Source organism: Lissotriton helveticus, chromosome 12 (assembly GCF_964261635.1).
Source record: "Lissotriton helveticus chromosome 12, aLisHel1.1, whole genome shotgun sequence".
In the NCBI taxonomy this organism is placed as follows: Eukaryota; Metazoa; Chordata; class Amphibia; order Caudata; family Salamandridae; genus Lissotriton; species Lissotriton helveticus.
Window position 1 is genome coordinate 706,625,107 of NC_136073.1, and position 72,089 is coordinate 706,697,195.

The 72,089-nt window shown below is 44.6% G+C and overlaps 1 protein-coding gene across 1 annotated transcript; it reads left to right on the forward strand.

Annotated features, from left to right (window-relative positions):
- The first annotated feature begins 1,685 nt into the window (after positions 1-1,685).
- LOC144798102 (uncharacterized) lies at positions 1,686-46,135 on the forward strand. Its single transcript, XM_078668865.1, has 7 exons — positions 1,686-1,822; positions 4,728-4,780; positions 6,042-6,149; positions 16,496-16,615; positions 17,561-17,659; positions 38,901-38,984; positions 46,040-46,135. Exons 3-7 carry the CDS (start codon positions 6,096-6,098, stop codon positions 46,133-46,135), a joined length of 453 nt encoding a protein of 150 aa, XP_078524991.1. The 5' UTR covers positions 1,686-1,822; positions 4,728-4,780; positions 6,042-6,095.
- The last annotated feature ends 25,954 nt before the right edge of the window (positions 46,136-72,089 follow it).

Below are 72,089 nucleotides of genomic sequence, written 5' to 3' on the forward strand. Positions count from 1 at the left end.
ACCCATGGCACAACTGTTCCACACAAAGTGTTGAGTGTAAAGGGGCCATATTTACAAGGGCAATAAAAGCCACGCAGGGTGGCTTTACCTGTCCTTGTAAATATGGAGCAGCAGGTTGCACTGCTGGTGTGTCTCAAAAAGTGATGCACAGGTGGCACAAGGGGCTTGTAAATAGTCCCTATATACTTTTTGTAGTTTGCCAGACATAAAGTGGCTTTCCTGTTTGTTTCAGCTCTTAGTCTGGTTAATGCAATGTACTAACTGTCCCAGGTTTCCACACACCATGAGGCTACTCAGGGCTCTAATGCTCCTCTTCAATCCTTGGAGTATTCTTGCTCTGCATGATGTTACTTCAGTCTAGTATGTTGATCATGCCCTGCTGGGCATGGTACCTATTTATGTGTTGTTACTTTTGCCGACCGCAACAGGGATGTATTTTATTTCTCCATGGAGTTACTTTTAGTTATGATGTTTGTCTCTGCAATGTTTCTGGTTCAACATTTTGGACTTCAACTCCATACTAAAATGCTAGTTATTGGCCCTCACTTGTAAGCAGGGATGCATGCTCAATGATGGTAAGTGAAAATAAATATTTTGACTGACTCCAAGGTTACGAAGGAGATTCGCATCTGGTGGTGAATACCTGTAATTGCTGTAATTCCAGGGAACCAATTAGCTATCCCCACTCAACTTTCCAGTGGATGTGTTGATAAAGTGCAAGTGACCTGGTCAGATGGTATCATAGTCTATTTATTTGTCACTCATGTTAGGAGTCCTGAGCAGAATCGAACAGGCAAAATATGTGCTCGTTCTTGCTTGCCCCAGGTCGTTAACCTTATTAGAAAATAGATATGCAAGAACATGTTCAGGAGTCCTCTTTTCTTCTGGGGTATCCGCTGTCAGAAAATGGCTCCCATTTTTCCATGGTCCTTCAGGATGTAAAGCACGTCCACGGCTCATGACGCATCCTCTCTTATCCCACTGGAGTCTTCTATCCCTCAATGAAAGCTGTAGCAGGAATCTGTGCATGGCAGCTTAGGTAGCTCCTCCTCCAGCTTTCATTCCTTGACCTCAACCACTAAGGGAGGGAGGAAGAGAATTGCAGCATAGGCTGTCAAGGTACTGTACACCCCTGGGCACTCCTTAGTGGTAAGGGTGCCTTTGCCAGTATTTGCAGGAATTTCAAAGAATCCTCATGACCGCTAGAGGCTCATTGAAATGCCACCCATCATCTTGTTTACAGGTACTACTGGGTGTCTTAAGTGTGTGTGTCAGCCATATGTCTTCCTTTGGCAAGTATTGCTCAGTAATTTATGGATTGAGTATGACATGTCTTCGTTCTTTTGTACCTAAACAGCTAAAGAAATTCCGATACACAGACTCTTCATAAGATTGCTGGTGAGTATCACATTCTACCCCCATCATATTCCACCAGATCCCTCTTCCCAAGTTGTTTGCTGCCATTTCTATGCAACCTACTAATAGAGATCTTAAATTCAATTCAGCTTTTATCCTTTTGAATTTGATGGTTTTATTTCCAGTAAATTGGTTATCAGTACCAATGTGGTTGGTACTAAGTACTGCATAGAGAACAAGGTAGCAATTCCAGAAGTTTCAAAGGCTAGAGAATAGGAACTCATGAAAGAATCACTTTCTGAATTCTTTGTTGTGGGTTTTCAGGTAATTTCTTCATATCCTCGCTGGGATGTCGAAAGGGGAACTTCAGTCTTGGCTCTTCTCAAGCACCTGATTCCTGCAAATTACCCATTTCTAGCAAAACTCCTCAGAAGGAAGATCCCCCCGCTGATAACATATTTAGAAGGTGAGACTCCAAAGCATGAACCAGTGAGCACACAATTTAACAAGTATTAATGGCATTTCAAACAACCATTGACCAATGACAAAGCCATTAAGTCTGGTGTTGGCTGCTAGCTTTTAGACCTTGTCCACTCATGTTTTTTTCACGATTTTTATAAACTTGTATTGTGGGAGGTGATGCCAGGTACATACCAAGGTAAAAAATACTGTTTTGGTCTCAAAAGGTCACATTCTTATTGTTGTCCCTGGAACTAAATGAAAATAATTTGTGTGTGGATGTGCTCCTTGTGAAAAAGCAGAACGCCATTGTTCACAGTAAAGTTAGCCAAAGTCAGAATTGGCCCATGATGTATGCTGTGGAGGACAGAAGAGAATGTGAATGATAGGACACGTTAGACCTGCAGATGAGGAGGTCTGGGTGAAGGCTTGTATAAGTAAGCAAAAAAAGAAATAGTCACAGTCTTTCTTTGTAGCTGGCCGATGCCGTACTCCAAACCGAATGAGGCAATAACAGAAACGGAGTCAGGTATCTTCTTGCAAGTTCTGGGTTACTTCCGCGTATAACAGAAAGGCAGTTGACACATTGGTTTGCCGAAAAAATCAGTTTAATGCAAAGCTTCTGCCATGAAGCGCTTCATCTGTCAGACTCAGCCTTGATCACATAAGAATGCGGCATCTTGATTCAGTTTTTTAAAGTACATATGTGCCAAAAAATTCCATAAACATAGAAAAAAATATTTCTTCAGTATATCCAAGGTCAACATTATTTTAGAGCACTACCTGTTTTGGCACCTTTTCTTTTATTTCAATTGTGACTTATTGTAACAACTCAGTAGCACCAACTCTTCTAATGACTAAACTTGAAACAAATATCCCTGTTGGCCTCAATATAGAAGAGATTTTGCACACACATTTATAAACACCAAACGCTCTCTCTGCGTTTGTATTGGAAGTAGGTATTAGTCAGGGTATATGGTAGGTTAGATTAGTCTACACGGGCATAACATTGTTTGTGTGATGACTAAGGATGAACAGGGTATTTCACAGCAATTAATATGAAAGAAAATGTTAGAACTCTGGTTCAACCATATGTTGCAGTTAAAAGTAATGTTTAAAATGTTGCATAATTGAATCCTACTATGTGAGAAGTTCACATGGAGGAACATTTAGATAAGTTGGTGATATTATGTTGTTAATAAATTGATTGATACATATTTCTGTAAGGTTAGACACCCTTGTTTTCTGAAAAACAAGATTTGTATTTCAGCCTGTGTAGCAGATATCATGCGGAAGTGTTTTATTGTGTTTTTAAGGTAGAATTAATTGCAAATTATAATGTCACTTATGTGAATTAGTCGGGTAGTTCCTACAAATCTATAAAGGATCTCTACGTTTTAGACAACATAAACTAAGGGATTGGTGTCCAGACTGATTCCAGACACCCCCAAAGGATATGTTAGTATGTAGACCAGCTAGCTCACAGTGCCACTAAAAGCCCCACAACCTTACCAAGGAGAGAATAGTTTCTGGCAACTATCGAACATGAGAACCCTGACCCTCAGGGATCATGGAAACAGTACAATACTTTTTTCTTGGTCACTTGTGCTCACTTTATCTCAGAGAGATACACAGACTAAATGGTGGGGGCGTTTTCAATAAGTATTTATTGAACCAGAGTCATTCTAGCATAAAATACATGTGCTGCAACAACCACGAGACAGAAACAGATATAGACGATTACAAGCACCAATAGAGTAAATAAAAAGTAGAAATCTACCATGGTGCTAAAATAGTGAATATATGCAGACACTTAAATACATGAAGTTAATAGTGCGTACTCCTACGATGCATACCCTAACTAGATGTACCTAAGTGTACCTAGCATGTATGTTGGTGTATAGCCAAGAACCTCCTAGGAAAGAGCAAACCCCAATACCTGATGTGAGAAAGCAAAGGACCCCATCTTGGTCTTGAGTGGACAACCCACAAGTAATGTCAGACGACTGCTAACTGGAGTGTCTGCATGCAGGGACTTCAGCGTCTCGTGTCAGCATGTCAGCATAGAATCTTTTTCTCCTCCGGCTTGCCCAGCAAAGATGTTCTACTTATATACCTGAAAGGTACCATCAGGGGTTCTACCTAGATGTGCCATGGTACTGTGGGCATGTCAGCCAAGGATGACGATAGTGGTGACCCTTATACAGAGTTATTATGCACAAGATTGTAATCCTGCTGTGATACTAAGAATCCTCATGCATAATAAATTAGGCCAGTTTTTTAAAAAAACTACACAACATTTATGCAGCACCTAACTAGGTAAACGGTCAGGGCCAGAACTGTTATGAAGAGCAAGGTAGGACAAATGTCGGTAAAAGCTTGTGCGACTACCTAGGACTATATTGGGGTACATTTGGGTATTATAGCAAATTAAGAAGTGTTATAAAATATTTTGGTCTTTGATATAATAAAGGAATATTTTTCTATGTGTATGTAATTTTAGAGCGCATGTGCTCTTTTTTACTCTGAACCACAACGGCGATCCCCTATGTGATCAAGGCTTCATCTGACGGCTGAAATGCTTATTGGCAGTAGCTCTGTAATGAACTGTTTTTTTGCAAACAAGTGGTGTGGTGACCTTTCTGTTATATAAGAAAGGAAACCAGAATATATAAACCTAAAATTACAACCAGATATAAGGAGCTAAGAGTGACATCAAGGGCACATGAACAACTAATGACCTTGAACTCAATTCCCCAGGACAGGCTGAGCCAACAAACACATTTTGCACACTTTGAATTGTGTGAATCTACTTCTGCTAGTGCTTGGTATGTAAGCACATTGCCTTTGAAATGTTGCTTGCTATTCACTTTTACTTACATATATTTCTTTTTTACCAACTACTATTTCAGCTTCCACGGAAAGAAACTTTGACTTGGCAAAGTGGAAATGCACGCTTGTTTCAGTAAGGATGAATTGCTAATGAATGTCACACATGACGCTTGTCTCTTTGTTTTCCAAAGCCACTCATTCAGCGTGAATATATACAGATATTAAATTCACCCCATCATAGTGCTGTTCTGCTATGAGGTTGCAATATTCTCACCATATCCCTATTATTTCTATGGATTATGATCGTTACTATGATGTTGATTATGATTGGGCACAGAGGGGGAGCAGCTGTACTCGGTACATAACATTTCCCTAATATGCAATATTTACCAGAAGCATTAAAAACCTTATGTGCCCAAGTTGACATTCATAAAACTGGAAATTGCATGCTTACGACACCTAGTCCTACATGTATCAGAGTTTATCTGCATGTTTTACCCAGGTAAATTAGAGGCTCTACAGTGATCATTGCATTACTCATAAATCTGACTGGTGCAGTGAGCTAAAAAACGGTGATGGATCAAGCCCTGATCTGTTGACTGGGTAGGAGTGTTCTGATTAACTCAGATACTCTGTCCATCACCACCCTCTTTTTGAAATTGTTGTTGCACAGGGCTACAAATGTAGCCCCTTACTGGTAATTGTTTCCTCGGACTCTTTTTTATCCCCCAGGATAGTCCCAATAGCACAACGTTCTTCTTTCCCTGGACTGTCACACTATCACTCTTCCCACTGCATTCCACATTATCAGTAAATTCATATTCTGCAATCGGACTGGCACATGATCCATGCTCCCTATCTTCATTTGAATTGTCACTCTGTCACTGTATGTTTTGCCAGGCCATCACACTCCACTGAGCTTCTATTGTGCTCCTGAGATGCAATTGTATGTTCCTTGTGTTCAGTCTTCACCCTTGTTAACACGAAATTTACAGTCTGCCCCCTTGCTGGATACCCAAAATGTTTTTGCATTCTGCTTCTAAGTATGTGATATTGTTGCATAGTCCCAATGTGTTTTCTGTCTGGATGGCTGCACTGTTGCTCTTTTCACAATAATTTGTGGGCAGCATGGTTTTGTTGCATGTGTTTCTGTGTAAATCAACGCCACTGTCAAGGCCTCCTGTTTCTTCTGAGCACTGATATCACACCACACTATTTAAGCATTGCTATTTGTGTTCTCTGGTTCTCTGTCCAAATATAATTTCGTCATTACAGAGGTTGTTAGCTGAAGTTTGTATACCCTTATCTTCTCAAAATCACTGCAGACGTCACCCGTGGATACTGCATTTACGTTTCTATTACTGCATTAAAGTCTCTCACTGTTTTCCTTTCAGTTCCTGGGGACTATCCTAAAACAAGCCCCATACAGAGAATGGCATGTCTCTTTCATGGAAGAACTCACCGAACAGATTGACAGTTTTGCCCATCATGTGAATGAGGAGGTTAGTGCTCTCAAGGTTCAGTGTTGAACCATTGGGGAAGTCAATTTAACACAAAGTCGGAGAAGGGTAGAACTGTGTATCCCATTAGTAAAGGTAATTTTTATAATATGGGTACACAGCATTGGGCTTAGCCTGTTGGGAAAATCAGGTGTGGTTCTCCCACTCCCTGGAAGGACTGACCTACTAAGAAGCAGATGGAGATGAACTCCCTGAGGTAATCCCCTCCACTTGAATCAATAAAAGCCACAACATTTCAGGGCTATACTCATTTCCCTAATGGATCTCCTTTAGCCAATAGGTAGTCTTCATGTTAGAGCCAATCCCCATTCAGGGGATGTGAGGCCATATTCATGCAAAAAGCAGTGGAGATATTGTTCCCATCAAAAAAGCAAAGAAGAAAGGAAGGCGGGCAAAGAAGGGGGAGTCTTAAGGATTATTTCTTGGTGCCCTCACACATCACTGAGGATGTAATGCTTCATAGTGGGCTTGCTTCTCATAGGTCCAGCGCTATAATGCCCTACGGGCCCCACGAAGGGTCACTTTAGGGGAAATCTTTTTATGTTTGCTGTCTGATGAGAAGTGCTTGTGTAAGGGCATTTTGAATGTGAGGGGTGGAGTAAATGTGTACAGTGAAGTAAAGGGATACTAAAACTATCTAAGAGATACCGAACTGAACTGTAATGTGATGGTTCCCTTGGTAGGATTGAAAAAATATATTTGGTGGGGCTAAAACAGGGGCGTGATGTACCCAAGTAGACTAAATCTGTGAGTGTGGTCAGGTTTCGATGGCCTAAAAAGGTTCCACAATGATTCGTCAGGACCAAAAATATGGGGGATAGTCCAAACCCACACCTAAGACATGATATGCTGCTAAGGTATTCCTGTAGAAGAAAATACCTGGTTCAAAATGTTTAGAATTGATCATCTAACCTAGAAAATAAATGAAAAAATAAAGAATACACTCAGTAAACAAATGTTTTGTATGTTTGGTTCAATGTGTCACCAGAATCGATTTTCTAACTCACTGTATCATAGTGTCTCTAAAGGTAGACATGCACATGCTATTTTTGGCGCTGACCAGTCACCACAAGTGAAAGAAGTGAAAAACACACAATTACATATAATATGACAGAATAGGCAAGTGAACATACATGGAACAGACAAAATAAACCAATCTGTGTTTGTGTTACTCAACGTATCATAACTGATTGGTTGTCCTCCATTGTGAGTGACGGGTCTTACCCTTTGGATCAATTAATTATGCCCTATAGGTCAAAAGCAGAGGGTAGTGCTCAGCTGCTGACAGTGGAAAGAGCTATGATGGTCAGTAAACAGAAACAGTAAATCAAGGGGACCCAAATGACTTAGTGTTAAAAGAAAAAGAAAAAGTTTTCAAGAGAAGCAACCATACTCACATGGTTTCTGCACGGAGAGCACAAGAGACCTACCCTCCTTTGCTCGCCTGGCTCGAGACTGAGCAGAGGAGAAGACCTGTCATTGAAGGTACGGGCAATTGGTGCGATTGTCCTCAGGTGTGGTGTGGGCAGAAGCTGGAAGGAGTGATGACCTAGTGGACAATGAGGAGAGGAGAGGAGGGGAGGGGCGAGCTTGAGCCAAAAGGAGTGAGCTTCTCACGTGCTGATGTAACAGAGGTATCATGCCTCAGTGGCGCCTACCTCAGAGTGTGCAGTGGTTAAAAGCTGGGCATCCCGAAGTCATCCATGGTTTTTGTAAGGTGGCCTCTAAGTAGTAAACTAAGACAGTTGAATGTTTTGTTAATCAAGGGAAATGGTAAGAGAAAAGTATAGTAAACCTAAGTACTCTTGCATATACAGTGATGGAGAGCAAATCAGGTGCACATAACTCCTATCGATCCCTCATGGTGGAATCTAGGCATATTGGTATCTGTGTTCATGTTGTAAATCTAGGCCACCTCATGTAATAAGTAACACGAGGCGGCCAAGTGGTCTATTCCCAATGGATTAGGATGCTTGGTGAACACTATTGGGAAATGTCAAATGAGGAGAAGAGGAAAGAGAAGAGGTAGGCTGGAGCCAATAGGAGCAAACCCCTCATGTGCTTGTGTAGCAAAAGTATCATCCCTCCGTGGTGGACATCTTGGAGTGTGTAGCGGTCAAATGCAGGCTGACCAAAGTTGTCAATGGTATTAGTAAGGCGGCTTCTGATGGATACAACTGCCAGTGGATTCCTCACCTTCTGAATATCCCCCTGCGTCAGCAACGTTCGGAAAATTCTTTGTAGCTCGCCGGCGTGGACGATGTTACAGGAACGCACGACATCGCAGGCGGCTCCGCTGACGTCACCGACTCCATAAGAGGACTACGCCGGCATGATGACATCAGTTCCCTTTTTTCCACGTCGTCGGCGCAAACGGTTTCGGGGAACCTCTGTAGCTGTTAGTAACTTTGTTACTGTTTTTCTCTGTTTGGGGTCTTCTTGCTTCTTTGTTTCTCGCTGAAGATGTCGTCTAAGAAGACCGGGTTCGAGCCATGTGGGGAGTGCGGCAAGATGATGTCGATTACGGACCCGCGCGAGGATTGTATCTGGTGCCTGAGTTCGGACCACGATGTCAAAGGCTGTTCTTCGTGTAAGAAGATGAACCCGAAGGCTCTTCGAGAGAGGTAAGCAAAACTTCTGGTGGCGAAGTTGAAAGGTAGAAAGGAGAAGAAGACTTCGAGATCGCGTTCGAGTAGGGCGAGGTCGAAGTCGAGGTCGAGGTCGAGGTCCCGCACGGCGTCGCCTTCGAGGTAGTCATCTGGTCATGCTTCGAGGTCAATGAAGAAGAAGCATAAGAAGCGAAGGCATGAATCTCGACATCACTCCGGTAAGGACTCAGTCTCCTTCACCTGGTGTTCCAGAAGGTGAGGCTTTGCCCTTGGAGTCGCCAGTGCGTTCTCCGGCATCGGATCCCTCTCCGCGCCGTCCCCGGCTCAAGAGGAAGAAGAGGCTCCATTACCTGAGGGCTCTATGACTCCAGTCCATCCGCCTGTGGAAGAGGAGGCGAATCTGGAACCTCCGAGAGAGCATCCTGTGGGTCCTTACCCACCCTTCCCAGCTCCAGGTCAAGACCCTACTTCGTTTTTAAACGCAATGTATGGAGCCTACTCGAGAGCTTTGTACCCCTCTGGTGCACCTTCGGGTCCCATGGGTCCATTGGCATATAATTTAGTAGTTCCCCACTCCTATGCTCCAGCTCCTTCTGCCATTTATGCCGGTGCCGGCTCCGCCTTGGCATTTCTCTGCGCCTCCGAGGTCGTCAACGCTGATTCCATCGTCGCCGGCTCCGACTCGACCTTGTGAGCAGCGACCTGGGCTTCCGGATCCGATCTTGACGCCGTCACCGGCTCCGTCGGAGTCGGTCACGGATCCGACGGCGCAACTCTTGAAGGAGAGATCGAGGTGAGAAGCTCAGCGCCTTATAGAGGAGCAAAGATTTAGAGAGGCTGAGGCTGAGGTGGAAGAAGGTGAGCTTCAGGAGGACTATTTTGATGATTTGAGGGATGCTACTGGTTTGGAGCTTTCCCCTGAATGAGAGCTGTCCTCTGTATCTGATGCCCCTTCAAAGGACATTGCACCATACCATGTGGTCATCAAAAAAGCTGCAGAATTTTTAAATTTGACTTTGCCTACAGCTGAATACAAGTCTAATGTTGTGACTTAGGTCCTCCATTCCCCATCTTCAGTTGTGGAACCATTGCTTCCTTTTAATGAGGCTTTGACTGAGCCTATATTGGAGGTTTGGAACAGGCCTCTTACAGCTCCTGCCGTGGCTAAGGGTGTTGCAAGGAGGTATAGGGTAGCACCTGGTGATCCTGAGTTTCTATCCTCGCATCCTTTGCCTGAAAGTCTGGTTATACAGGCAGCCTGTTCGAAGAAGACTGTTGGTGCTTTCCCTCAAGTGCCTGGGGATAAGGAGTCCAAGAAACAGGATCAGACTGCGAAGAAGATTTTCTCTTCAGCAAGTATGGCTCTAAAATCGACCAATGCCACATGTCTCTTGGGGAGCTATACACATGCCCTGATGGACTCTGTATGGCAGTTGGCTCCTAAAATTCCTGAGGACAGCAGGAAGGATTTTAATGAGGTGTTTGCCGATACACAGGCGGCTGCATGTCAAGTGATTCAAAGTGGTCTTGACACTGCTGATTCAGTTGCTCACAATATGGGAACTTCTGTTGCCTTGTTGGATTTGCCATTTGATGGTGCTGGACTATTTGGCAAAAAATCTGATGCAGCTTTGGAAAGATTTAAGGACAGTAGGGCTACTGCCAGATCTTTGGGGCTGCAGTCCAGAGGCTCTGCGACTAAGAGATATAGAGGTTTTGGACGTTTGTCCTTTCGTCCCTACCGTCAAACTCAACAGCAGCAGCAACAGCAAAATCCTACAGGGGCAAACAAAGAGCTCGTCCTCGAGGACGTCAAGCCTCCGCCTCCTCTTCCCAACCCCGTTCACCATCAGCAAAGCACCCCTAGATCCGCCATTCCGGATCATGCGGGTCCTGTAGGGGGTCGGCTTACCCATTTTCTATGGGATTGGGAATCGGTTACATCAGATCTTTGGGTTCTCAATCTTGTAGAGAATGGGTATGCTCTTCCCTTTCGGGAATTTCCTCCAGATTACCCTCCTTGTCAAGGATTTTGCTCAGAGGACCACCTACTTCTCCTGCAGGAGGAAGTCCTGTCACTATTACGAAAGGGTGCGATAGAGGTGGTTTCCGGAGCAGGAAAGGGGTCAGGGATGCTACTCCCGGTATTTCCTGATTCCCAAGAAGGGTGGCAGACTTCGTCCAATCTTGGATCTTAGGATATTGAACCTTTACCTGAAAAAGGAGAAGTTCAAGATGCTCACCCTTGCTCACGTTCTTCAGGCACTGCTGGAAGAGGACTGAATGGTGTCGATCGACTTGCAGGATGCTTATTTCCATATTCCTATCCTGAAGTCACACAGAAAGTATCTCCTTTTCACGGTGGGATCGCAACATTACCAGTTTGCGGTCCTTCCGTTTGGTCTTACTACTGCACCTCGAGTTTTCACCAAGGTGATGGCTGTGGTGGCAGCACATCTGAGAAGGTCGGGGAAACCTGTATTCCCGTATCTGGACGATTGGTTGATCAAAGCAGAATCTCCAGAGACAATGCTCCATCATCTGCAAGTCACAACTCAGTTGTTGTACAGGTTGGGTTTTTTATAAATGTACCCAAATCTTACCTGGTGCCCTCCCAGCGCTACCTGTTCATAGGTGCGGTACTGGACACAACTGTATATCGAGCATTCCCTCCACCTCAAAGGATTCTCGACATACAGGGAATGACTCCTTTATTTCACAATGGAGCGGTCGTTCCAGTCCTGAAGGTCCTTTGCCTGCTCGGTCTGATGCCTTCCTGCATTCTGTTGGTCAACCATGCACGCTGGCACATGAGGGCACTCCAGTGGTGTCTCCGCAGGCAGTGGTATCAGCACAACGGAGATCTCAGGGAGTCTGTGAGGATCTCCAGAGAAGCTGCAATGGATGTATTTTGGTGGAGCATGGAAGGCAATCTGTCTCAAGGAAAGCCTTTCCATCTACCTCCATCGGTTGCCACGGTGATAACGGATACATCCACTCTAGGGTGGGGTGCTCATCTGGCGGATCTGGAGATCAAGGGTCATTGGTCTCCAGAGGAAAGGTTGCTTTACATCAACCTTCTAGAGTTGCGGGCGATACGTCTAGCACTCAAGGCCTTTCTCCCTTCCCTTCGCGGGTGGTCGGTTCAAGTCCTGACGGACAACACCACCGCGATGTGGTATGAAAACAAACAGGGAGGAGTGGGGTCGCAGTGCCTCTGCAGAGAGGCTCTGCATCTCTGGTCCTGGGGTCAGGACCATCAGATTTGTCTGATGGCAATTCATCTGGCCAGAGTTCTGAACGTGCGTGTAGACAGTCTCAGTCGGCAGTTCTCGGCGACAATGAGTGGAGGCTTCATCCAGAGGAAGTTTGTCACGTCTTTCGGATGTGGGGAACTCCTCAGGTGGACCTGTTCGCCACTCACGAGAATGCTCACTGCCCATCATTCAGCAGTCTCCAGTATCCGATGCAGGGAGCTTTGGGGGACGTGTTTCAATTGAGTTGGAGCTCACAACTCCTTTACGCGTTTCCTCTCCTACCCTTGATTCCTCGGGTACTGAGAAAGATTCGCCAAGACCGGGCCCTAGTCATATTGATCACCTCGGATTGGCCAAGAAGGGTGTGGTACACAGATCTTTTCCACCTCTCCTCGTGCCCGCCGCTCCGTCTCCCTCTCAGGGTAGATCTCCTCTCTCAGATGGAGGGGCAGGTTCTACACCCCTACCTCCAGACCTTACACATTCATGCCTGGAGATTGAACGGGGCAACCTGAATTCCTTTTCTCTCCCACATGATGTGGCGGATGTCATTCTATCGGCCAGACGTGACTCCACCAAGTCTATCTATTCTTATAGGTGGTCTCGGTTTGTTTCCTGGTGTGGGGAGAAATCCATCGATCCTTTGAGGGCTCGTTTATCAGCTATACTTCAATTTGCTCTTTCTTTAGCGCAGCAAGGGTTTGCTGTTGCTACAGTCAAAGGTTATCTTTCGGCTTTGTCGGCATTTCTCTGCCTGCCGGATCAGCCGTCCTTATTTAAGTCTCCTGTTGTTTTAAGATTTCTAAAGGGCCTTACGAATAAATGTCCTCCTACTCCCTTTATTGTACTTCAATGGGACTTGAATCTGGTGCTTACTGCTTACAGGGTTCTCCTTTCGAACCTTTGCACAAGTGTCCCTTGAGACTTTTGTCTTTTAAGACCGTCTTCCTGGTTGCTATTACCTCGGCAAGGAGGGTAAGTGAGCTTCAATCTCATAGTTTGAAGCCCCCATTCTTGACTATCCATGCTGAACGAATGGTTCTTAGGATCAGAGCTGCTTTTCTGCCTAAGGTGGTAACTCCCTTCCATCTAGGACAGTCTATTACCCTTCCTACCTTCTATCCTCCCCCTCACCCTTCCAAGGAGGAGGAACGGCTTCACCGCCTGGACCCTAAGAGGGCGGTGAGCTTTTATCTTGATAAGACAAAGGACTATCGAGTGGATGACCAGTTGTTTGTTGGATTTGCTGGCTGTAGAAAAGGAAGAGCTGTGCACAAGCGCACATTTTCGAGATGGATTATTCTATGCTTCAAGATCTGCTACGCCCTGGCTGGTAAGGAACCTCCAGAGGGCATAAGAGCTCACTCTACTAGAGCAAAGTCATCAACATCTGCTTTGTCTAGGGGTGTTCCTGTAGAGGACATTTGTAGAGAGGCAACTTGGGCCTCCCTGCACACTTTCGCAAAGCATTACTGCTTGGATACCGAAGTGAGGAGGGACGGCTACTTTGCGCTTTCTGTCCTTCAGGACTTTCTGGTATAGAGGAGTGGACACCCTCCTCCGGGAGTGGGGACTGCTGTGGGAATCTATTCACAAGGTGAGGAATCCACTGGCAGATGTATCCATCAGAAGAACAAGTTACTTACCTTCGGTAACGCTATTTCTGGTGAATACAGCATCTGCCTTTGGATTCCTCACATGCCCACCCGCCTCCCCGTTGTCCACTCTTCTATACCTGAATTTCTGGTACTGTTTTTTTAATGTATACATGTTATCCTCAAAGGAAGTGTGTTCTTGTACATGATTTACTATGTTATATTCACACTTGACTAGTTTGTACTGTGTATACTGTGTATATATCTATTGTTGTTGGTTCGTCCGTGTGCCTCGAAGGCACGGAAAAAAGGGCGGAACTGATGTCATCACGCCAGCGTAGGCCTATTATGGAGTCGGTGATGTCAGCGGAGCCACGCGTGATGTCGTGCGTTCCTGTGACGCCGTCCACGCCGGCAAGCTACAAAGAATGTTCCGAACGTTGCTGACGCAGGGGGATATTCACAAGGTGAGGAATCCACAGGCAGATACTGTATCCTCCAGAAAAAGCGTTACCGAAGGTAAGTAACTTGTTCATCTCAAACAGTAGACTAAGACAGTTAAATGGTTTCTTATTGGAGGGTACCACCTCATTGGTATCAACAGAATCATTTGTGTTACTGAAGAAGAGACCAATGCCAAGTCGCAAAATGCTTATCATAACCACTGCTTAGTGTGGTGTCTGGGACTCCATAGCCGGGCATTCCATATGTGACATGGTGTCAATGGTGATATGGTATATCAGGTCCCATGTATGAAGAAAATGTCAATCCAGCCATAGTAAGAGAGTATCTGATTTCACAGGGGACTGAATTACACCTCGCACTAGAGGATTTCATCTTTCAAACCTTTGCTGTTGGTGGAGAGGCATAAAATCCACCCTTGCTCCATTCTGAAAAGATTTAAAGGGCTCCATGAATTAATAGCTTCCAAAATTATCTGCCGGAGGTCATCTGGAGAGTGGTTGGAGTTGGAAAACTGATGGCACATTTTTGTAGTGCTGTGTCTGCAGCATATGTTGCTCCAGTGCTCCATTATTCTTGGTTCGATAGCGCTTGAGGTCATTCCCCCGTAATGAAGGCCACAAAGGCAGGTGATCAGGTAAACACAGTTTTTTGTACTGCAGTTACTGTGACTTTTCTGTTTCCAGGCGAATTGGGGACCCAACCTGACCTCTTAGGAATGTTTAGTCAGTGGGCATACCCCGTAGGACCCACAGGGATAGTGCCCTGTGACAGGTGGTAAGGTCCGAAAGGTGTTCTGCATGTGGGACTGTTGAATATGAGGTCTGGTGTTTACCAGGAGGTCCTTCAGTTTCTGGCTACACTTAAAAGCAAATCATGGCTCTGGAATCTCAAGGGGCCCAGTGCGTCATCACTCCTTCCCACGGTCGCATGCACCCCACCCAAGGACAATCACTACAATTACCTGCACCTTAAAAGACGGGTCTTCTCCCCTGCTCAGTCTCAATCCAGATGAACAGAGGATGGTAGGTCTCCTGCGCTCTCTGCACAGAAACCACATGAGTATGGTTGCATCTCTTGAAAACTCTCTGTTTTTCTTTTTTTTCGCACCCTAAGGCATTTTGGTCCCCTTGACTTGCTGTTTCTTTATGTTGACTATCATTGTTCTTTCCACAGTTAGCAGCTGAGTGCTACACTCTGCTTTTGACCTATGGGTCACTGATCCAAAGGGTAAGACCCTTCACTCACTCCTGAGGACAACTTGTGATACACTGTGTCACATCAACACAGATTGGTTTTATGTTGTCTGTTACCTGTATGTCCACTTGCCTGTTCTGTTATATTGCATGTTCTAGTGTGTTTTTTACTTCCTTCCCATTGTGGCGACTGATCAGCCATAAAAATAGCATGCACATACAGTGTCCCGGAAAAGCGATCCTGGAGACACATTGGCCCATACATGCAAAACATTTGTTTAATGTGTGTTTTCTTCATTTTCTCAATTTTTTTCTAAGTTGGACGATCAATTTTAAACTTTTTGAACAAAGGTATTTTCTTTTAGGGGATTACCTACACTTTATATCACATCTTAGATATGGGGTAGGGTTAGCTCTCCCTTTTTTAGGTCCTGAAGAAGTGGTACAGATACTTTTTGGGCCAACAGGCAAGAAACATGTTGACCTGACCACATTCACAGATTTAGGCTACTTGGATACATTACCTCCCTGTAGTCGCCCGTACCTAATTATGTTTTTTTAAACCTGCCAAGGAAACCATCAGTTTAAAGTCCAGTTGAATACCTCTTTTTAGTCTCTCTTCATTTCACTATACACATTCACTCAACCTCACACATTCAAAACGCCCTCACACTGGCACTTTCATCAGATGGAAAAAATAAAAAGATCTCTGCTAAAGCGACCCTTCGTGGGGCCCATAGGGCATTGCATTGCCAGCCCTATGAAGAACACCCTTGATGATGAGACATTGCATGCTCATGGATTTGTGAAGGCACCAAGAAAAAATCCTTAGGATTCCCCTTTCTTTGTCCACCTTTCTTTCTACTTTGCTTTCTGAAAGGAGCAGTATTTCCACTGGTTTCTGCATTAGCACTTTCAGGGCCTAGGTACTGTACCTTCATTGGCTCACATTACCCCTCACTTCCTTGTTTTGAGTCATATTCAGGGCCATACACAAATCTCTACAATGTCCAGAAAATATAACTATACTATACATAAGATAACAAACATTTCACTCAACTTATTAGGTGCTATTTGAAAGTGGGAGACAAATATGTGTGTAGAGTGAATCAAAGATGAATACTCCAATATAAGTAAGACTTTCATAGAGTGAGCAGGAGATGCTGTTTATTCTTAACTCAGACTGTCTTTAATTCACTCCCATATTAGGGTTTTATTTTCCAGTGCCTTGGTAAGTGCATGGCCAGCTGTGATGATACTGCACTGATCTTACCCTTCCTTCGAAGCATGTTCGAATCTACTTGGTTCATCGCTACGCCTTACCATGCAGTAAGTATCAAGTGCATTTCTTACAATTATCATAGCTTTATTTCCCTAGGGTATTTCACCCTGTACGACCACAACAAAAACAAGTTGAGAAGGTAGTCATATGGGGCTGTGGAGCCTCTGGATGTACATTGTGTAGGTTTGTAACTTCATTCATAGAGCTTGATGGTAAATTATTGATCACTGGTGAAACATTCCTCACTCAGTACTTCCTCTCACCCAAAAGTGTGATGTTGTACTCCGTGCATAGCCAAATTATAGTATAGTGAAACCCCTCTACAGAGTAGATGAGGACTAAGTTAGCAGAAACTAAATGTAGAGCTCCTTTTTTCAGGTGACTAATAATGCATTTCATCAGGGATAGTTAGGAGCCTCTTTAGGTGATCTCTCTTGATAGAAGCCAGTGTTTGAACAAGATAAATCAAGTTTAATCAATGTAGCAGATAAAGCGGTGAAAGACATAAAGCTATGTGAAGGCTTTGAAATTACTCTCTCAGAAAGGCCTTCAAAATAGACAACAGTAGACATGAGGAAGAAAGGATAAGCATCCCTTCTAAAGAAATCACACTCCTTTGTTGTAAAGAAGGCTTGTGTATTGAACTGTCCTTGCAGTTCCTTTATGTGAAACACCAGAGAGAACAAAGTGACAGAAAACAAATAGTGACGAAACTCTCATCTTATTGTCCAAAGATGCTTTTTAAGTAGCATGGTAAAGGCCCTCCAGCATAGCTGTATAAAGGTATCCTTAAATCATGCTTTCAGGCCACTGAATATATTTGCTTTACTAGTTGACAATCATTCACCAATACCAGCTGTAAACACTGAATGTGAAATCAAGAACCAGCTTTATCCTTTCTTTTTAACATGAAATCTCTTGTACTAAATGTCTGTGTTTGGTTAATGTCTATTGTCTCCCTGAGGCTGTGAGTTGTCTTTCCTTATTTACAGGGCATAGTAATCGGTTTCCAAACATGTGCCAAGGTTCATCCTTTCGCATGCCGGCAGGTACTTGAAGCGTACAAGTGTTGTCTTTCTGATATTGAGCTGGTAAGAACCATGCATCTCTTTCTGTCTCATATTTCAAACTTTCCTCAGCAGCGGCGGTTCACATTTATTAAATGTATTTTACAATTAGATAAAAGTTTACGAGAAAGAAAAGCTAAAATATGTCTAAAGACGTAATTCTGAAAACAAAACGGTATCAAATAAATGGCCAGTGCAGCTTCCATTCCTCATGTGTATATAACATTTGTTGAAGAAATTTAGAAATTTGTTTAGAAAATTTATTTTGAAGGGGCTTATGATACCAAATGCAACAATCTATTAAATTTACCATAAAACAAGTCATTCAACCTTTACTTTCTCCTTTGAGTTACTCATGACTTCAGAAGTAATAGAGCACCAACGGAAATGCCAACCTCCAAGACAACTTACATTTAGGAATGTGGGTGTACAATACAAGACCGGGTCTAAGACCAGGCCCTGGACTCAAGGGTGGAGTGGTACTCGCTATCCAACAACTGGCCTGGGTAAAGGCTGGGCTCTGTATCTACAGAATACAGTTACATTGAGGAAAGGTATGCGGCTGAGTCCATATTCTATAGCACACAGCATTACTGTGTTCTAAACTCCTACTGAAATAGTGACTGGCCCGGGCCAGGAGGCAACCGGCACCAGCACTGGTGAGTTGTGTTACAGGACTACCTCTCCTGTCTGAGGATGGGCCTTCATGAGGCCAACGTGAGCAACCCACCCTGACACATGGGTAAGGCAGTGTGATTGCGTTGTAGGGGCACAGAACCACACATATCCCCTATGCCTAGGACAAGGCCAGGGAGGATCATTGTATTTGGGGGCTGGGTGACACTGAGGCCAGGGTTGATTTAGGCAGCCAGGTAAGGCAATATTCTCTGGATCATTGGTTTTGCAGGGCATTTTCTTCATGGCGTTCCTGCCGCCTTTGAGGTTGTGTGTGTGTGTGTGAATAAGAGTTAGGGTAAGGGCAATGGTACACATTAAAGTTAGGTGTAGAGTTAATGTAAGCATAAAGGATAGAGATTGACTTCAGGTTGTGTATATTGTGCCAGTTAAGGAACAGTTCTTGTTTAATGTTAGTCTTAGGGATAACTTTATGGCTAGAGATGAAGTATGGGCATGATACAGGGTTAGGGTAAAGAATTTTGTTCAGCATACTTAGCTGGAATGAACTAGGTTCAGGTCTATGAAAAGTGGTGGGTATATTATCCTCCTAGTGTTAGGGGGTTTGGGTTTCGGTTATAGTACATAATAGTAATAGGCAAGTGATAGTGATAGCATTATGGTTAGGCATAGGATTTTGGATTTGTGTACCTTACAATAAGAATAAAATCCTATAAAATCATTTTCAGATACTTATACAGCATTAACATTTGAAATATTAGTTTCTCACTTTTCTTTTTGTATTTTTTTCCTCAATATTTAATTTCTAAATTTTAACCTAAATACCACTGGCAGGGGACAAGTGTCTTTTGAGCAGACAGGTGCATGAGGTAGTGCTGCCCAAAAGTTCTTTGACACCATAATTAAACTTGAAGTGAATTATTTATGTCGCCTGCGCCATCACAATTGTCTAGCACAGAAAAAGAATGGTGTTTAAACTTTATCATAACCAACAGCCATTAGACATCCCTCACTTATTTCACAGTACATTGCGTACCAGGGCAAGTGGAAGCTGCACTCAAATAAATGCGCCAATAGCTATGACAAAAAATGTGTTTGCTAAGGCATGAAACCTATGAGCTGCACCCTTTAAATGAAATAAAAATAAGCTGTATAAGTTTATAAATGATATTAAGTGTGATGGATCGATATCTGAAATGTAGGTTTTCGTTTGAAGTTTAGCAGTGCCCAGAAGCTGCATGAAGTCGTCACTAGATGGATGAAATTACTTTTTCCGACAGGTTAAAGATCCGCTTTCTGGCAAAGCTCTTAACTTACAAAAGTGGTTACTTCATAGGTCTTTGCTCTAGACAGCGCGTGTGCGCTGCTCTAACCAGCCTGCCCATAGGCTTCCCTTTAGCTGCCCCAATCGTCACTCCATTCGTCCGTGGCATGAATACATCATGCCTCTTCCTGTATTGAACCTCTGAAAGCACCAGCCAATTACTTATGTGTTAACACAGTGGCCATTTTAGGTACTCATTTTGGGAATACTTTTTCCATTGGTTAGAACTACTGTGCACGGTGGTTACAGGTGCACTCTCTCGTTGATCTTGGAAATGGTTGTTTTTTTATTGTTATTTTGTGCTTTTATCTCAACACATTATTGGCTCAGGTTTGTTTTCCGTTTGTGGTGTTTCCGTTGTTCAGCAGGTGCCCCTTTATGGCCGCTGCTTCATTGATCTAAGGGGTATCGCAAAGAAATTGGAATTTCAACAGCACAATGCCTGTCGTGTAAAAAGCTGTTTTTCTGTAGTGAGAGCATAATTCTGACAATGCCCAATGCTGTGTTGGCTAAAACAGCGCTTCTAAGTTGTGAAAATCAAATAGGAGCGCTCAGTCAGATCACATTGGAAGCAAGCCTGCCTATAGGACCTGTCAGTAAGATCATAGATGGGACCAAGGAAGATGTGAAAACATGGGGTACTCGCTGCATAGGGCTGCAGTCTTCTCTGCAGGTTTCGTTTTCACCCAGCAGAAACATTCAGTTTACTCGTATACTTTCTTTCTGCTCTCCTCCTTCTGACTCTGCGCACATGTTCATGTTTAACAGCCTGAACACCGTAATATTAATAATGTATGTTTTCATTTATAGCTCATGTAACTGCATTTTTGTAGTTTCATAGCATTGCCGCACGTCTTGCAGATAATGTTTTTAACAACCCAGGCACAAATAGATATCACATAGGCCGAGGACTTTAAGTGGGCTGGGTCTTGCTGGTCCACCAGCAGTTCTAAAAAGCAAGTGCTGGGACGGGTCCTTAACGGGGTCTCCATTTTTGCCCGCTCCCTCCAGGCAGAAACCTCAGTTTTGTCTGATTCCTCTTTTTTGCTGGAATGTCTGCTCCGATCCCGCTGCTTAAGGAAAGTTCCTTGCTACAGGGAAGCATGGGTCTTTTACTGATTGATTGAAAAAGCTTTATTCGAGTTATACACTCATAAAAGCACAAACATACAATTTAAAATTCATACATTTTAAAATACATAATAATTAAAATTCATGTTTCAGACACATGAGATACATTTTAAACAATTGTGCAAGCTTTGACACAAAGAGTTTTTAAAATAAATATAAAATTTAGTGCATATTGAAAGATAGAGCCCTCCTCCTAATGGACCATGCCCACCCCAAGTATTTTGCTGTTCCCAGCACTATAGGCATTTCGGTGGAGGTACAAATGATTCTCAACCCCTCAACACCACTTAATACCCCACGTTTTCTGCAAACTGGGGCTAGCCATACTCTCCTAGAGTTTGCATAGGCCTCACACAGAAATAAGAAGTGTATAATGCTTTCATTTAGGGCACCACATACCGGGCAACACAAGCTATTAGTACTCCTCCATCTGCCCGTCAATGACCTCAATGGGAGAGAACCTGACCTTAGCTGAAAAAATAACTTCCTATCTATCGGGACAGTTATACTGTCCCAATACTGTTCTAGTACAGGTCTCGTTTTTATTTCCATAAATCTACCCCCCATTGTTTCTGCATGTGTACTCCTCCAGAGCTTTTGTTCTATATAATCCCAATATATGGCCTTAATGATGTTTTTGCTTGGGAATACTTCCCCATCCGGATTTTCCCAAAGGTTAGAGAGACCGAGCTCAGCAAGAACCACCCTGAGCGTCTTCAACCATGATATTTTGTGGAATATATCCGATTTAACTAGGGCTAAAAACCCATCAGCATAGTGTTGGATCTCTGGGGTCGTCCACAGTCGTCTCCAATAAAGGATAGGCCTTAATCGGGCGCGGTCACTAACCAGTCTCCTCCCTAGATCCAAGCCAAGTGGTATTAATGGTGTGCTCTGGGGGAGACTCGTTATTCCCCTCAAGAACCTATTCTCTGATATTTGTAGGGCGGGGAGCCTCTCGAAACCCCATACTTCTGCCCCATACAGGGCTGCACCCAGGGCTTTAGCATCATAGACCCTGAGGACCGGTTTTACAGGCCAAATTTTTGATTTCACTTGTTCTGCCCGGAGCGCCCCTGAAATCTGCTGGTGTCTCAGTACCGCCTTCTCAATATGTCGTGACCAACCTGGCTTGCTTGAAATCTCTACCCCTAAGTAAGTAAAAACATTTACTACCTCAAGCTCGATATTATTCAGAGATACCCTTGGTTGGGATCGGCGCCTTTGACCAAAAACCATCAACTTTGTTTTGCTAGCATTAACTTCGAGACCATGTTCCCCGCAAAACATATCAAATATATTCAGGGCGCGCTGGAGTCCTGAAGGGGTCTTGGATACAATAAGGGTATCGTCAGCGAACATCAGGATAGGGACCCTGATGCCCGCTAGCGATGGTGCATCCACACTTGCATCCAACATCCTATCCACAATACCATTGATGAACAGGGAGAAGAGCAGGGGTGCCTTTGCACATCCCTGCCGTACACCCCGCCCAACAGGAAAATTAACGGTACATTCCCCATTACTCCCCCACTGGACTTTGGCGAAGTTGCTTTCGTGAAGACGCATTATAAGAGTAAGCAACTCGAGTGGGACCCCTATTTTTTTCAGGACTGCCCAAAGCTTACTCCTTGGCACCAGGTCGAAGGCAGCCCTCAAGTCTACAAATGCGACATAAAGGCTGCCCTCGGCCAGGAGTACAGTCCCCCACCGCAACATGGTAAATCGAAATATTTGGTCAACCGTGCTGGTTGCCCGCCTAAAGCCTGCCTGATAGGGGGAGAGGGCATTGTTCTCGTCTACCCAATCCATAAGTTTGTTGACCACCATCTTCCCAACCACTTTTTGGATAGTGGCAATCAAACTTATCGGCCTGTAATTGACCGGGAGTGACCGATCGCCCTTCTTATATATTGGTATAATTATTGCCCCCTTCCATATTTCTGGGATTTCAGCCCCTTTGGCTAGAGCATTCCCCAGTGAGGTCACATACCTAGCCCACCGTACCTTGTCGTGCTTAAAAATATCTGAGGGAATCCCATCTAAGCCTGGTGCTTTCCCCCCTTGTAGGGTTGAAATTACCAGTTCTGCTTCTTTGTTTGAAAACAGGTTTCACTTACAAAATACCACTGAAATCGGTTCTATTGCCACAATATCCCTGTTTTCTGCATACTGGGGTTTAAAATACTCAACCCATGATGCCGCAATAATATTATTATCTGCGCTATTAGGGGTACCACCTCGTCCCCACTTCACAATTTGCCCAAAAAGTCTAGAATTTCTTGACCCAGAGGCTTCGAGCAACTCTTCCCAATATTCCTCCTCCCACTTTTTCTTGGCCTTGCGGATACTAACATTATAGTGTTTCCTAGCTACACTAATCAAACCCTTGTCTCTGCTTTTAAGTGCCCTACCCAATTCCAATCTGGATGACCTGCACTGTTTATTGAATCACCTCGCCATTTTAACTGGGGCTTTTCTATTTACCTTATTTAATCTGGTAAAATGTGGTTTTATAAGAGAAAAGAACGTATCGTGTATAGCTGTTATTAAAGAGGATCCAGGTGTTACAGGATTTATTATCTCCATGGCTGCAATTGCTTTATCCACCTCCAAGTCTATGTAGTCCATGGAAGCCACGTTTGCCAACACATTTGGCCATTTAACTCTTCGTGTATCGTTGGCCATAACCGGTACAACTTCTCTACGCGGCTCTGGATTGTCAGGCGTGACCCTCCACCAGGAATGTGTGACACAAAGGGGATTATGATCACTTTCTAATCTACCCTTAATTTCCATATCACCCACCCCACACCATAAATTAAGGCTACAAATGACATAGTCTATTCTGCTTTTACTATGACCATTGTCAAATGTACAATTGCCTCCCTGGTCGCTCTTTGTCCTTCCATTGAGGGCCCTCAAGCCATATTCCAAACATAACGCATTGAATAGCAAGATATCTTTTGTCCACCGCTTAACTGGTACAAGATTCAGGTTTGGGACACCCCATTGGACGTCTTCTTCCTGCCCTAGTGGATGTTCAGTGTTTTCCAACGGCTCGAAGGTCCTATTAAAGTCGCCAGCCATAACCACTCTATTTCCCAGGGACTGCGATTCTAGGAAGGAGGATAGAGCCTCTATGGTAGGGGAGTTCCCAGTACTCATACCCCTAGCATAGATATTGTATATGTCTATCACACTCCCCTTATCTGATGATATTCTAAGCAGTTGTATATCCTTGCAACCCAGGTCAAGCACTTTTATTTTGACTTGTAGAGTTTGCTTGATCCAAACTGTTAATCCTCCCATAGGTCTGCCCCTTGGGCCTCTACTCGCTGGTATACAAAAATTTAAATAGCCTGGGAGGAAAATTGGGTCGCAAGCCCATGTCTCCTGGAATAAACACATTTCAAACCCGTTGACAAAATCTATCCAATTTTGTGACAGCAATCTAGTACGCAGCCCTGCGATATTCCACGAAAGGAGCCTCCCCATGGTATTGCTATTACAGCTCCCCATATTGATAACTGGCATAGACGCGTGGTTGATCAAGCTCTCGCAGTTGCATTCCTCTTCCATAACAGTGTCCACACAATTACCAACCCTGCCCTCGGTGACACCCGTGTCTAATGAAAACCTTGATTCACCCACCATATTTCCCCTACATATCATGCTATCCCTTCTCACATTTCCATATTCCATATTGGTGGTCGCTCCATTTGGACTTGTTGTTACATCCCTTGTTATTGCCAGTGATTTCTCTGGGTTATTCTCCCTAGCCACAATGCCCACATTTACAATTGGATCTGCCGGTCTCCGTCAACATCCCCACCTCAAATTTCCCAACCCATCATGAGGATTGCATGGTTGTCCATAACAGACATTTAATTGTGGGATAGGAACATGGGAACGGTTCATCTCTGCCAAAGGAAAAAAACGGAATCTCCCTGGCTGGTTATTCCCACCAAGAAGAGCGTCCACTGGTCTTGGATAAAAAAAAGTGAGGTCCACAATACCAATCCCACCACTACTAGTACTCCAACCAGGTCTCGTGATCAGTCCTACCACCCTCGGGTCTTGGAAGTTAATTATGATACATTCACCCCCCAGTTGTTTCAGGGTACTGCCTATCCAGTTAACCCTTCTAACCCCGATGATCACTCCATCCACTTCCCCAGGTAGAGGTCTGTTAACACTTAACCAATGCATGACCTTGTTTTTTAGCTTTTCATAGGTTTCTCTTTGCCCTAGAAGTAGGGGAGGAACATTGGTAAGGATAGCCACATAGGGGTAGGAATCAGGGGTAAGTTGTATCGGGGGTATCCTAGTCGGAAGTTTTGTCGCATAGGGTATTGGTTGGCTTTGTTCCTGGACAACAGGACATGGTGGGGCAACATTCTTTGGTATCATGGGAGCCCTATTCCCCACTAATATATTACTTCCATCACTTGCAAGGCCACCTCTATTTGGCACTTTTGGAGCATGGGACTTATATGTTCCAACACTATTTTTACCTAGATTTTTATCATTGCTTGCCAAAGGACCATGGCTGGATGTCGAAGTACTTTGCAGGGATAAAGTATTAGTAATAACAGGGGTGGCATTCTTTGGCAAATCTTTTCTACCTTTGACTGCAGTGCTCTGGGGCTTGGTTTTCCCACAATTAGTATTAATTAGAGCAGTTGATTGGTCATTGGTAGTCTTACTACTTTGACCTTTTCCCTGGGAGCTACTCGCAATACTCGCAGTAGGAGGTTGTAAGACAAGCGGCGGGGCACCCACATCTCGCTCAACTGATTGTTGGGTGTTCACATTTCCTCCCGTTTTAAGGCAAGACTTAATTAGAGATTTGGTGGAAAAGAAATTATCTAAGCTCGCCTGTTCTAGATGGTCCAATTGTTCCGCCAGCTTTTTAAGTCTATCCTCAAAGGGGTTCAAGAGGGACCTTATTAGTTTCTCCACTTCTAGAAGAAATTGTGGCTTGGGTGTTGGTGTCCCAGGGGATGCTATGACAATGGGATCTCTGGGCCTGATGGTAATGGTACCCCAGGGGATACCATTGTTACGGGATCCAATCCTAATGAAACAACTCCTCCCTCACCCGCCGGTAGCCCAATAAGGTTATCCCCAGTAATATGTCGGCTCAGTTTCATATGTTTTTTGGGGGTTTTTAGAAACTGGCCTTTCTTTGCAATAACACCCCTTTTCCTTTTTGTACAAGGTTTAGGTTTTATAGTATGTGCTAGAACACTGGGTTGAGTTGTAAGATGTTGCCCAGTGGGTGAGTTGGTTGGAACACCGGGGGACTTTGCAGGCAAAGTAGTGGTTACTATTTCTAAAGGGAAGGTATCCGATGGCTCATTTACTGGGAGTGAAAGATTTGAAATGTCGTGTACCGCAGGGAGCAAGATAGATGATAGAGGGTTACCAATGAGGGGAAACTTTGGCTTTTGCATTTTTCAAGAGGGGTTTTCAACAATTCTATGGACAACCTACGCCCTGCAAGTCTTTCTGCCAAGGAGATTTCCCTGTCGATGTCCTGGGGCAGCCGTTTAAAATAGGTATCTAGGGGGCCCATAACAGCTGCTTCCGCTTCACCCACCAACGGCAGCAAAGTGGATGTATTTGTAGAGCAGGCCATGTAGATAACCCCTAGGCACCTCAATATATAACAACAAGTATAATTACTGTCGCAACTATAATAACTTGCTTACAGTACCAGTGCGGCAAATGTCAATGGGATTGCCCAGCCTGGCCTCCCTCGGCCCCGGACGGCCACAGACGGTCCTGCCCTTGTCCCGGGCTTCTCCCGGCGTGCTCCCGCTCGCTCCCGCTTAGCGGGAAATGTAATCAATTTTATACTTGGTGCAGCTAGCCAATTGGTGGAAGGACAGGGGGGTGTGTCCAGTGGGGAGAGCAGCCCAGGTGTGTTCAATGGGCGCGCAGGGGCTCCTGGACACTGGAGTCCCTGCCTACTCGCAGCCCCGCCGACACTCTGCCCTGCCTGCTCCTCCTCAACAGCAACAGCAGACCCACACTGACAGGCGCCTCCAAGCACATGGCGCTGCGGGACCCGCGAAGCGGGTCCGGCGAGGTTCAAAACGCTAGCAGCGCTTGCAGCACTCGGGAACAAGGAATCCTCTGGGATAAGGTCCGAAATCCGATTCCAATGGGGGTCCGAAATGCAGCAACCAACTTGGCTCAGGGTAAGGGTTCCAGAGATTAGATGCTAGTGCCGGCTTTTTCAAACAATCAGGCGGGGGGCGTGTCCAGCGGGGAGAGCAGCCCAGGTGTGTTCAATGGGCGCGCAGGGGCTCCTGGACACTGGAGTCCCAGCCTACTCGCAGCCCCGCCGACACTCTGCCCTGCCTGCTCCTCCTCAACAGCAACAGCAGACCCACACTGACAGGCGCCTCCAAGCACACGGCGCAGCGGGACCCGCGAAGCGGGTCCGGCGAGGTTCAAAACGCTAGCAGCGCTTGCAGCACTCGGGAACAAGGAATCCTCTGGGATAAGGTCCGAAATCCGATTCCAATGGGGGTCCGAAATGCAGCAACCAACTTGGCTCAGGGTAAGGGTTCCAGAGATTAGATGCGAGTGCCGGCTTTTTCAAACAATCAGGCGGGGGGCGTGTCCAGCGGGGAGAGCAGCCCAGGTGTGTTCAATGGGCGCGCAGGGGCTCCTGGACACTGGAGTCCCTGCCTACTCGCAGCCCCGCCGACACTCTGCCCTGCCTGCTCCTCCTCAACAGCAACAGCAGACCCACACTGACAGGCGCCTCCAAGCACACGGCGCTGCGGGACCCGCGAAGCGGGTCCGGCGAGGTTCAAAACGCTAGCAGCGCTTGCAGCACTCGGGAACAAGGAATCCTCTGGGATAAGGTCCGAAATCCGATTCCAATGGGGGTCCGAAATGCAGCAACCAGCTTGGCTCAGGGTAAGGGGTCTTTTACCATTGCAACATACTCTGCAGAACAGCAAAATAATACAGAGTACATTATTACAGTGTTCACTACAAATTACATTAACTGTCATTGTCCTCTACTTGGGAAGGTTTCTGCCCTTCATGTGCTTGTATACTTCTGCAACTAAGGCAACGATTATGCTTACATGATGTTGTTGCACAAAAGGACATATGACTTGCCAGGCCACACAAAGATCAGGTTATGCTTTTTTCTTTCTTTTTTTTCTGGCAGTTTATATAGTGTAAACTTGGCCCTAGGGCACTAAAGGTTTACATGTAAACCATATATTTTTACATGACAACTGTTCTGCAGGAAGAAATGCTTTGAGTGTGTAATCGAGGTATTGAAGCATATCTTTTGTGAAACACCAAGGCTGTTAAAAATAAGTTGTGCAGGAAAAAAAGTTTTGAGAGAAAGGCAAGGGCTTTACTTGGATATCCTGCGTTAAACTCAGGAAAAACAGAAGATGGCATATTTAAACTAACCTTTTCAAATCCTCCCTTTGATAACCAGCCCCCAGTGAGAGAGAAAAGACTTAAAAGGAAACAAATTATCTGAAAACGGCATGGAAATGTTCACCCTCAGATATAGCCAATGGAAATACACACCATTGACAAAGCTGACAACCTGGGCTTGTTGTTTCAGCCTTGTAACTTGCTGTATTATCTATCTGGGTGCAATGACAGCAGCTCCAAACTACTAGTGGGGAGGCACACTATATAGAAGCACATATTATTAGCTTACATGTTTTAAGCCACATCCGTAATCTTCTTGCCATACCCCTTTGAGGGACCCACCAGTTTTTTCATAACACTTAAAGCCCTGCATAGGCCTTTTGTCGTAGGCCAGGGTTTATTTAATGAAGCATGCTACAAACAGTAACTTGCTACATTTTTTTTTTTTCTTTCTGAGCATGATGAGCTGCCAACTGTGGTAGACTTTTATGTTTATGGTAATTCAGCATTAGTCGTATCATGTTGGAAATTTGTATAACACGCCCTGGCAGCCGGGGCTGCCGCAAATTGCTGGAATCTTTGTTTCAATTCTTTTGAGGCTAGTCTTGTTCATTATTCTATGATTCTAACTCCTGTGGCCTTGCACCCCTCACACTGCAGTGGAATTGAAAGTGTGAGCATTTAATTGTCCCTTTCCACCGCCCACCTGGGACCTGCAGGTAGGGCCTTTTCCTGCAAAGTGTGGCCCGCACTGAAGTGGTCTCCCACTCCGTGCACTGCCTGGTCAATAAAACATGAACATTGCCTATTTTTCTCAGAAAGTAAATGTAGGTCAAACGGTTAGTATGTGTATGGAAATGAGTGGCAAACTGTAAGGTACTACACAATAAACATTTTGGTAACTGTCAAAGTCATTTTACACTCATTATCTGATCCAATGAAACCTGTTACATATGTTTCTGTTATTATATTGATTATACCGTAATTGCATGTACATGTGATTTTTCTAGGATTACGTTCGTCGGCATTCTTCCAAGGGCAGGATGACATATTAAACATTTAGTGACACACATATTTTCTGCATCTACAAATCTGTCAACTGCCCCCACACCGTGGTCAAAACACACACAGCCATTTTGTTTGTCGGGAATGCTGCTACCACCAATTCATAAACTACAATGTCTGCTTGCTCATTCAATCTTGCTCTCTGTCTCACTCTGAGAACACAGAAGAGAACACATATGCGCTTGTGCAGGCAAAGTATTGCAGCACTATTTGGTATCTTTCTGATGGTAAACCACGCAGCTGGATAAAGTCATGTTTTTTACACCTCAGCTCTAGACGGAGCATATGGGCTGTCTCAAACCGAGACATGCTGCATCCACTGGATGGGCTTTAGCCTGCCCATGAGCTTCCCATTTGCTGCCACCATCATCACTCTTCAGTTATATCCACATATTCCAGAGCACATCATGCCACATATTTCCTCTACACAGCTTCACACCATGCCATACAATTCCACAACAAACAATTCCAATCTAACACATCACTCACTCCCTTGCACTATCATCAACCCTGTCATCACTTCCCTACACACCCACTGCCACTCTCATCTCTCCCTCAGATTCCCAGTACCCCCTCTCATCTTACAATCCCGCTGATCTCTCCCATCCCTCCCTCACGCTCCCTGTCTTCTCTCTATACTGCCTGCTCACATCCGCTACCTTCCTGTACCTCCTCACGCTCTTCACTGGTCCACCTCTCGCTTTCCCCCCTATTATTGGTGCCCCTTCCACTTGTACCTCTATCTCTCTCTCTCTTACTCTCTCTCACTGCTCTCTCTCGCTCTCTCATGCACTCTTCACGCCTCTCTCATACAGTTCACTTGAGTTCTCAAGCAGAGTTTCCATACCATGCCTTTTCACAAATGTCCCTCAAACCCACACTCTCCTCTTATTCTTTAAGTGTTTTACTTTCCTGCATACATATTTGCCCCCACTTTATGCATCTATGGCCTCCTCTCCCCTTCTTTCTCACATACACTTTCTGCTCCTCTATCTCAAATTTCTGTCCCTCAAACCCACACTCTCCTCTTATTCTTCAGGTGTTTTCCGCATACACATGTGCTCCCTTTTATGCATCTGTGGCCTGCTCTACCCTTCTTTCTCACATACTTTTTCTGCTCTTCTATCTCAACTTCAATCACCATTTCCTGCACAAACTACCTATCCCTCTCTATCATCCATTTCTATCTATTTTGTGCAGCTCTCACCCCTATCTATTCACAATGCACCGCAATTCCACTACACAAATACACCACACACTTCCACCCCACACAATTTCAAAACTAACAACTTGAATACAACCAACATAATTCCACTGGACACCACATACATCCACTACACTCCAAACCAAAAAACATGAGTAAAAGACACTGTCATTTACGTCTATAGCTCTAACCCGTGCAAATTTGAGACCTATTCTAAAATCATGCAAGCTAATATATGTGAAGGTCTCTGCTCATTGGCTGGGGGTATGACAATGGTGATTAAGATGATCAGTGGCTAACAAAAGCACGACAATGAAAGGCTCAGATTAGATGAATAGTTTAGAGGAATGCAACAGCACCAAACAAGGGGGGAGAAAGGTGTCTTAGAATATGTCAGTCACAACAGCAGTCTCAGCTCTAGCTAGTTACTCTAACACTTTACACTGGTATTGCATGTATGTATGCATAGATATTTATATAATCTGAACTGCAGAAATATTGGAGTGTTGATAGATGGGCCAGCCCGTCAAATAATGAACTCCATTTGGGCAGGGCAGTGGAAGCATGTACTCCACTGACCTGGTAGCCATACAGCTCACCATATTGAGGGATTTCTGACAGCCTGAAAATCCCATGATAGGTTGTAGGACTTCAGTCAATGATATAATAATAATATTAAAAGTTGGGGAAAAGTCCAGCTGGCGCAACTGCAGGGTCAGCTTTGACAGCGAAGTGAACAGATTGGTTGAGTTTCATTGCTGCAATTTCACCCTGGTTCAAGAGCAGTTATTGCGCAAGAGGAAATTCTTTTTGAGTTTTCCTGTAGCTGGATAGTAATTTCTTTATTTTTTGAAAATTCTTTTTATTGAGTTTTCAACACATTTAAGATCACACTACTGTATCACTGCATAGCACTCCATCCCATGCCCCCTTGCACAACATCCCATTTAGTTCTGGAATACCATGAAGTAGAAGTCAGTTAAGTCTGCTGCTACCAATCCGGTTCACTATAGATGGATATGTGCCATGGACAACTGTGCACTTTCCACCAAGAACTTCCTATGGGTGGCCAGCTCTGGGTGTTTTGTGCTGTACTTTCCACTGCCTCCAGATTCTATCATACTTTTGTGGTTACCCTCTGGATCTGTACACTGCTTCCGCAGCTAAAGAGCAGTTATACCATCCCTCTTGGCTACTTTGAGATTGTGGGGGGCCTGCATCTCCAATGGCCTGCTTTGTGACGTTTAGCAAAACACAACTGGTCCCAATCATCAGTTTTTGTCCCCTTACCCATCCCATCCCAGAAATACTTCCATGATAGCCAACATGGGATTGTGTTCTATCAGAAATCGGCATACCCTTTGTCGGTTAGGGTATAGCAGGATCCAATACACCTGAATCACCTGGCATTTCCATACCACATGCATGAAGGAGCTTCTGGCCTGTCCATAACGAAAATATTCAGGGCAGCTGTCCCTCCCCATCCTTCATAGCCTCTCAGGGGTTTAATATATTCTTTAACCTGGTCTAACCTCAGGTGAGGCAATATTACCCATTTTCGGCTGCCATTGTTTGCCTTAATCCATTTGTCATCATCCAAGGGATGCAGGTCTGACTCATATCTTTCCTGCAATTTGTTTAGCCGGTCTGGGACATTTAGCACCAGAATTCTGTATAAGCAAGATCTGCCTTTCCTACCAATAGCTAACATCATGAGTCAGATTTCTAATGGACTGTACTCTTGTGAACGCTGTTATGTGGCCCGTGTGCCTAACCAGTGCATGTCCGCACAGTAGGTAAACAAACCACTTTAGCTTCAAGTTGGTCGTAGAACATCATATGGTATGTCTGCCAGATGTCTCCCTATTTACAGATCCCAAACTTATCTCAGTGCCCTGCAGCCCTACCGTTTCCTTTGGGCATGTACCCATGCACAACAGCTTCTTCCTAGTAGGCAACCTCCAGTTAATCAATGGAATGGCTGGAACAGCTAAAATGGCTGGAATAGTGGGCAGGGGAAACTCCCCATACAGCCAAAACCCTGGTGCTTACCCGGTAAAAGGAGTCTGCTTAAGTTTCGTGGCTGGGTCTCCCCGATCCCCCCGGTCCCCAAAGATCCAGTCATTAACCGCCAGCAGCTGAGCTGAGCTGCCCAGTATTATAGTCTGATGTCTACTGCCCCTAGTCCGCCATCACAAAGGATTGAATGCACTCCTTATGAGAGATTCATGGCACCGGTCCTCCCTACTTGTAGCTATTGATGTTGAACTGTAGGGTTGTAAATCAATGGGTAAGGATTTTCTGGAGCTAGTGTGGCAAAACATACAACAGCTGTGGCAATGCCACCATTTTGAAGAGGGCTATACAACCTCATCATGGAAGGAAGCAACAGTGGTCTCAATCTTTAAAGAAAGGTGCAAAACGTGACCCGGCATGCCAAAGGCCCATTTAGTTGATAGATGCCACAGATAAGGTTTTGGGCAGAGTCCTCCTTGCACGCTTGAAAGATTGGGCATCAGAAAATTGGATTCTGTCCAATACTCAATATGGTTTTAGGAGAGGGTGGGGTACAACTGAACAATATCTTAATTCATCTTTAATCATTAATACGCACAGAAGGTCCTTGAAGAGTTCTATCCATCTGGCCTTCATGGACCTATCTGGTGCTTTTGACACTGTCAACCGAGATAAATTATGGGCTATGTTGGAAGGTATGGGTGTGGAAAAAGCGTTAGTAACCCTACTCCCCAGTCATCACTCCGGTACCACAGTCATAGTAAGATATGGCCGTAAAGGGGAAAAAACACATACTTAGATGCCTGTCAGGTTTTAGAACATTACACAGAAAAGGTCAGTAACTTCTCATACTTGGGCAATCTTTTTAGCAAACTGTTGAGATGGGAACCTCTTTTGACCATAAGAGCACAGCAGACAAGTAGCGTGATGGATGCACTATTCCGTCTTGCTTCTAAATTGGGGACAACTTTTTGTCTTTATTGCATTGTCCCTAGGGAGCTGGGGGTCTTGTCCTTTTTCCTGTTTGAAAATTAATAAAAGATTTAAACCATACATTGGGACACAAGCCTGTGAAGGAACTAATTACCCTTTATAGCCAAATGTCTCTCTATTGCCAGGTATGGAGCTGGGGTTTGGGGCTACGCTAAAAACCAACAGTTTGTAGGAATCGAAAATAAATTCATGAAAAGATTACTGATGCTCCCAAAAAGTGTTCCTACCTCTTTTGCCATACAGAACTTAATTAGAATTTATGGAAGACTCTTTACTTCTATAGGCCAAGATAGGGACCTCTGAGGATTTAATATTCTCACGTGATGTTAATAAAGATTCCCAAAAATAAGACAATGTTTTAAAGATTCCATGGTTTTAATATTTAGAGAGGATTTACCATGAGATTGGTCTGGAATACTTTATTGAAAACCCTGAAGGAATTCCCCTAAATGCCAAAGGAGTTTTCAAGGAGGCATACTGTTCCAGGGGCAATAGGCTTATTAGTTACCAACGTGACAATATTGGAGTCCCCTGTTTGCTTCCTGCCCCTGCACAATGTTATCTATTTATTTCTACTAAGTTCCAGTTCTGATTTTATCTAACCAGGTTCTGTTTATGCACTGTGCACTTTGTTGCCGGCATTTCCTCACCAAGGAGGGTGGTCAAACAAGGTTATGCTCTGCCCATGTGATAATGTCTCAGTTTAAAGAACTATGGACTTTGTATTATTTTGCACATTGTATAAATCAGAGAGAACTAGATTTCTGCTCCCATTACTAAGAAATACTCACTCTTGCTCGTATTGATGGTTTTAACTTCTTACCGTCTTTGGCTACGGCTGAAATCTGTATTGCAGTGGCTAACTACATAAGAGACTCCATTGCGATCAGATAGCCTTAGGAGTAAAATCTGTACAGAGATTTCACCTTTTTATGATGAATTGTGTATGTATTGTATTTTAATCATATTAATTTGTAAATCTTTTCATGGTTCTCTGAGCTAAAATAAAGTTATTCTTGACTTGACTGGCTCTATACTCCATCATGATCGGGGGGAGATCTATCTTACCATATTTCCCTTAATTTTGCGTGTCAACGGGGTCATATTCCTATGGGTCTCATGTGTTAGAAATTGGGTTTCTGGTTGCCAAAAGAATGCAGCCTGTCCAAGCAGAAGCGGTAATCCTAGTCAGGGTAAGCTCGATCCACACTAAAAGATAACCTCACCCTCTGGTAGCTTGGCACAGAGCAGTGAGGGTTATATAAAGAGGCAACGTGTAAAGTGTTTGTGCATCACACAAACACACAGCAACAGAAAGAATACCCCAAAAAAGACTCCATACAGGTTTAGAAATACTAACACTATTATAAACCAAACAAGACCAAAATGACAAAAATCCAATGTATAGAAGTTGAGATATTAAATGTTAAAGGAATACATGCAGTGAAGCGCTTAGAAGCAAGTAGCATTAAAAAAGTTACTTTACATCGTGCTGGACCGGGTCAAAGTCAACGTTCAGGCTGACCGCGTGGAAGGGCAGGCCAGCTACAGGACCCATGCAGGACCAAGTGATCAAAGTACCTTTCCTGGTCACAAACAGTGAGATGGGTCGATCTGTCCCACGTAGTGATGACGATGTGTTAGTTTGGAAGATGGGTGCTTGAGTCGAGAGGTGTTGAGTGATGTGCCTCACCAGATTCTGCCACACAGTCGAGGGGATGCCTCGATCTCACCAAACTGATGTGGCGGAGATGCACTGTCCGATGCATTAATCTCTAGAGGCAAAGTGCTGGTTCAAATGTGATGTGGCAATTAAACTCCAGCAACAGTGTTGATCGCCGGTTCTATTACACACAGACAGGAGATGCGCCAAATTCCATGTTGCAAGTATCTGGGCCACTTCCAGTAAGCTTCAAACAACGAAAGAGTGTAAATCAACAAATGTATAGAAGCACAAAAGGAGAGAAGATGAGTATGCAAGTCTTATTAGATTTGTATAGGAAGCCCTCACTCACCACCCTGGTTGGTGACATGCTTCATCATCGGGCCCACCGGGAGAAGCCGAATGCCTCCCCGGTGTGTTACAATGCCAGGATTACTGTGGAGCTGGTTAGTTGTGAAGATTATGTAAATGTGAAAAGGGTTTAAAAATGTCCAGATTGTGTCTCACATAAAAACTTTATTCTGTGGCCAATCTGACATATTAAAAGCAATGGGTTTAGGAAACTACCAAGTTAATTGTTTGGCTATTTCCACTTAAAGTGGGGTCAGCATGTTTCTGCCCTTGATGTGTGATTTACTGGGCATTCGTCAGGACCATGGGGAGTATGGGCACGCTAAGGCCCACCCTGACCAGAGGACGTGAAAGTTAAAAATCAGTGCAAAATGAACAAACCAACAAGTTGTGGGAAAATTACCTCATAATCAGAGGAACCTGTATAGTTTGAAAAATAAAAGATCCACTCCCCATAGGTCTCGGGAGGGTGGTGGAGGCGAAAATGGCACACTGCCCGCAACACCTGGCACCCGTTCGATACCTGCGTGTAGCCTCTAACCGGACCACTTCCAGTAAGTTCAGGCACAGGAGCAGGGGTAAGGACTTTGATATCCCTGAGTCTCAAGCAACAGGAGGCAAGCCACAAGCACCTGGAGATCACTTGGCGGTAAGGCAGAGTCAAGCTCTCCTTCAGCAGAGTCCGAGAGCAGCAGACAGCAGGGCAACGCTAGATAGAAGCAGGCCTTTCAAGCTTGTAGTCTAAAAATGAGTCATTTGAGCACCACAACATTCCTCCTGATAGATTCAGATCAAGATCTATAAGTGTCTGATTTTCGGGGTGGGGGTTAAAGACCCAGTACTTATACCCAAAAGTGCCTTTGATGTGAGGGTGTGACTTCAAATCAGCCCTCTGAAGTGCATAGGTTCTCCTTTCAACTCAGTCCTGTCCATCAGGGATAATCTGTCCTTTTTGTGAGGACAGGACACTGCCTATTCAAGTGACGTGTTAGACCCTCCCTTCCACCCCGCCCAAGCAAGGCCATCAGAATGCAGATATATTTAGATGGGTACACAGATCCATCTATCCTTTATGTGTTGTGGTGGTCTTGCTTGAATGCACAAAGTGTAGCTGTCACCCACCCCAGACGTATATTAGAGACGGGCTGTCACGCACAAAAAGCAGTAAGTGCAATGTCTACTTTCTAATAGTGCTGTAAATAAATAGAGCCTAAAAAGGGCCTGTTTGACTAGGTCCTGTGCAATGGGTCTTGCATGAGACGTTGTTTGTGATCTAACTCAACCTTAAAGTACCCAACTTTTCCCCCAACAACCCTCTAATCAATACTTCTAAAGAGGAAGCATCTGCCGCCCCAAAAACAAGCAACCTGAATAGGAACAACATACAATACAACATAGTATAGTAAAATAAAGTAATCACCATAGTCTTGTGTAGCAGGGAGTGATTTGCCCCAAGACAGACCCTCTTTACAGATGCAATGTGTCTCTTCTTTGTCTGTGAATGAGAATAAACTTGTAGCTCTACATGGAAGAAAGGAAGGAAAGGGACCAAACTCTATACCACTGAATAACATCTCATCATCCACTGGTAGCGTCCCCTCCCCCATGATCACCAGAGCTCTCTGAGGAGGATGCCCTATGTCTGTCCTCCAGTTGTGACCACAGTTGGCCTCCTATCAGTCTGCTGAGTTTCCTCCTAGAGTGGGATGGTTGACCCCCTTCGGCCTCCCAAATTGTCATTGGTTCCTTAGTTGATATGGGCAGGTATTTCCTCTCCGCCGCTCAGTCCCAGAGCTCTTCCGGACTCTTAAACAAAATGATTCTCCACTGATACATTACTTTCAGTTTGGCAGGGTACATCAGCATGTATTGAATGTCCTTAGCCCTAACTTTTCACTTAACCTCTAAGAAAGATGTAAGAAGGGGCTGCACTTTACCTGCATAATCGGGGGAGAGCATAACCATAGAGTTGGTGCAATGGACGTTGTTGTGCCTGCCGCAGGATATAGTCTGTCCATAAGGTACAGTATACTGATGGTAATGCCTCTAGGCGGTCTCCCTGGCTGTGGCCTTAGGGCCAATGCCCTGTGCACCCTTTCCAGAATGAAGTAGGAGGATAGCTCACAATCCATGATGCTGGTTCTGAAGTTTTCTTTGGGGAATTTCTCTCATGTTGCCCACCCCCTCTTTTCTACTCTGGGCCACCAAATCAGCTCGGCTGTCACAAGCCCATGAGCGGGCTTAAAATGAAAGGTGGTCCCTACTACTCCCCTCCCATGTGGCTGTATCCTCTCCCTAGCGAGTCAAGAGTCAATGCAGAGGTAGAGGTAAGTCGCTGCAGTGAGATTGCAGCTCCAGGTGGTGTCTGTTGGCGCTATGTCCATCTCCCGGCAGGTCGTTGTTTGCCTAATAAGTTTCTCTCATCCCCGACTCCCTACATGGGCTTAGGTTGGCCAAAGGGGACAAGTGTAGTGGGCACTACATGGATGTATGCATCCAAGAAAAGGTGGCCCTATAGTTGGCTCAACCAGGCTGCAGTTTCAGTTCTAGCCACGTGTGGTGACCAGTCTATCTCCTCCACTCTAAGGTGCCCATTACATTGTTACAGGCCACCACCTGGAAGTGAAAGCAGCAATGTGCCACACCTCAGCCACGCGCCTGTCTTCTCTCCCTCTCACGCTCCTGGAGTCGATGCAGAGAGGGTTTGCCACTGTGGGTTCACAGCTCCAGGTGGTGTTTGCCTCTGGCAGGCCCATCTACAGGTAGGCCGTATGCACACACAGGCCGTCGATTGCAGAAATTGGCTCTCTCATCCAGGGCTCCCTGGATAGGTTAGGGTGGGCCAAAGGGGGTGATTATAGGGCCACTGCACTGGTGCCTGCAACTGAAAATAGGTCACCTGAAGTTCGGATTCAGCAAGGTTCTAGGAGCTGGCATGTAGCTCGCTCAAAATGCGGCTACCATCTTAGGCTGCTTGGCCGCGTCCCCCAGTAATTTCTTTCTTGATTTCTTTACAATGTAGTGGAGGTGAGTGATCTGTCAATGGTAGGTGAGCCCTTTGGGAGCCAGGATGGTATTTATCAGATAAGGTAGAAACTGTATTGTTTAGAAAGAGCCATACAAGATTTCATAGGTAAAGAGCAGAGTGAGCACTTATGGTAGCAGCACACGTATACACTGCTAAATCACTATTATTCACTGTTACTGCATCTTTGATCCATTACTCACAAAAGCAATATTTCACTCACACATTTGTTCTGCTTTTAGGTGATGAGTACAAGGTGCTAAGGATGTGAAATGCCAAAATAGGAGTGAACATAGTATGCTGTTTCTTGTACATATGTTTTTTATTTGCTTGAGGTGTGCAGCCTTTCATGACTTTCATCTTCAAGACTCATTACAGTCTACATTTGTTTACAACGGTCTTGGTAATGCTGATCTTTTTTTATTATATTTTCAGGATCCAGACAATCTGCTTGAAGAAGTACCACCACCAGAATACAGGGATGACTTCCACATCCCCAACTTTTCACCTGAGAAACATGTGAGTTTTCTTTAAAATACAATACCATCATGTTCATGTGCCTTCTCTCTCAAATTCTGTTTCTTCCATACCATCTTCACAAACAAAGTACATCCACATGATATCACACAAATAACTTCCCATGGAAACTATACTCCATTCTCAGAAACACAAGGAATTCTTTACGTTATTAACAAGGAGTGAATGGTGTAGCAACTCAATCCGTCTCTCATCCACTGGTTCCCTTAGAGAGCTAGAGCTGATTTCTTAACTTCAAAGCTGGTTTTAGTGTACAGTGTAAATGTACAGAGGTGGAATTTATCTCCTGAAGGAAAAAGAGATTATTTAAAACAATGACCCTTCTGACTACCTCTTCTGTGAAACAAAATACACTGGGGTTGATCCAATTTGTGGGCGAGCAAGGATCTATGGGCTAAAAATTCCCTTTCACAATAGGAGCAAATTTAGCTTTTTCTATCCTCACTTCTAGACTAGAAAAAGAATTGGCTGGCCTTGGCTTTAATCAATGGAGAAAAAAGCTCCTATTCCTTGGGGTCAACCACTTACTGGCAATGCCCACAATATGCGTATTTTGAGAAAAATAAGTCAACTGTTATACATGTTGTCATGTCTAAATAGCCTTCTTGTTTCCATTCTCTCTATCTACCAGCTTGAGGACATGATCAAAATGATGAAAAGCACTCTCAGGTTGTGCGAGTTCATACTTTCTAAGTAGGCTGAGGTAAGATTTTGATGCTGTTTTCCTGTCAATGTGAGTGAGAGTGTGAGTACTATCAGACTAAAAGGATCACACAACAAACCATCACTTATCGATGGGGGTCACTGGAATGGAATGTAAATGTAGGGTGGATTTGTAGAGAGCTGCTTGTCACCCATGAGGGTCTCCAGGCACTTCTTCCATACAATAATGGGTTTACTATACTTGCCAAACAATCCACCCTATGCTACATAGTTTACAGTTTTTTTTACAAAATAAATGTTTTGCTAGTTTAGAAGAATCAAAAATTACACATGGTGTTGCTCTGTGGCAAACGTTAACTACTCACCTGAATTTATCACCCATTTGGTATACTGGTACTAGAGAGGCAAAACATTTTGCGAGAACAGCATTAATATTTTATAAAACAGCAAAATAGTATTGTCACAGAATGTACTACATTATGCTGCATAATTTGCACCGTGTTCCATAATTTGGCCTTCCTATGTGTCTCATGAATAACAATATTGTGGGACACTAATGTCATTGATAAAAAAATCAAGAGACAAAATATCAAAAGGTAAGTATGTAAAGATTTTCTGTACCTAATTCAACATATGTGTACCAAAATACATATACATATATCTTTATTTATTTGGAGTTAAGAATGGCAAATGTATATGTCCCTTTGTGCATTTACCCTTCAATATTTTGTCCCTCGATATTTTGTCCACAGTATTACTGTGCCACGATATTCTTGTACTAGACGTTCAAGAGTTCAATCGGCCCTTCTTAGTCTCATAATTCCAGAGCCACTTATAATATAAGGCCTTTGGTTACTGTTTTAAATTACATTACAGTTATGAGGGTTGAAAAGGAACGAAATACATAGGTTTTCAAGAGCCTAGTGAAATATGCAACCAACAATGGAACTAGCGAGACTGAGCGATCACATCCCATTGGTGCTGAAGGAGGAGAGATTTCGGGGTAGGGTTGTCCAAAGCACTCATCATCATAAAAGAAACACCTCTATTTTTGGAAAGATTGGGTGTAAAACCTTTTAGAAGAGAACTACTTTACCAATTCAGAGATTCATCATGTGAGAATAGAGCCACCAAGAGCTTGGCTGTAATTCCTCTATGGATGCTTTGTGATTGCACAGAAGAGCAAAATAATTCTGCAAATTTGGTACAGATGCAAAAGGGGGGGGCCCATGAGTAAGGATCGTTATCTGCCCCCTTGAGTGCGCCCAACACTGTCATGGAAACATGGACCAACTGACCTCTAGTTGGCAGTCCCGACCGCCTAATTATGATGCAACCACACATGGTGCGGTCACATACTTACATTTCCCTATGGGAGCATGTGTTATGGCTATAAATCAGCTGTATCACAAGCTCCCATAGAGAAAAGGGAGGCTGTGTTCCTCCCTGCACCACGTGGCAGGCACCTCAAGGTACCTGCCACACAGTGCTGGGATCAACGTGCCCCATTGGACCCCAACCGGAGGCCACAACAGAAGGGGCCCTACTTGAGGCCCCCAAACACGCTTTCCAACAGGCTTTCCATGTCGGAAGCCGGCCAGGAAAGTCTGCCCCGGAAACCGTGCATCATAATTAGGTCTAACGGTTTTATGGTATTTATTATTTGAACATTTCCATCTGTATTTGTCCATATTTCTTTTTTGGCCAGCTTATTGGTATTTATTCATATTTAATTTGTGTTGTTTAAATAGATGAGGTGATAACTCGTGTATTTCTGCATTTAATTAACAGATAAATTGGACTCATACTTAAATGCCTGTCAGGTTTTAGCACATTACACAGTAAAAAATATAAACATAATAAACCCACATTAAAGAAATAGTGTAATAACACATATACATGTTGAGATATGCAGTAATTTAAGGACATATCATTGAGTTTTGTAGCTCCCCTTGCTGTCATTATGTACAGCTACTGGCCTGAAAGTGATTAATCTCAGCATGATGAATCACTCAAAAGAAGCTAAATTTTCTGTATTTTTCCACTTTCAAAAATAAATACAGACAGGGGAGACAGTGTTTTCTGTCTGTGTTTATCTGCAAAAATCAGACAAAGCGGAAATCAGGGAACCCTAATAATAATATGGACGGTATAAAAATGCGTCCATATGAATTACGGGCCAGACTCCGACAGGCCGACGGGCTCCTTGAGCCTGTTGGAAGCCAGCTGGAATGACTGGCCAGTTTCATTTCCAACAACCGAAATTGTATTTAGGGGGTCAATAGTGAAACCAACCATCTCGGTCGGAAAGCTTCCGTTTCGACCGAGATCGTAATCGACCCCTAGGACTGACATTTATCTGGCCTGTTTCACATTGTTAAAAATAATCTGTATGATTCCAAAACAACAGGGTGTGACACTGGAGAAGACAAGAGGCACCTGCTGGAGTACAATATTGTATGGCAGCACATTTTCATAAACTGCCTTACCTCTTGTCGTATTTGAAGAGTCACAATCTCTTCAGTGCTGACTCCCCCGTCACCTTGGTTAACGTTATTCAAATTATTTGCAAGCCAAAGTTGAACACAGAGCAAAATATATTTTATGAGCTACTGGTGCCTCCATTGCTTGCTGGACTGTGAGGATGGGCAATTGCTTACTTGACCTATCTGACCTTGTACTTTTCAACTTTCAGGTTTCAACCTACTTACCATTTCTTTGGCCTTTGATTCGACCACTGCGACTGATACCACTGACAAAATGTATTGAGGATCCCTAACCATCTCCCTTTCTCATAAACATTCATTGCTGAAACACAATATCCCACCAGAGGACATCCAGAGAACCATTAGAAATCCTTGAACAGTAAAGTTACACCAGCCATAGAGAAACATGAAGATTTGACTTTTGTGATTTGGCGAAGGACGACAACCGCATCTCAGGAGTATGGCTGAGGATCACTTCGAATGATAACGAAGGACTACTTCCCCGTGGTCTGATGCTCCTACATCAAATCATTCGCCAATATCATCCATGACATGTTAGTTCATAATAACTTGAGCAATATTAAGCAGTTGTTCAATAGTCACTGTACAGCCATGGTGAATTTTAAATTGCTTACTATTTGTAATGTAAATCTTACTGTTTAACATGTTTGTATTGCAAATGCTCTTGTGCAAACTCTCGGAATGTGAACATTGTACATTATTTTATGTAATTTAATTTAATTTAAGGGCCCTTGGCAGTAAACAAAAATGTTTTAAAAATTAAATCACTCTTGTCTTTAATGATGACTCTCATACATCCTTGGCTACATGACTGGCATAATCCTTCAAGACAGAGTTTCAAAACTAAGAAGGTGTGGGGCATGTTGCATCACAATGCGTCACTCTTGAAAAATCACTCTCAGCAATGTTTTTCTATGCAGAATTTAGGATTTGGATGGAACATGCTTCTTCAATCACATTCAAAAGTTTGAAACAAAGAAACCCACTGGTCTTTGTCTATTAGTTCGCTTGGCTCAGATCTGTGCAAGGGAAGCAATATGAAAAAAACAATTCTGTTCATTAGACTAATTTGTAGGCCTGGGCGGTAAACTCTGCTACCCTTGAGGAGTTTGTGGACTTTTTCTAACTCTGCACTCCGCATGGACCGCAGAGCTTCTAAAAACTCCGCATATTGGTGTGCAGCAGATTCTTTCCTCTCTCATGGCTCGCCAATATTGAGTTAGCAAGAGCGAGCTAGGAAAATCCAATGCTAGACTATCTCCTGGCGAGATTTCTCATTGCGAAGGGTCGCGGTAGGTCATTACTGCTCATGTTGAGAAACATGCCACTTGGATTGAGGAAGCTGCCACTTGAGTAGAACATCTCAAGTGGCAGAAGGATGCACCCTTTTGAGCTATAAATCAGCAGTGCAACTTACCTCACTCCATCGCTTGCGGAACTCCATGGAGAGTTTTTTGGTCACTCCGTAAACTCTGGCCAGGCCTCCTACTTTGTCCCTTGTTTTGCGAAAACGCTTATGCCAGCCATTAAGAATCTAGGAAACCGCATTTACACAAACCACTATAAAAATAAATTCCATGTTGATCACCTTTAGGAATCTTCTTTGACTATTCTCAACGATCATCGTAATTTGGGGTGTTCAACGGACAAATACAATCTTACTGTTTAAACATACATCTTTCTTAAAGAAATAAATAAAGGACAAAACTAAAAAAAGTGAATCTGTGCACAAGCCCCTAACTTGCATGTGAACTTTACCCCAAATTATTTTTTCTACTCCTGACTCATTCTAAGAAGGAAGATATATATACCTCAGGGTCACATGACTTCTCTGTCACAGGTCAGAGACGAGATAATTAGAAAACAAACCCCTGCCACTGTGTGTCTCAAAATGTCCTTTGTGAGAGAGAATTTGCTTGTTGTTTAGCAAAAGTAGGAGGGATGGGATCAGATAAGCAGGATGAGGGTTTGGTGCTTTTTATGGCAGGCTTAATACTGCAATCTCTGGAGGGATTTCTTTCCTCATGATGCCCCTTATTACTTTGTCTTTACTTGATACATGAAAACTCATGTCATATGGTATAGTGCCTCACCAAAGGCGTTTACCAACTGACTCTTGGGGTACAAGTCTTGAAGGCCTAAGGAGATTTGATTGTGTGAAAATTGTCATAACAATATGATAGTGCTACGTTTATTCACTTAATCTCCCTGTGCATTAAAAAATGAATGTGTCCCTCTGTAATGCAACTGGTGTTCATGTGAGGAGCTCTGATACCTTTGGGTCAAGTGTGCCCTATATAAAACTGAAAAGAAAGTGCTTCACCCAACAACAGGTTGCCTGGCTCACTCACCAAACAATGGGTTTTCATGCTGTTCAAATAGGAAACAGCCATAACCGGGCGAAAGTACAATATAACGCTTTCTCTCCTAAGGAGAGGGAGAAAGGCTTTCTAGAGAACTGGGAGCAGTACTTGTTCAAAGGACATCCCATCTGATGAGGTAGAGGCCATTCTTGGGTCATAAAAAGGAGTGCAGGTGGTTTTACATAGCTTTGCTGATCTGACAACAATGGTAGGCTTGAATTCACTAACAAAATATAATATTTAGTATTTTTATTCTTTTATCCCAAATTTATTGTGACATTGTTAGTACTGATCTTGTTGAGATGACTGTTGTAATACTTAGATAATACTAGAGGATAGGATTTAATAAAAAAACATTATATTAATTATCTATTGCCTGTATAATGAATTGAGTAGACACAATTGGGGTAGGCACATCATGGTTCCTCCAACTACTCTGTTAGGTGTGCTCACAAATGGGCTTTCTTCTAATGTGTATGGTCCTCGGGGACGGGTATGAGATGACTGTGTGCTTTCCCTTACCTGCAGTAACGCACACATATTCCTACAGCTCTGGGAACTAGCAAAACCTAGCCAGGTGTGCCTTTAGAAAGGAGTGATATGAACCAGTTGGACCCTATACTGGCCAGTTCACTGGTTGCTACAAATTAAAAATTTGAGTGACATACTAATGTGTTTGGAAGACCCATGTGTACTTATAAATCTTCCATAGAATCAAGTCCCCTTATCCCTTAGGGCTTTTTAAGTGTAACAGATACAAAAGAAACCTGAGATAAGAACCAGTACCTGAATGTTACTAAATTGTGGCTGATGAAGTAAATATTCCACAGAAAATGCATCCTGTGGTTACTATCTACTTGACAGGGAATAGAGATCCTGCTGACAGAAGAAGAGGTCTCATTCATTATAGGGACATCTTCACTCGTTAAATCTATCATTAATGAGTAGCTGTAGCTGCAGCTGACAGTAATACCTGATGAAAAAAAATCACTTGCTATTACACCTGCCCAAAATCATCCTTACTGAAGCAAAGAGCTTCTCTTAGCATATTCAGAGCTCACAAAGTAATACCAGGGAGGGTTACCACATATCATGGAGCCAGGGTGGGTGAGTCTATTAATGCTAGCAGTCAGCAAGGACCAGCTTTAGTGGAATACACCTCTCACCTAGCAAGAGACCAACAGTAATTAGTGGTCAGCAAGAACATTCTACAAGAGGTTATAAATGTTTACTGACAGCTGAGACCATATGTATTCATGAACTAAGACTGCAGCAGGCCTACTTCACTTGTTACTCCTACCCCGATTAATTCATTGACTATACCGGTTACAGGGTACAATGAGATTTTCTGGAGTCACAAACTCAATTACAAAGAGTACCTGGGGCATCGGCATGCACCAGTTTACAGCTGCACTGCATACAGACAATCAATCGTCTCAGTAGAAAATCCAGTAATCTTATGAGTAATCCTTTTCATCTATTTTTATCTGTGTTCAATTTAAAGTTCAGACAGAAAGAATGTGATTTAAAATCTTTCAATGCTCCAAGAATGCCCATCTGGGCTTTGTCCAACAGCTCCGTGTATCACATTTCAATTTGAGTAACCAGATTTAAAGTCCACCCAATGCATTTTGGGCTACATGCCCTTCGTCAGGGGTAACTGGAAATTTAGAACAACCCATCAGGAACCATGTATAAATTGTTAGACTCTTCAAAATTAATGTAAAATGTTATGCATATTGTACTCAAACATATATTTTATCAAAATATGTGTGCCTATTATCAATTACTTAAAATTGAAAATTAGTGAAAAATTACCCATGCTGTTCATATATGCATATGTGCTTTTACACCGCAAAATGAATAAAGCACCAAAAAGTGAATGAAACAAAAAGTGAATAAACCCTGTGTTAAAATCAAACACTATTTATAAAAAACCTAACCCAAACACCCAGCTCAAGAATTCTATGAACGTTGTTTTTAGTCATCTCTGACTCAGCCTTACAACCTTCAGTGAAGCCGCTTGTTAAATAGTACATGCCTGTAACGCATTGAAAGAATAACCTTTGGGCCACAAGCGCAGAACGAACCACAGTCAACTCTCAAGCTGTGTGAAAAAGGCTGCTTTATTGAAAACAGGTGCATCTTTCAAAAAACATAACCTTGGCCTTTGCCTCCCAAAACTAAACCTCTCTATACATGCTTCATCTACGTATCCCCCTCGACCACCCCTAAGGTTTCCACTCCCTTCTCCTGTCTTTGCAACTATTTAGCAACCCCAACTCAGTCAAGAACGGTTGTCCCTTTAAACCCTGTAACCTCTTCTCCACCTGTCAAAAGATCTACCTAACTAAGTATCTGTATTTTAATACTTTATTCGATAAAAGGTTTATCATAAAAGTAGATACAGTTTCATCATAAAAGAATAAAATTCATATTAATCATATTTCATAATACAGAGAGAAAGAATGTGTTAAAATACAGTATCAGTATATACAATTAAAAGGCCATAGGACATAAAGTGCAGTGATAGTCATTTCTTAAACAGCCAAATTGATTAATCTTAGTTTTCTACTCCATTTTCGATTGCATAAGCTTTGAGCGTATCTGCCAGGCTCTCCCCAGATACTTTGCAACTCCGCAAACGACCATCATAGATGTTGTGTCCGTTCTCAGAATGCGAAGGGCCATCGTGCAGTGCCTCACTCCTAGTTCCCTACATACCGGTTTTAACCATCTTTTCCTGACCCCCCTATAGGCACTGCAGGCAAACAGGAAGTGTGCTAAGGACTCGGTGGGGTTTGCACATCCCGGAAAAGTAGCTTGGTGGGACAAGGGGGATTTCCAGCGCTTAGTAAATTCATTCAGGGGGAGTGTCCCATACCTCAATTTTAGAAAGAGAGTTCTGTCCCTGGGTATTTTAATGAAATCTAAAAAGGGTTCCAGCTTCCTCACCGGTTTGTGCTCTAAGAACTGATCAGTTAAAGTACCCCAACTGGTGTCTTTTAGATCCTTAGCCTGCACCCATTCCCAGTAGATTTTCTTAACCGTTTCTTTCGGGGCGGGGGGGGACTGGGATAGCCACGCTTCACTCAACCCCAGATTGTTAACCAACTGCCTCAATTTGTTCAGCCATACGATCTTCTTTGAACTAATTAAAGTGATAAGTTCGTCAAAGACTGCTGCTTAGCTTGCCAACTCCGGTGTCCTTCTCAGGCGCACCCAATATATTAATGGGCGAAGGCAGACTATGTCTTTGATTGATCGTCGACCCATGTCATGAAGAAGTGGTTTTAAGGGGGTAGAGAATGGGAGACCGACTAGGTCTCTCAAAAACGTATTCTCAGCTTTAACTAGCTCTGCAGTCTTATCAAAACCCCATAATTCTGACTCGTAGACTGTAGCGGCCAATGCCTTCCCATCATAGACGGCTAAAGCAGGGGCGATGGGTCTACTAAAAGAGGCTCGATGATCTCTTGAAATGGCTCCCGACACTCTTTTAAGATTTAAAAGCATTTTGGCCACATGGGTGTCCCATTTCATTCTATAATTGACCCTTACTCCCAAGTAGTCAAAAGCATCCACCTCCTCTAGCATTGATCCATTGAGGGCAACGTTAATCTTCCTGGATTTTTTGGTCTGGGACAATACCATCAGTTTTGTTTTGGTAGTATTGATGATTAGTCCACGTTCTTCACAGAACAGGCTAAACCTGTCTAGAAGTTTCTGAGGACCAGAGGGAGTTTTGGACATCAGGAGGGTATCGTCTGCGAAAAGGAGGGTCGGTATCTTTTCACCCGCCAGGGTGGGGGCATTGGCTGGATCCTCTCTCAAATGGTCTGCCACCCCATTTACAAAGAGGGAGAACAGAGTCGGGGCCATCACTCAGCCCTGACGGACCCCCCTGTTCACTGGTATCCTCTTAATCAGTTCGCCCTGACTCCCCCATCTAATTCTTGCATAGGGGCCCTCATGTAATCTTTTTATCAACTCGAAGAGGTATCGTGGGAGACCCATGTCCTGAAGCACTTGCCAAAGTTTGGCACGGGGCACAAGGTCGAAGGCGGTTTTCAGATCTATGAAGGCTAGATATAGGGAGCCTTTCCCGATGGACACAGTTTTCCAGTATGTCGCAGAAAATCTGAAAACCTGGTCCATCGTACCCACCTTCTGCCTGAACCCCGCTTGTAAATGCGTTAGGATGTTTCCCTCCTCTAGCCAGGACACCATTCTAGTGATGAGAACCCTGCCAACCACCTTCTGTATTACATCAATTAGACTTATAGGTCTGTAGTTGGCAGGGTCCTCTTTGGCCCCCTTCTTGTATATTGTGACCACTTCTGCTCCTTTCCATGACTCAGGGACTCGGTGGCCCTGGGCCAGAAGGTTCATCAGGAGAAGGATAAAATTAGCCCATAGAGTGGGATCATGTAGGAGTAAATCACCTGGCAGGCCATCCGGGCCAGCGGCCTTCCCGGGCGCTATGTTTTTAATGGCCAATTGAACCTCAAGAAGTGTAAAAGGATCTACTGGTTTAATCCAATTCTAGTTCTGATTCGGCATCTAGCAATTGCTCTGAATCAGCCTCACAGCAATAAAGGTTCGAAAAATGGGAGTCCCATTGCTGTTCAGTTATATGATTTGGGACAGACTCTGCTCCCCTTCTAGTGAGTTTGTTTATTAAGTCCCAAAATAAAGTAGAATCTTTTACAGAGGCCGCCCTTTTGAGTTCCTGCCAGTGGTCTTCCTCCCATGCCCCTTTTGCTAGTTCTATGGTACTGGTATATTCCTTTCTGGCCAACCTTACGGCTATAGGATCTTTTTTGGGGAGAGCTAGTGAAATAGCCTTTCTCTTTTTCCTACAATCAGCTGTAAACCATAAATTACCACTTTTAACTAGTTTGTTTTTATACCCTCTAGCAACCTTGACCTTAAAATATGAACCTAAATTTACTATAAGTTCCCCATAGATTCTACTAAGATCTGGTCCGTTTCCTTCATCCCGCACAGCATTGAGCGCGGAGAGTTCCGCACTCTTGATGCAACCAAGACGCCTATGCTAGTCAGGATATTCTCTTGGCATGCCACCTTATCCCATTTTAATCTGCGGTTGGAATTAGATGGAACTACTTCTTTTGTAAATAATGGACCACTTGTTGTCTTCCTCTTGCGGTCCCATCTGAATTCCATGCAGAGGGGGTTGTGGTCACTATCCGGCATCTGCTTGACCTCCATATCAGCCACATTCCCCCATAATCTTGTGTCCAGGAGAATGTAATCAATACGCGAGGGGCGCTAAGTCTATTAAAAGTCATGGCCCCATTTGGATCCGAGGGCGTTCTACCATTTAGTGCACGTAAATTATATTCCAATGTTAGAGCATTGATCTGTAATGCCCTAGCCGACCACCTCTTGATTGGTCTTGGACTCAACGCAGGAATAGAATGTTTCAAGTCTTCTTCATTGGACCCCAATAGGTCTTCCTCACTTAGGGGTTCATACGTGCAGTTCAGTTCACCTCCCACAATTATGTTGGATCGTGGGGGGATACCTGATAGGGCCAATTCTAATAATGAAATTGTAACCGAGTTTTTAGCCCCCGGGGTTCCTCTAGCATATACATTGAACAGCTCTACTCTATTACCGTTCAAGGGTCCTTTAAAGGATAGATGTAAAATATCTTCAGAATTGGAGTTATGAACAATGATATCCCAGTTCAATGATACCTTAACCCAAATATGGAGTCCCCCCGAAGGCTTACCGCAGGAATAAAAAAGGTGGAGTACACTATCTTATAAAGGGAGGTCGTGCTCCAGGTCTCCTGGAACATGCGCACCTCGTAGTTGTCAATAAATTAATTCCATTCTGGAATGGCCAGTTTCTTTTTGAGGCCTGCAATGTTCCAGGAGAGAATCCGGATCACCCCTAGATTACCTTCCCGTCCCATGTATAACTCCCTTCTCTCCTGATTCAATAATTCCCATACAGGCGAGCTAAAAGATGCATTAATTGCACCAGAAGTATTCTCCATAACACCCATATTGGGACTGACTTCCGGAAAAATGCTACAATTATCTTCGGATAGTCAATCTACTCTATTTAGATCTGAGTAGTCATTAACCCCCACTACGGACCAGGAGGGCAGGCATCTGATCTGGATATTAGAATATTTAGGAGGGCAAGTCTGAAACTCAAGGGCCACTAAAATCTCTGCCAGTGCTTCGTTGCATAGTTGGATTTCGATGCAGTCTGTGTGCGAGCTATGCAGGGACAATCTCTTGACGCTAGTCATATCCTCCCTGATGATGGATCTGCATCCCCTCACATGTCAGAGCCAGTTTCATACCCAGAGTTCGTATTTGGTTTTGGGACCCCGGTCATATAAACTATTGCACTAGAGTTTCTTTTGGCATTATCTAGCAGAGAAGTGTTTAGATCAGCCCTAGGCATTCCGTTACTAACGGACCTAGTGTCATTAAAAGATGATGTACTCAGATGGCTTATTTCCAGATACTGTACCCCGTGTTCTCATAATTTTAGCATATGACCTGAAACTAAGACTATGCCGTCCAGCTGAAAAGTCCCTATCATGTGGCATTTGATCCAGGGACCCTTTCTTTAGATGCCCTGCTTCTGACAAAAAACTAGGATTTAGAGGTTCTATTGGGTTGCGTAGTGTCAATACTGTTGCAGGTGTAACAGTTTGCGGGGTTTTTGCCCTATCGGTGTTTCCCTTCTGGGATAACGCCTCCAACATTTTTTTTATGGAGAGCATATCCCTCTCTAAATTCTCTAATTTCTTAAGAAGAACTCTATTAGCAGCAAGCGCCTCGCGCAGCCCCCTGGGAAGTGTAGTCACGGGGGCTGCGAGCGCAGGTGTGGGAGCTCAGAGTCCGGGGCAGAGAGCAAGGCAGCAAGGCAGCCGGGTGGACCCCTGGAGCCGTTCCCCTCACGGCGGCAGCAAAAGCAGGAGGTGAGGCTGGTGCTGGAAAGCGCGTCCCGCGCTGCGGGAGGGCCGGACCGGATTTAAATGCCACCGGCGCCCTCCTGATGATGGTAGCAGCACGCGCCTCACGCAGCCCCCTGGGAAGTGTAGTCACGGGGGCTGCGAGCGCAGGTGCGGGAGCTCAGAGTCCGGGGCAGAGAGCAAGGCAGCAAGGCAGGCGAGTGGACCCCTGGAGCCGTTCCCCTCACGGCAGCAGCAAAAGCAGGAGGTGAGGCTGGTGCTGGAAAGCGCGTCCCCCCTAAGTATCTCCTATCCTACTCTTATTACCTGCTCCTGGAGTAACTTGTTCCCAACTATAAAGTGAACTGTAAAATTGAACAGAACTAGCTTCCAGACGCCATGAACCTGCTTCAAGTGACAACCAATTACAATGCATTTTCACTCCCCCGATGCACCTGTACCCAACAAATTCGGCCATCCATCCCATAATAACCAAAATAACCCCCCCATCTTACCTTCTAAAGGGTCGGTAGGAGGGGATCGGAAACTGTCCCTAACTGCTGGCTGCCATGTCACCTTACAAAATGGTAACACAGCCTCTAAAATTTCCAGCTAAACACCCAAGCACATAGCCCAAGTGCAACCCATAGAGAGACCAATTTCTCGCAGGCTGCACCAATGGCCCAAAAACCCTGGGGGTGCGAGCCTCCCCAAAGCCCCATTGGGCCACCTGCCCCAAATGGACCACAATCAAATTTCAAGATGTGTGAAAAAGTACACTTTATTGAAAACAGGTGCATCTTACAAAAAACATAACCTTGTCCTATGCCTCACAAGACTAAACCCCGCTATAAATCTTTCATCTACATATCCTCCACCCCACCCCTAAAGTTTCCCCGCCCTTCTCCTTTCTTTGCAACTATTTAACAACCCCAACTAAGTCAATAACTGGTGACCCTTTAAATCCTGTAACATCTTCTCTACCTGTCTAAATATCTACCTAACTAAGTATATCCTACCCTTATTATCTGCGCCTGGAGTAACCTGTTCCCAACCATAAAGTGAACAGGAAAACTGTACAGAACCAGCTACTAGACGCCACTCAGAAACAGTCCCTATAACTTTGCTGCCAACCCCCCCCCCCCCATCACCTAGGCTATTCTTGGGTATCTTCGTATGTATAGTGCTTTGTCTAAAACTTCCTTTATTTGTATATCAGGTAAATTTCCATCCCGTAGTGAGACAAATGAACGCCATCAACCCTGAAAAAGTACACTGCAGCATATCTTAGTTCTGGTTGTTCCACTCTACCGAAACCTGACTCACCACAAAAGACCCTCATGTCCCTGTTTATCTTCCTCCTGGCTTTATCAATGGCGGCACCCTCCATTGTCTTCCAGGGATGAATTCAGTCCAAACGACAAAGCATCCCGACCACTGCTTCCTAATCTCCCTCAAGTCCCTTTTCATTTGCTTTAGTAGGGCCAAACCCTTGCAAACCACTAAATCATTCTCCCCAAATTAATTATTAGAACATTTGTGCATCAATTTATTCAAACTGGGATTGAGCTTGTGCCAGGGCAAACCCCCTTTCCCATACCAAATTATTTTAAACAAGGCAGGTTCCAATCCTAAGTTAACACCTTTCCCTTTTTGAAGCTAGTGTCTCTCTGCCAACTTGACGAATAAATGCCCGACTATGCAAATGGCTAGCGCCTCCGACTCTGGCCCTGCTATTGCACCTGAAAAGACACATGTCCATGTTTGTAATACGTACCCCCATCGAACGGGACATATCAAAGCCTCTTCATTGGCCCCTAGTAATACTGTCTTCAACACACCCCTTTGGTCCGTCTTCAAGTGCGTGAGGAGGATCATGACCGCTTCACTCCGTGTACTTCCCTCAATGAAGGTCTGCAATCCATTTCCTCCCCAACAACTCTGATACTCTGAATGCTCTGAAATGCAGCCATTACATTAAGGCAGCAAATAAATCTGCTTCCTGTAAGCTAATGCATATCCTGGGTAGCTCCTCTATCATCCTGCCTAATAATGCTTTTGACACCGGCATCCTGGCCCGCTGTCCTTTCCCTGCTTGCCTGGCCCTACCTTTCAGCATACACTTTCCTAATTCACCTGCCGAAGGGGCATATCCCCACCACAACTTGTCGATGAGTGCTATCCCCGCTAGCTTGGCAGCAACAGTGAAATTCACCAAACCCCTATCAGAGACATAATGAACTGTATGACATCCTCCTCTCCGGCCCAAGTCCCTGTCCTCCTCCTTGCCCCTCCTGTTATAAAGGCCTGCCAGATCCTGGCCATATGCCCGTCTCGTAGAAACTCCTAATGGCCCTACCATCAGATGCAGCATCCAGCGTCTTCTGAAACTCCATCTCCGTGGCCAGTCCATGGAACCTCCCCCACTGTGAACGAGACAAAGCATCTGCAATGTCATTGTCCACTCCCGGGATGTGCTTTGGCCGCAACTGTTTATCACACTTCAGACAACTTAGAATGAATACTCTCATCAACTTCAGGACCTGCTCATCTCTTGCTGACTGCTTGTTGACCACCTGCACCACTGCCATGTTAACCACCCCAAAAATGAACTTTCTATGCGCTAGGCTCTGCATCCACACTGTGATCGCTATGACTAAAGGAAACATCTCCAAGAAAGCAATACTCCTGCCCCCATTCTTCCATTGTTGCGGGTGTACCGCTGGGCACCACCTGCCCTGCCAGTACATCCCAAACAGGCTTGGTTATCTCAAATAGCCTCTGAGAGGGTGCTTTTGCCTTTAAAACATATGGGGTGCAAACATTGTTCATGGGTGAAAGGTGAGATGTGGATCCTCTGGGTTCTTTTTGTGAAGAAGGAGATGATCAGTCTGAGCGCGTCCCCTTAGATGCCGATATGTTAGATCCTTTCGATCAGAGTGTGGTGGCATACGGTGTAGAAGGCTCCTGAGAGGTCGAGGAGGATCAAAGCAGCTGTTTCTCCAAAGTTGAGGAGGGTTCGTATGTCATCAGTGCTTGCGATTGTGCTGTGATTGCTGCGGAAGCCAGATTGGGAGGAGTCGAGTAGCAGGTGTGTCAAGAGTTGATTGTTGATAATCCTTTCCAGTACCTTCACTGGGAATGGGATGGGAGAGATTGTCCAGAGGTTTTTGAGTTTGCTGGGGTCAGCGGAGGGTTTTTTGAGTAGTGGTCTGACATCTGCGTGTTTCCAGGTGTCGGGAAATGTTGCGGAAGTGATAGAGGTATTGAGTAAGATGGTGAGTTCCTGGCTAAACCTTTGGTTTATGAGGTTGATGGTTTGGTGCAGGCATGGGTCTGTAGGAGCTCCTGAGTGGATAGATTTCATGGTGGAGGTGGTGTCATGGGTTGAGAGGATATTCCAGATGGTCAGTGTGTGTCAGTTACGGTGGTGTTGTATCTGTCAAGGAAGTCCGTAGGTGTGGGTTGGGGTTTGAAGTTCCTGTATAAGGTTGCGATCTTGTCAATGAAGAAGTGGTCGAGGTTGTTGCACAACTCCTGTGATGGTGTGAGGTTGTTTTTGCTGGCAGACAGGTAAGAGAATTCCATAATAATGTTGAAAGATTCCTTGGTGTTGTTGATGCTGGTTTCCATGTGTGCGGAAAGAGCTGTCTCCTTTGTTGACCCCAGCAGGTGGTGGTAGAGGTTGAGGGAGGGCTTGAAGGCTGCCCTGTCCGAGGTGTCCTTGAACCATCTTCTCTCCAACTGTTTGCTGTCTTATTTCACTGTCCTGACTTCTTGGATGTACCATCTGGCCATTTTGGAGGATTTTCTCTGGATGTTGCTCTTGAGAGGGATGTTTCTGTCTGTGGAATTTGTGATCCATGCATTAAAGTTTTTCACTCACTGTGCGAGGTTGGTGTCGGTAGTAAGCTTGGAGGTGTTGAGGGCATTTGCACCTCGGGTCTCAGAGATTTTGTTCTACCTCCAGTGGGTGGTGTTGGTCATCTTGGGGGTGATGGTGCGGGGGCTGGAGATGCTGAAGTGGATGATGGAGTGAGCGGTCCATGTGAATTCTATGACGTGGCTGTATTTGATACGGTTGCTGAAGGTGAAAATTGGGTCTAGTGTGTGTCCAGCAGTGTGTGTAGGGTGGTGGACAATCTGGGTCAATCTGAGGCTGCTCATATTTCGGGGGGTGCAGTGTTTTTGTCATTGGAGTCGTGGAAATTTAGGTCGCTGAAGAAGAGGGGTTCATTGTAGTCGGCGATGGTGCTGCAGAAACTGGAGGAAGGGCCATGGGTCAGAATGTGAGGGTACCTCTGATAGTTGTCTTGTCATCCATGTGGAGCATGAAATTGAGATGTTCCATGGGAGTGGTGGTGTTGTCGGTGGTGCTAGTACACTGTATGGTTTTGTTGTGGATAATGGATGCCCAGTGTGAGGGTGGCGATGAGGTCCCATAATTCAAAAGAATGCTTGCATAGTAAGCGTGGGTTGAGAAGGGCACATGCGAGTTGGTGTTTTGTACAGGTGGTGTCTGTGATGTGTTCGGGGTAGGGCTGGTTGGTGTGCTGGTCCTTGTGCCGTGGCTGGTAAAGTAGCAGTGGGTGCACATGAAAAGTCCTAGTTCTAACATAGAAATCTAAACAGTTCATACAATTGAGAGCAAACAAATAATACAAAGTTGTGAAAGCAATAATCGCTGTGTGCTGAGACTCATAGAACTAATCTATGCCGCTCCTCTGAGAAAGGTATAATATAGTTCTAAAATGAAAGTTAGGGCATTAGCCCTCATTGAATAAGTGGTGGGTACAATTCTTATTTGTACTCTTTTAAGTCCATCAATTCGTTCTCAAGTAACTGTGGTAAGGTGGATCGTGGATAGTACCCAATGAAATTCTCCCTGGGTGACATTACATTTCTATCTTTGTTGTTCCTCAGACAGACCAAGGCTGTGAGTGCCAGTAGAACATGAGACCTTATTGAATGTTGTGTTTCCTACCAACCCAACAAGTGAGATCACAGTTGCTCTGCCTCAGCCCAGTTGATGTTGCCTCATACCAAGCCTTCTGCATGTGGTGCACCTGCCGCTTTCTGACGAAGACAGGCAGCACCACCATCAACGATGAGGAGTTTGCACTCTGCTCTCTGGTTGTGTTCCATTGAATTTTCACTGGGGCAATCTTTCTCGGACCCAAACACAACCCAGTCACCCAAACAACCAGCCCACCATATGTCGCAGCAGTGACCAGGAGATAGAGACTGAGGCCACCACTGATTCTGGAGAGTGGTCTGACCTAGTGCTAAGCTGCCTAGGGCACTTTCAGATAAGGCTGTCAAATATGATCACGATTTTCTCAGTCCAATTAATCACAGGCTCTATATCTTCATGGGAGGGATACCACAAAATACATTTGTGGTATCCCTGGGCATGTCTCAGCTACAGGAGATAATTTCCTGGACACAAAGCAGTAATGCTGGGGTCTCGAAACCTCTCCACACAGCCTGAGGTGCAGATACATCTCTGTTTAGCAGCACACAGCTTCAAGCTGTTCCACTCCCAGTTCCTCACAGTTCACTCCTTATAGGTATGATCTTCTTCAGGCAAGAGTATCTCTAGCACTCTTCCTCAGCAGTCATCCAGCTGCATTCTTCAAGGCAGACTCCAGCATCTCTTTTCCTGACAGATCACAGAGCACCAATTTCCATATTTCCACACATGACAAAGGGTAGCTGGCATTCAGCAGCCCCAACCTTCAAGTAAAAAATAATTTTTGGGGTGCGGAAAAGATGTGCATACCCATGCGGCCTGGGTTTCAAGAAAGAGGTCCAATCAGGCGTAAGACTTATGAGCTATCAAGTAATGTGTATAGTCTCTAGCACTGGGGTGGTGGCTCCGCCATACGTCCCTGATCCCACAATCCTCCTACCACTCCCTACCACTCCCTGACATAGATCCTGCCCCCCCAGTCCTCGGGTTAGAGCGGTCCATCCTTGCATCCATGATCAAATTTAAATTGCCACCCACCACAACCAAGGAGTCGGGCGTGTGGAGAACCTCGGCCAGGGCCTCAGTCAGGAACTTCTCCTGATGTTCGTTTGGGAAATAGATTGAGGCTATTGTGAGGTTGTAGGTGCTGATTTGTAGCCTCATGGGAAAGAGGTGCCCCTTAATCTCTGTCATTGAGCCATCTATGGAACTTCTAAAGCGTTTGAAAAACAGGATGGCCACCCCACCCTTCTTACTCTTCCCTGAATACCAGAACTGCAAGGGTAACCCCCTGGATTGCATACGGTGTCTATCTTTGTGAAGCAGGTGGGTTTCTTGAAGTAAAAATATATCCTCCTCCGAATGCTCGAGTAAGGAGAGCACTGCCCTCCGCTTGGTAGGATTGATAAGGCCTCCGACATTATAGCTGACTACCTTAACTTCCATCAGCTTGTAAAGAACCATGGGGATATATGTCTTATGCTATGGAGCCGAGAAAGGGGGACAGACCATGGAAGGGACCACACAGACAGATGTGACTGGATGGACCCTCCCAAAAGGGCCACAAGTAAAAAGCTCACCGGAGAGAGGACCCCCCATCCAATAAAAATATAAACAAACCAGAAAACAATAAACCACCAGCAAAGGCATACACACAAAGTCCATCTCCACTTTGCTGCCACTTGATGATCGGCAGGCTTTGGCAAACAGTTTTTCCTTGTGCTGGCAGGTCACATCCTATATTCAGGGTTGCTATATTTACTTCAGAATATATTAGGTTACTTGATAGGCATCTCGAGTAACACATCACTTTCTTTGCTCACTTATTAACCAGTTCTATTTTGATGGGGCAGTGGCTAGAGAGGCTACCATGTAAGCTGCACCCACCTCTGATAATTCAAGAGAATGCTCTAGAGTGAGCATAGCCAGTAGTGTCATTTTCACTTGGTGTAGAATTCTCTCCTTAGTTTTTGCGATTAGCAGACCTGGATTATTTCAGCTCGAATTTCTTCATCTGTGTGGTCTAGCTCAGGTGTGCTGGCAGGATTGCACAGGCGAGCATAGAATGAGATTATAGTTTTGTCCAGACCTTGCTTAGTTTGACAATGAACCTCTCGCAGTCAGATTTTGACTGTGTGCTGTGCTGCCCATTTATGGCTGCTATTATGCATTATAATTATTCCCCAGCGTTTGTTTGGAAGAGTGAAGAACATTTGTGCATTTCTCCCCCACCAGGTGAAGTGGGATAGGCCTTTTGGTGGTAGAATAGACCTATTGGATAGATCTTTCTCTTTATTAGCCGACAGGTAATTTTTAAAATGAGCTATCGAGATGTTCCAGCAGGAGAGTATGTCAAAAGGCTGGATCATCATATCTGCACTGTTCAACATGATTTCAATTCTGGAGTGCCAATTGTTGGCTGAAGTACGTGAGAAGACAATAGAAATGCTCCCTATTTTGGTCTTGGGTGTCATGACTGAGACTCGTCCCTCGAGAATGTCTCTCAGTGCTTGTTTTACTAGCTTTGAGCAAGTCACATCAGTCATAAAAGAAGCAAAAACTCAAACAGTAGCAAGAAACACAGCCAAAAACAAGTATTAGATTCTCCTTGTTTGTACCTGTTCCCAGTGTTACTTCCGGTTCTATGATTGGAGAACAATTGGCCCAGCTGCAGTCTCACCTAGGGAAAACAGATGTTCATCACATAACAGATAGTGAGATGAGTAGAGGAGAAAAGCCAAGTGTAGCTGAGAATCACCGTGGCATCCAGTACCTCCTCTCCCCTTATAGGGAAAATCAGACATGACTGCTGGTTGTGCCTTGGCACTTCTGATGTGTTAGCCTCATCCCCTTTGCTTTGATTGCTGCTGTTATCATTCACCAATGGCGTTTTCCATCTTCACAGGAAAGCCCGGTCCAGCCATGTAATCTGAGTGGGACTCCCAATCCAAGTACAAAAAATTAGCAAATGGTGGTGTTCTGCGCCTAGAATGAGCGAGCACCCACAAGGTCAATTTGGTATCCTTATCTACAGCTTAGGGTTCTAATACTTTACCATGGTCATGGGTTTCATAGGTTGACAGCATATCACAGCACACGATCACACAGGTTCTTAGTCTAAGCTTGCACATGCAGAATTCCACACATGCCCATAAATTTGTTTTAAACATATGTTGTTGCACAGAGACCATTTTGAGTGGGCTCTTAATGTGCCAGTATCCTTGTAAGTAAGACCCCTCTCAACTGTAGACCTATGTACATAATAGTTGTCCAACAAGGGGCAGACCTCTACAGACCTACGACAAACAGAAGAAGGTGGTACAAGCTCTCTTTTCTTTGGGAGGTATGCAGAGGGATGCCCAGAGGGAAGTTGAGAAGGCAGACAAGATGTCAGGTAGTGGTTTAATAAATCTGATGGACCCCACATTTTGTTTAATAAATTGGAACTGAAAGTGGTCAGATGAGCTGATCCTCTCCCTTCCCTTGTAAGAATGCATTTTCACTGCTAACCGCCACTGACAAGCTCTTACCATACTATGTATGTACACTTGCACGCCCTTTAAAGAGACGTTTCTGATGCTCCATCACCTCAGGAGACTAGTATAGGAAGTGGATTATTATTTGAGGAGGGGAGCTGCCCATTTCAAGGAATAATGACAATAACTGGCTAGGGTAAACCATAAAGTCCCTAAATAAACCTGAACTCAACCTCCTGGTAGTTGTGGCACAGAGCAGGCAGGCATACCTTAGGGTAATGTGTAAAGTACTTATGCAGTGCTAAAACAGGAGAACCAGAAGAGGTCATGAAGCCTCGCTGTGACCACAGACATCGTAAGTCATCCACACTCTGAACCCATAGTAAATGTCAGAGTAAATGGTGACTCGTGAACCTTCTGAATTACAGCAAGATCTTGTCAGGGCAATCAGTTTGGCTACTTGTGGAGAACTTACATGGCACAGGTAGGACGCTTCCAAGACTCCACTCAGAGTACATACACCATAAGCGGCTCTTAAGATACCATGTCGGTCTCTTAGGCAGGACCCATCAACAAAAAGAGTGCGGTCAGATTCGGGAAGAGGTACATCTAGTTTGTCAGGTCTCGGTTTTGTGCAAAAACTTGGTAATGCTAGCACAGTTGTGGTAAAATTTGCCCTCATCATCTCCCTCTGGATTCGGCAAAAGATAAGATGGGTTTAGTGTGTTACATCTCTTGATGGAAACATTTTCTGCTGCCAAAATGATTCTCTCATAGTGAGTTAAGAGGCAATTTGTCAAATGCTATGTGTGGGAATGGGTCATGATGTTCTCGATCGGGGTTCACCGCTACAACCACTATGAGACAACTGTTGTGGAAAATGTGAAATATGAAAACATCGCGAAACAACAAACACCAGCAGAAAGCATTGCACAGTCATACATAGTGAGAGAACAGTGTGGGCCAAAATGTCGTACAGACAAGAGAGAGGCGAAGAGTTTGGGAAACAGCCATAACAACGCATGCCTTACATCACATTCCTTTACAATGCGGTTGTTACAACAACCGCGTTGTTACAACGTGAACCATTACATCGCAAGTTGTTTCAACGACTTGCTGTAGGGGGCGCACTGGTTTTGGATTTAGAATCCAACACCTTCCCTGCTGTTGCACAAACTGAAGTAGGAATAGTAAATAATACAATTCCTAAGTCCAGCCCGCCCCCACAGCAAGTCGTTGAAATGACTAGTGATGTGATAGTTGGTGTGGTAACAACGCGGTTGTTGTAACAACCGCGTTGTAAAGGCATGCGATGTAACGCATGCGAAGTAAAAGAATATATTCGAAGAGTTCACATGAGGACATCATAAAATAAATAACTTGAAAGCGATGCAGTTAAAAGGCAACTCGTGTTTAACAAGCTTAAAGAACTGTATGGCTTTAGCACATTGGTTTATTGGCACTTATTTTGGGTTTCCAAATAGATTGAAGCTTGACTAGACAGTAAGAGCAGGAGATAAAATTACTTAAAAAAAATATACTAAGGTCTTAGGGGCACGATGATAAAGCACACATACCACTAAAATTGTATTTACCACAAATATACATGCATTCAAGAATGAAGACTGGTTAGTTTGTTAAGCATTGTTGGAAACTGCAATAAAGACTGGGTAGAGGATTAGTTTTGAGTTTGAGGTTACGGGGCCACGTGCATTTTAATGCTTTCTACTTTCAATCTGTAACTACTAAGTCAATTATTATTTTCTGGTCTGTAATAAAGTACTTTCTTATTTTGTATATAAGAAGCTGACTGTGAAACAGCAAATTGAGACCGGCTGCCTGCCTGTGTGAGGAGGGCCGATTTCCAGGTCACAACAGTAAAAAGCTGTCTTTACATTGCAAAAGAGGAGTCTGTCTTTTTTAATTTTGTTAAGTTTTAAAGTCACCCTGCAACAGTTAGCAAGCCAGCCTGGAAGTCCCGCTTGCCCTCACCTGACTGCTAAAGCCGTAAGACCACCTACCCTTGCTGCATAGATTATTGCACACCTTTTGATAAGGAAAGCAGCCACTGTGTTCTCTGAATTTCTGGCTGTACATGGGGGAATGGTAGGATCCAGAGATTGCCATCTTTTTAACGTGAGGACAATGCAGACAATGGTCCTTGTTTTTGTATATATTGTATCCATAGTTTCCCTTGGCAATAGTAAACACAGATGTAGATATAGAAGATATAAGGTTATAAGAGACATAAGGGTATTGCATGTAAGATTGTGTACATGTGTTGCACAATGTCAGGAAAGTCGCTACATAACTGGTTACCTTGTTAGTCCCAATATAAAGTCGGAATTGGTCAATATGAGAAATTTGAAATTGGAAGGTGCCAATATGTGTTCCAATGTTTGACATACAGGGACAGATGCAAAGCTGATGTAGCCACACTTTACCTCCAGGTACGATCTGAACACGCAAATTACTGCCCTGGACCTTATGTCCAGAAGTCATTCGAAAGAGAGACATGGTTTGAAAAGATTATCCTCTCTGAGCACAGAGGCAAATGACTTGTGGTTGCCAGGGGTATTTATCGTTAAGAGTACAATAATGCTGATTAACATTTAGAAGTAGTTGAAGTGTTCATATTTCTTATGCTAATGGTGAGTGCGTGTGTGTGTATATAAATAAAATGTGGCCTCAGTATGATGTTGTGTAATGCTGCATAATGTTATTTTCATGTGTATTGCACAATTGATAAAGGCAAAGTTGATGAATGTTCTTGTTTTTTAAAAACGTGTGTAAGTTTTAAAGTAAGAGTAATATTTGATCAGAAAGATAAAAAAAATTACATTGTAGAAGAATTTGATATACGAATAATCATGGAGACTCCCTTAGTGCATATAGAAAAGATATTTCCAAATGATCAGAGAAAATTGCAAAAATATTATTTAGAACGGTTTAAAGCCTCCCAGAAGCATACAAATCCCAGGCCAAAAGAAGGGAGACTTGACGACAAAATACTAGAGCATATTGGTACACATCTCAGAAGTAAATATGCAGGAGCCAAATTACAGAAGTGAGAAGCCACTTTAGCTTTATGGCAAGATTTTTTTGAGAAGCCTAAGAACCCCTCGAAAGTTGATATCCATAGTACCCCGTCTATTCCCCCACCCCTACATGATCCTATGAACACCTCTCCCAAGGTACCTGCTATTTATTCACTGGTACAGCTATAGGAAACCTCAGTGGTATTTGAGAACCCCGACATTGAGACCCCTTTACAATCTCTAAAAGTTACCTCTAATGTTACTCTACAAATGCCAAAGCAAAAACATGCAAGTATATCTAGGCAGCAAGTAAGGGTAGGTGACTACCAGTTTTCAGGACACCTAGAAACACATTTAACATACATTTAGATCCAGTTTCTCCCCAGGAAGACAGAAGCGAACAGCAAAGACCATGAGATAGTGATGACCAGTTACATGTTTCATCAGCAACATTGCTTTTGTTGCACAGAAGAGACACAAAAGGAAGGGCAGTTAGGAAGCAGATGTCCACCCACAGAAAAGAGATGGAGATGATGTTTGATATAGTGACTAGTGTATAGGGCTGTAGGTAAGGTTGAATGGGCAGTATCCCAAGAAAGGAATAGGACTGAAGGTAGTCTACTTACTTGGCAGAAGGGGAACGTAATAGTTTCACCATAAAGTGTTTAAGAATGGATATCACGAAGTGAGAGTAGAAGAGAGGCAAGGGAAGTGAGGATAGAGGGATATCACAATAATATTTCAGGACAGATTCAGGGAAGACTTGGGCGAATAACAAATGGAAGAGTATATACTTAAGCGTGTGGATAGCATGGATGAAATGCTTCAACCACCAAAGGCTAGGCACCTTACCTATGATGTTAATATTCAAGAAAAAAACATTATCGATTTGGATCACACAAAGAGTGCAAGGCCATTGCCTAATCATCTTGATATTAAAAAAGGAGTGCAGAAAATGCTTTCTAGAGTTAGGAAAACTTGAGCAACAGAGCTCGAGCGATTGCAGTTTCAGGGAATACAAGGCCACCCAGACCTCAGGATGGAATCTTGTGAGGCCATTGCAGGATTGACACTACATGATAGACCAGTACAGCAAATTAATTTTCAATCAGTTTTGCACAGCACAGATCTCACCCCTAGTGAGATAGTCGCTGAAGGGGAAGAAAATAGCTGGCACAGTGGTGTTCCATATGGGGATAATTTAGTAGATGGGACTGAAAGGTTAGCCTCACAGATGAATCCATGACCACAGAAGGGAAGGCTTTTTGATCCATATGATATGGCGAATGCTGAGGATTGCATTCTTTTTAGTGAGGGAGATCTAGAATGGGATTATCCCTACATGCTGAAATGTTCCTTTGTATGTCAGAAATATGCTAGACAGCACTATCCCCAGCGTTCTACCACTCCCTTACAGATGCGCCCTGATAAGCAGGGGACCTGGGGCACCTAGTTATGTTCCTTGGACCCAAGAAATGACTACCGCTGATTACAGAGGGGGCAGGGAAATGGATTTGAGCTTTCGAACAGCAAACTGGAGGTATCACCTTGGAAGTAGGGTGCATAAAGTGTCTTCTTAACTCGCTTATAGAAGATGAAACAGACATTGATTTTCTAAAAGCTGAAATGAGAAACGTTGCCCTCACTGACACCAGATATGATTGGTCTCCATTTGATTTGGTTAGAACAGTGGTTTTGGATCAGCTGAGGAAAGTGTATCCTGATAGGCCAGACATTAGATCTCTCATGGCTCAATCAATGTAGCAAAATGAGGATCAAGCGCAGTTCCTTGATAGGATGAAAGAAAAATGGACAAACAAGAGGTGACATAAAAATCAGCAGCTAAATTAGTGCATCAAAAGTTGGCAAAGAAAGGAGCAATAGAAGGAGCTTAAGTGGCAGTCACAACTCAGATGACTGCAATATCTGTGGGATTGGTCCCAGTGACTACTTGACAACAGTACCCTCAACAACAGGATAATGTAAGGATAAAGGGAAGTATTAGAGGAGGACAAGGAGGAATAGGAAGAGGTAGGCTACGGCATCAAAGGATGGATCAAGTAGGTCAATATTGTCAGAGGTATGGACATTTCATTAGAGACTTCAGAACTAAGAGATGGGATGAACAAAATGGAAGAGCAGTAGTTTACAATCAGCCAGGAACCTCAATAGTACAGCCACAGCCAAATCTGCAAACCATATATGTGCCTCAGACGCCATCACAAAATATGCAGCCACCAGTAATGCTTCAAGCACAACAGGTACCGCCTTAGCAAAATTACCAAACACTCCCAATGGTGACTCCACCTCAACGTGAACAAGGAGGTGTCATTATGAGAGGAGGGAATCCTTTCCAGATTAATTCTGTGTGAGGAAATACACAAGGAAGGTAACCACAGAGTATTTATATGTGTCCATTATTGTCAGTGACATACATCCCAGATGGGGAACCCACTGTGACAGTAGCTCTCAATGTCAAAAGGTATGTATTACTCATAGATACAGGAGCAACAAGATCCTGTATTAGAGAGGGAGACCCTCTGATTTCCAACAGCTCATTGGACGCTCAAGAATTCTCTGGGGAAGTATTGAGGGTTCCTTTACTAAACCAGTTGAGGTGGAAGTAGGAGGGAGGTACATTAATGGCTGTTTACTGTTATCGCCAGCTGCCCTAGCCAATTTTTTAGGGAGAAATCTTAAGGCCAAGTTAAATATGACTATTCATTTTGAATCTGATGGTACCATGAATTGTTCTACCCCTGGAGTGCTACCTTCCAGGATCATAAAACAGTAGGGTCCTACTGGTACGTGAGCAATGACAAATGCAACATTTAATTAGCACTTAAGGCGAACACCTATCACTCTTGAAATTGCTAGGGGAGAATGTACATTGATTCTACACCTCCCGCATCACATGGATCGCTTGCACCATTGTGAGGTTGCCCTACATTTCATCGCACTTCTCTCTGTCCTGATGAAGACTGGTATGCTAGGATATAAGTCACCTTGTGCAACAGTCGGGTCTAAACGTTGACTTTTTTAGACTAACAAGCCGGGACTGATTATTGAACAAGGAGAAATAAGAGACCGTACTAAATCCTGTAGACAGGCTACCTTTGTATTATTCCTTTCTTCACCTTCTCCATATCACTGCGCACTTGAGCACCATCTGAAACACATCTTTTCTTTTTGGAGCAACCGTTATACAATAAATTTCATGTATTCCTTTGCTGAATTATAACTAATGAATCTTGACACAAAAACTGAATCCCATTGTTTGACTCTTCATTAAGTGCATTTCATTTATGTTGTTGCCTTTTGTGTTTGAATTTGTTTTGTGCTCAACTAAAGCTCAAATTAAATGTTGTATTTGTCATTGCTCATGTACCAGTAGGACCATACTGTTTTACATACCACATGTTACCCAGGTCCTATGAGTTTTGTATGGGTTAGCCCAGTACCTTTCAGGATCATGGCATTAACAGTAGATTCCTCTACCAAAGGTCAGATCAGAGAATGACCTGTAGATATGGATGCATTTACTATGGCAGTATATACAATCATAGCAGAGACACAAGAGTTACCTAAAGAATTTCTATTTTGGCAACACTGGCAAGACTCTTAGATGCCTAATGCTGAACTAATTCTGCAAATAGAGGCTTTAGAGGTGATACCAACTTATGGCGCTCTAACAGCCAGTGACCATAATCATGTCTTATGGGTATGTGTTATCTTCATTGAAGCAGGAAAAATGGATGACCAACTGTTTTGTGATGATTCCATGAAAACAGTTGTCGTCTTTCAAAATGACATACCATTGAGGACAGTATTAGAAGTAAGGATGCCCACACCAGGTAGAGTTTTTGGTTCTGTTAGGGAAGCAGATCTGTCCCATGTACCAGACACCTTGTGGACTAATAGTCCAGATGATGTAGTCTTATTCGTACTGCTTCACCATTCAGAATTACATTAAAGGAATGTGCTACCTTTCCTAGCGTGAGGAAGTATACTTTTTCTAAGGAGGCAAATAGGGGGCGTGGCCAAGATGGCATTGTGAGCATACGTGCTTTGTAACTGTTCCGCTCCGGCCCTGGATTTTTGCACCTACATCGCTGAATCCCGGGGTCCTGGGGGGGGCCCATCTGCTGCAGCTGCGCACTGAATATTCTCCGCCACATTGGACGGCCCGGAGGGGTTTTTGGAGGCCGTTGCGGGGGCTTGGACGAAGCACCAGCGCTAATGAGCCGGCTCGCCTGGACCTGAGTGAGCGGGTGGCTGCACCCTCCGCTGTGGCTCAGTGGGTTGCGAATGGCGTGGGAATAGGGAGCTGGGGCCCAGCCGACTGAGTGTGAAGCCTCCACGACGTTCAGGCCTGCTAGCTGGCCCCCATCCATATCTCACGCGGCGGCCCGTCGTCGGAACAACCACCTGCATCTGCATTGCCACCGACATTCTCCTGCAGGGCCCAGAGGCGTCAGAGAGGCGGCGGTGCCTGGCCTTCCTTGCTGGTCTTTGAAGGTATGGCGGATCCTCCTGGAGGTAGCGGTCCCCCCCTCTCATTACCGCACATCTGGCAGCTTGGCTCCATGGCCCCCAGGGGTGGCGGCGCTGTGCTCCCTCTAAAGACACTCCCAAGTCCATCAGCAGTGGGAGGCCCGACCGGAGGCCGGCCCCCTCATTCAAGAAGGCTCTTTACCTCGCCGTGACTACACCAGGCGGCCTGGGGGCTATAACAGGACTGTGGCTCCACCCCTCCCCCCTTTGTCTTGGCCCTTACTGCCAGAGAAAGGTGTTAGTTAGTGAATCGTGCTGAGGGCCTGGGGAGGGCTGACTTAGTGGCCTCCAGTATTCAGCGGCAGTGTGTGGCAGGATGGCATGGGGCCGAGCTTGGAAGTGCCCCGGCGGTGGGACCGGACTCTGAGGGGACCTAATGCTTCACTGGCTCCTAACGCCTTATCTGAGGTCCAGGCTGTTGCACCCTCCCACTGCCTGTGGTGACTCAGGGGGTTCTCCCTTTGGGGCTCCCCTTGGAAACAGATGCTTTGCGGATCCCTGCTGGTGAGCTCTGTGCTGGCAATTTCTTCTGGTGCCTCACAGGTCGGAACGCTCCATGCTCCCTTTGGACTAATTACCTGTCCGTTGCCCTTGCGCCCTCGGAGCCCACCTCAGCCTCCAAGATGACCACTGCCTGGGCTAAGAAGGAGCATACGATCAAGGACATGCTTGCTAAACCCCCACCCCAAGAGCGCTCTCTACGAAACCTTCGGCCCCGGAGGGAGGCTTAGATGGGGAATCCCCCATCACTCGCTCCTGTATGGATGCACTTTTCCTGTCGCTGAAGGAGGACCACCAGCAGATCAAGAACGACCTGGCTAAGTACTTGCAAGCCGTCCCGCAGGATGTCTCAGAGATTGGGGACTGAGTGGACTCCTTGGAATCCAACGACACTGATAGGGGTGAAGAAATTGAGTTCTCCGCCAAGAAATAATTTGCCTTTCTGATAGATAGATTGATTTACAGGCACATGCTGAAGACCTGGAGAACAGGTCAGACGCAACAATGTGAGGGTTCAGAATGTGCTGATCTCAGTGGAGGCAGGAAATGTTGAGGAGTTCGTCTAGGCCCTCTACGCACAGATCTTGGAGGATGTACCCGTCTCTGAGATACGCCTTGACGGTGTGCACCGGGTCGGACTCCCCGTGCCTCCAACAGGCCCCCGCCGAACATCCTGGCCTGTGCCCACAGCTTCCCCATGAAGGAACATATTCTACGAACTGTCCGGGGGTCCGATTCCATTAGCTTTCGAGGTCACTCCCTCCAACTGTTTCAAGACCTCTCTGGTGTAACCATACAGAAGCGGCGACAATTCTGCCCAGTGACATTGCATCTTCGCAGCCTTGGCATCCCCTATTCTTGGGGCTACCCTTTCCATCTACTTTTCTACTGAGAACGAAGGTCAGACTTGCCAGAACCTTTCGCACCAAGCCGCATATGCCCTCCTTAAGATCGCACAGCCAGAATCTCAAGCTGGGAGCTTGGATGAGCCAGGGGCGGGAGGTGGGTACTGGGAGACGCAGCGGGGAACACGGAGGGGCAAGAAACTTTCAAAGTCTAGCCCAAGGTCATCATCCAAGAACGCAAGGCAGTCTTGGAGAGCATTACTGGAAGGTCCTTGGTGGGAAGGACAGACTGATCCTACATGGCCCATTTCCAGGGCCTCGGAGGCCTGTTGGTTGCAGTTTGGGCCTCAGGGCAGAGCAGCGTTCGGACTGACTATGGCCATGATCGACCCCATCCGGACCTTTCCTCATTGGTGGTAGGGGACCCCTTTCCAGGGCCTATCCCCCCAGAGGTTCTATTTTTCTTACTGTTTGGTCATGTTTGTGGGGGTTCTTTTTATGTCTTTTGTTTCCACACCAAGTACTTCTGCACCGAGCGCTGATGCTTGACACACCTACGGACACCTCAGGTTACGCTCTGTGGGTTTCAGGGTACTCATGGGGTACCTTTGCTGAGAGGGCAGACTGAGGGCTAGGCCCCTTGACATGGTATACTCTCTATCCCCTAGTATGGCGCCCCGTGGTTGGCTGAAAGTTCTCTCCCTTGACGTAAAGGGCCTAAACAATCCGGGTAAATGGAGGGCCATCCTCCGGTTTCTAGAAAATTCAGGAGCAGATATCTGTCTCTTGCCAAAGACTCACCTCCTGACCGGGGACGCACACTGGCTTAAATCCAGGAAATTCCGGCAACAATTCTTTTCCTCCTCTGGCCATAAGAAGGACGGGGTGGCTATCCTTTTTTCGCACTCCTTTAGGGGTTCCATTGGTCCAAAACTGGCAAAACTCAAGGGTCGCCTTTTGGCATTTGACATTGGGCACCATATATACCCCGAACGAGGAGCAGGAACATTTTATTTGGGACGCTCTGGCTTATTCACTGCTTTCGCATGACCGCCTCATACTAATAGGTGGCGACCTCAATCTGGTCATGGACAACCTCATGGGCCGTTCGCCCCACAGGGAGGGCGGGGCGGGGGCCTTCTGGAACGCAGGCATTTCTTGGTTGAAGGCAGCTGGACTTGTAGACCTCTGAAGGGTTCACCACCCAAACTCTAGGGACTTTACTTTCTTCTCTCATGCACACAGGACCTACACTAGAATTGATTACTGCATGGGCTCTCAGGACTTCCTTAGGCTTTCTACTTCAGTGAAATTGATCCGCACACCCTCTCTGACCACTCCGCGCTTGTTTAGGAGTTCGGACCCCCCTTCCACCAACAGGCTCGAAGACAGTGGCGCTTACAGGAGACCTTGTTAAGCAAACCAGAGACCCAGGGGAAGATCAGGAAACTTATCACTGACTATCTAGCCACTAATGACAACCCAGATGTTCCTCTGGCTGTTGTTTGGGACGTAATTAAGGCTGTTGTCAGGGGAGAATTTATCTCCTTGGCAGCTGCTGACAATAAGGACCGGAAATGGAAACGAGGGTACTCCAATCTAAAGTTAAGGAGTTGGAGAGGATTCATCATCGCACAGGGACCCCTAGAGTGTGGCGCCAATTGGAAGCTGCCAGGAAACAGTTGGCGGGGTTGGACTTAGACAGGGCAGAATTCAGCTTGCTTCGCCTCAAGCATTTGTATTATCTTAGTGGTAACAAAAGTGTAGGCTCTTGGCTGCTAAATAGCATGCCCAATGCTTAGCTAACATAATATGAACGTTACTTACTGAGAGGGGTACTGACCTTACAGAGGACGATTCCATTGCTGAGCACTTTAGACTCTTTTATTCCTCCCTATACATTGCACATACCACCTCATCCAACGATATTACTGACTATCTGCTTACCTCTACTGTTACTAAGCTCACTGATGACTTGGCGTCATCATTCGAATTTCCTATTAGAGAGGGGGAAGCCTTTTCGGCATTAGCCAGACAGAAGCTGCTGAAGTCCCCTAGCCGAAATGGGTTTCCCGACGGGTTTTATAAGACATTCGTCCCTGACCTTGCCCCAATCCTGACCAACTTTTTAAATTTCATAACTGACTCTGGCTCTCTTCCAGCGTCCCTGCTGGATGCTCCCATAACCATTATCCCAAAGCCAGGGAAAGACCCCACACTTTCTGTGAACTATCATCCAATGTTGCTCCTTATCTCTGACTCTAAACTCTTCACAGGAATACTGACATCTTGCCTTAACCTTCTCATGCAGTGCCTCATACACCCCGTCCAAGCTGGGTTTGTTCCACACAGACTCTGCACAGACAACACCAAAATACTTTTACATGCCATCGACAAAGATCACCATCAGTATGTTGCTTACAGTGGATGCGGAAAAGGCCTTTGATCGGGTCCACTGCCCTTTTTTTACTGTACACTGGAGCATTTTGGTTTTGGGTAATGCTTTCGGTCCTTGGTTTTAGTGCTTATAAGGCACCACAGGCGTCTGTGAGAGTCAATGGGTGAGTTCTGAAAAGTTCCTTATTGGTAGAGGCACTAGGCAGGGCTGTCCCCTATCGCGCTTTTTGTTTGCTTTATACATGGAGCCATTTGCCCAGCACATCAGAGACCATAGCCAGATTAAGGGGATGCCCATGGAGGGGGGAGCACCACATTAGCCTATACGCGGACAATGTTATGGTCATGCTGAACTCTAGTCCAAAGAGCTTCTCTGGGTGTCATAACATGTCACAGAATACCCTCTGCATGCAATCTTGACTGCAAACAGTGCACTTACCTGCAAACACATGCCATAACATTCTTACTTTTATGGGCCGGAGGGAGTTCCACTCTTTCGACTGAAGCTCTTCATCTCTTGTGGAGAAATCAGAGCTGGAACATTTGAAATACTGAATATCACAAGTTAAAAACTCTAAGAAAAATGGAAGTTAAGGAAAGAGTTCAAGGGCAGCCAAAAAATGACACTTAATCTCTGCAAAGCACATGAGAAACAATGAGCACACTGCCTATTGCAGAGAACTGATTTGGGTTTATGCCTCTCTGGTGCCTGTTACTATCTTTGCATCTGCGTGACCGAGACCCAGTCCTATCTGTGACCCAGCAGTCACAATATGGGTAAGCCCAGGGAAACTGTGCCCAACAAGGTAGAAGAAATATGAAAGG

Bases quoted from the DNA above. Each gene is read 5' to 3' on its own strand.
- LOC144798102 (XM_078668865.1), top strand. From the start codon at position 6,096: ATGGAAGAACTCACCGAACAGATTGACAGTTTTGCCCATCATGTGAAT. The intron at 6,150-16,495 runs GTTAGTGCTCTC...CTCCCATATTAG, and splicing joins CCCATCATGTGAATGAGGAG to GGTTTTATTTTCCAGTGCCT. The intron at 16,616-17,560 runs GTAAGTATCAAG...CCTTATTTACAG, and splicing joins TCGCTACGCCTTACCATGCA to GGCATAGTAATCGGTTTCCA.